Below are 60,175 nucleotides of genomic sequence, written 5' to 3' on the forward strand. Positions count from 1 at the left end.
CTGTGGGTTTTGCTCTAAATTTGGCAGCAAGTTGTGTGCATATGTTCCTGTAACAGCCGTGCTTATCCCAATGCTGTTAGTCGAGCTCATGTTGTAGTTTGATTTATTCACAGCACTGCTCAAGAACAAGAATTCAGATGGAGATCTCGATCCCTTTCATGTGGAATCCTTTCATGCAGGTTTTCTTAGCTAGCTGAAAAATAATTACAATCATAAATCAAAATGCAAAAATGCATCTGCCCTGAATGTAATCTTAACAGGATACTTTAGTGGGAGCTGCACGTTGTTAGACCTTAGTTTGAAACCTTGCAAACAGTAATTTCAGAACTTTGTTACTTTGATAGGTAGGAGCTCTGGTTGTGTAGTTCTGGAAAAACCAAACCTGTATTGTCCTTTATTTCCAGTAACTTGAAGTAAGTTTAGCACTTCAGATGGAGTCCACATTGCTGGTGCTTCTCAACCAGTTACAGTGTTGTGGGTTGGGTTTCTTCCCCTTTCATGATGGTAATTGCAATTATGTGATTTTTTTTTTAAACTAATGAACTCTACAGGATATTGGTAAGGAGGAGCCAAGGAGTCATCTGCTCAGCGAGAGCACAAAGCTCCAGCTTGCTTCTGAAGTTCAACATTTTTCCTCTGAAAACCCATCTGTGTTCACTGAGCTCTTTGTATCTGCCCAGCAGGAAAGAGGACTTGGCCTGTTCCTTTGGAAGCGAAGTGCAGGACTGGTTCCCCATGGCTGCACACACACCTCTTGGGGGTTAATGCCGGTGGGCAGCTGAGCACCGCCACACAGCTGCTTGCTCCCTGCCCAGTGGGACAGGGAAGAGGTCAGTAAAAACAGAAAAACTTGGTGCTTCCATCCCCAGCCAGTTGATTCCAGGTATATTGGGAGAAAAAAACCAACCCAGGAAGTTTTCTTCACAGCCATCTCTAGATTATACAACATAGCCAAACAGGTTTTAGTTATTTAGTATTCCTTGTAGGGGTATTATCTGCATGGGTATTATAAAAAAACCCCAAGTTCTCAGGTGAATTGATTGTTTCTTTCAAAATAACCAAGCCTCACAACCAACTTGCACAGTTTTGCTAGTATTTCACAAAATGTGGGGTTTTTCCACTACAAGGTTTTTAAAACTTATCAAGTTTGACCATTTTCTTCAGATGTGAAAGAGTATATAAGCATAGGATACGCTATAAACAATTGGACAGCTTTTTACTTCTACTTTGCTACCTCTTCAGCCCTTGGCCATCTTCAAAGAGAAAAATAACAAAGAAAAACCCTAAAAAGCTGTAGGAATGCTCCAAAACATACAAGAACTTGCTTTAAAATAGTAAAAACTTAAAAAAAGACTTATGGTCTGCACTAAAGAGGGAGTGGGCCCTGCAGAGTTTAATCTTCCTACACCCAAACCCCAGGCAGCCCTTACTACTTTGCAGCAAGACAAGTCTCCATTTGCTATAGGGCAACTGCCCCTACCATGAAACCACCGTGCTGTGGGAAGCTTGTGCTAGCAGCTTGAGAAAAGTCAGCCCTTCCTTGCCTTAATTACAGCAAAACTCCCAGTTTAGGCAGAGATTAATGACTGCACAGGTGGCAGAGCCAGTCTGGGCCATCTTTTGTAGCTGTTGAAGCGGTTCCTGCTGGCAGGCACCGTGTGCCACCAGCTGCCGCTCCGCGATGGCCGGCAGCCACGGCATCACCTGGCGCGCTTTGCCTTCTGCTGTCACCCTACCTGCAAACACAGCTTCTCAAGCACAAACCAGAGCCTGCTCCTCACCTGGCTTCACTCACACCCGCTTCACCCCAGGTTAGCCCTTCAGAAGCCGAAGGAGCAGCCTACCTAGTGGGTGCTGTAAGTGGAAGCTGCCCGAGATGGCCGCTCCCCCAGCACAGACAGGGGCTGCCATTGACTCTGTGCTGCCTCAGCGGTGCCCTGGCTGCACCAGTGGAGCTGTAACGCCAGGTACTGGGGCCGCCACTCACACACGGACACGCTTACGGGGCGCATCCCCCCACCGCAGGCTTAAGCCCCTCCACAGCGATTACTGATCCCACCGAACCACCCACCAGCCCGCGCAGCGCTGCCACCCCCGGAACTGCTGCCTTATAAACCCTCCCCGGTTCCTTCCCTGGCAGGAACCCGCCTCCAGCCGCCGCCCGCCAACGGCCTCGCGCGCCAGACAACGCACACGACACGCCCCCGGCCCCAGCGCGCCGCTCGCCTTTGGCGCGAAAACCTCCGTGAGGGAAGGTGGAGCAGGGGTGACGGGGCGGGGGCTCTGAGGGCCGGCGGCTGCCGATTGGCTGGCGCGGCGGAGCGGCGGCGCACGTGAGGTGCGCAGTGGCGCGAACGGCTGCGGGGCTGGTGTGGGGTCTGAGGCGGTGGTCGGGATGGATTTGGCTGTCGCGGCGGGGGACGCGGGCGCGACGCAGCAGCACCAGCAGCTCCGCGATGAGGTGGCCGAGAAGTGCCAGAAGTTGTTCCAGGACTTCTTAGAGGAGTGAGTGAAGAGGGGTCGGGCCTAGCGGCGGGCGGGCAGGGCCGTCAGGAGGCGGCGGAGGGGCCGCCATTTGGCGGGGTGAGAGAGAGAGAGAGAGAGAGAGCCCGTCGGGCCCCGGTGCCTCGCGTCTCAGCCGGAAAAGCTCTGCCGCCGAGGCACTGCCCTGCCGGGGGCCTGGGGAGGGGGCCTCGGTTGGTAGAATCCTTCCTAAGCAGCTTTCGGTGGGACTTTGCCGGGCGCTTTCGGGCCCTTCTAACAGCCGGGCTGAGCGTCCCTTCAGCGGCTTGGCTGTTACAACCATCCGCCTGACTCCCTCCCTTCCCTCTCCCGAGGGGCCCCCTCAGCAGCCGGCGGGGGACTGTGGGCATCGCCCCGAGGAACGCGCCACAGCACCCGTTTTGCTGGCGCAGAGTCACTGCTAAGCCCTACATCAGGTTCTGTGTGGCGAACCTGCGGTATGAAATGCAGAGCCAGCGTGTCCCGGCCGAGGTGTTAACAGAATGCATGGGGGGGGAGAGGGGAAATACTGTTGGAAAAGGCGTTTTCGAGGGACTGTGGGGTGCTGTCCTTGCCGTGCACACTCCCTGAGGCGTGTGAGCCTCTCCTGCTCTTTTCTCCCCTGCACTCGGGAGTATTCCATCCCAGCCTGAGAGTGTAACTCTTGATGTTTTCCTGGATCGCTTTCAGGTTCCAGAACAGCGACGGGGAGCTGAAATATTTGCGTGATGCTGAGGAACTGATTCGGCCAGAGCGGAACACGCTGATCGTGAGCTTCCTGGATCTGGAGCAGTTCAATCAGCAGCTCTCCACCACTATTCAGGAGGAGTTTTACAGGTAAACTGCAGAGGTACCTTGAGAGCCGAGCAATGCTGAGGTCTCAGGCCTATGATGTCTTATGCGTTATGTAAAAAATCAGAGGTTTTATCTGCTCTCTGTACTGTGAAAATACATTTTAAGAAGTTTTAGGTTTTGTTTTGTTTTTTTTTTTACTGGATCAGTAACATGCTACAGGCTTAGGGGAGACTGGCTGGAGAGCTGTCAGGAAGAGAAGGACCTGGGGGTGTTGGTTGACTGCAGGCTGAATATGAGCCAGCGGTGTGCCCAGGAGGCCAGGAAGGCCAATGACATCTTGGCTTGTATCAAAAACAGTGTGGCCAGTAGGTCTAGGGAGGTAATTGTGCCCCTGTACTCGGCATTGGTGAGGTCACACCTTGAGTACTGTGTCCAGTTCTGGGCTCCCCACCATAAAAAGGACATTGAGGTCCTTGAGCAAGTGCAGAGATGGGCAACCAGACTGGTGAAGGGGCTGGAGGGCAAATCATATGAGGAGCGGCTCAGGGAGCTGGGGGTGTTTAGTCTGGAGAAGAGGAGGCTGAGGGGAGACCTTATCACCACCTACAACTACCTGAAGGGAGGTTGTAGAGGGGTGGGTGATGGTCTCTTCAGCCAGGTGACAGGAGATAGGACAAGGGGAAATGGCATGAAGCTGTGCCAGGGCAGGTCTAGATTGAATATTAGAAAAAAATTTTTACTGAAAGAGTTGTCAGGGCCTGGAACAGGCTGCCCAGGGAGGTGCTTGAGTCACCTACCCTAGATGTGTTCAAAAAAAGGGTAGATGAGGTACTTAGGGATATGGTTGGACTTGGTGATCTTCTAAGGTCTCTTCCAACCTTGTGGTTCTGTGAAAATGTATTTCTTAATGGATTCCTCTGTAAACCAGTAGTTAAATAGGCAGTTGCACTTACTCTGGTGAAGATGCAGGTGGTCAGTACAGGAATGCAGAATAAGTTTTATTGAACCAGTGGCTTATTTTAAGCATCTGTTTCTTAATATAAGGGTAAAGTGTCATGGGACTTGAAAAAGCGCACTTTCAGGTAACAAAGCAAATATGGCACTACTATGTAGTAATCTCATATTTAGCATACTTAGATCAGGTTTTGTGTGCTCTAATATAACATGTCAGTAAAAGCCAGAACCTGGTTTTGTATGGTGCAGATGTTTGATGCAGTCTAGAGCAAGGAAGGCATTTTGATAGCTTCTGTAAAATTTGCACTTCTTTCCTGTGTTTCAGGGTTTACCCCTACCTCTGCAGAGCAGTGAAGACTTTTGCCAGAGACCATGGGAATGTGCCTTCCAACAAGGACTTTTATGTTGCATTCCAAGATCTACCCACCAGACATAAGTAAGATTATTATTAGTTCTAGAAACCTGTGCAGTTTTACTACTGGGGATGGAAGTGTCAGAGCATGCTGAAAATGTTTTGCCTATACAGTGTGAAATGTATGGCTGACCAATACAGTTGTGAAGAAGTTTCCTGGTCTTGTGCAGCATATTTTTTTAAACTGTTTTTAATTTGTGAATCATACTCAGATACTCACTTGCATCTATTCCAGGAGCAAGTGTAAATTCTGTAGTTTGAACAAAAAATACTAAAATGAGAATATATTCTTGTAATTTTGTTGCTTTTTCTCTGTTACAAGTGCTCTGTAGTTGCAGACTGAACGAAGCTATGTTGCATCTTAGTACTTGGGGCTAAAAATGTCATCTCAGGAATTTAATACCTGTGAATTTCTGTTCTAAACAGGATTCGGGAACTGACATCAGCAAAAATCGGGTCACTGATGCGTATCAGTGGGCAGGTAGTACGTACCCACCCCGTCCATCCCGAGCTTGTGAGCGGAACCTTCCTGTGCCTCGACTGCCAGACAGTGATTAAAGATGTGGAACAGCAATTCAAATACACACAGCCCAGCATCTGCAGAAATCCTGTCTGTGCCAATAGGAGGAGATTCCTGCTGGACACAAACAAATCCAGATTTGTTGATTTCCAGAAGGTACAGTAGTGAGGATGAGGGATGACAGTGATATTCATGTGCTCAGTGAAAGATGTTGTTTGTAATGCTACACATTAAACTACTACTTTTGGTACTGTCAACATCAAAAGGCCTCAAGAAAAAGCACTGGAATTTCTGCACGTGGTTTCTGTCTATGGAAGGCTTATGTTTAAGCATTAGTATTATCAAAGCAGTTTCACTGCATGATATTTTTCATATAAGCAAGCCACTGCAAACCCAGGTATTCAAGCTGTTGTTAGTCTTGTGTTGCAGGTATATCATGTAGTTGTTTTGTATGAGTATGAAAAGAGGTGTCTGTTAGTATCTGAAGTGTTTGCTCTTCCAGATTGGTGTACTTTGCCAAATCCTCAGCACTTCACATCCTGCAATAATACTTTGTGTCAGTCAGGTTAACAGGCCTCCTTAGGGCCTTTTTCTAGCCCTCAGAGTTATCACTGTGGCCCCTCTGGATCCTCAAGTTTCTTCAAGACTCCTTAGAAACTGATGAGTGAAGGGATTTTTGTTTGTTTGTCGTATTGTAAGAGGAATTTCATGTTTGACACGGATGGCAGCAATCAACTGCTGTTTGCTATATTAGCAGCTTAGCTTTTGGAGGAGTTTCAAACGTGGTGACATCTGCTAAGTGCCTAATGTTCTCCCCCTCCCCAGGTTCGCATCCAGGAGACGCAGGCCGAGCTGCCGCGCGGTAGCATTCCTCGCAGCGTGGAGGTGATCTTGCGCGCGGAAGCAGTGGAGTCCGCCCAGGCAGGTGACAAATGTGACTTCACAGGGTCGCTGATCGTCGTGCCTGATGTCTCCCAGCTCTCAACGCCAGGTTTGTTGCTGCCACTCATGGTCCTTGATGACCTGCTCCTCCTGCTTGTTGAGGGAACTGCTGTTCTGACTGGCACTCTGATCTGCAGGGGTGCGCGCAGAAACCGGCTCCCGGGTGAGTGGGACGGAGGGCTACGAAACCGAAGGCATCCGAGGACTTCGTGCCCTTGGAGTCAGGGAGCTGTCCTATAAGCTAGTCTTCCTAGCTTGTTACGTTGCACCAACAAATCCACGGGTGAGTCTGGAAGGAAAATTGATGTGAAGATATTGATGATTTCTGCTCTTTTTGGTTTTACCTCAAACTAGAGAGCAGGAGTGGTGTCCTGGTTTTGGTCAGGATGGAGTTAACTTCATTTGTAGCAGCGGATGGAATGCTGTGTTTGGGAGTTAGAATGAAAGCAGTGCTGATAACACCCTGACGTTTTTAGTTGCTGGCAGACAGTCAAGGACTTTCTCAGCTCTTCATGAGAAAGGAGGGGCGAAGCCAGGACAGGTGACCCAACTGACCAAAGAGAGTATTCCACGCCAGTTACGTCCTGCCCAGGATATCAGGGGGCTGATGGGAGGAAGAACAGTGGCAGCTCCGGGACGCGCGGTTCTTGGGGGATGGTCGGGTTCTGGGATGGCTCTGGGTGGCACGGCCTGAGTTGTGGGTTCGGTGAGAAACTGCATTGTGTATCAACAGCTTCATATATTTTTGCTCTAAAGTCCTGTTAGCATTGTTATATTGTATCTTTCCGTTATCTTAGCAAACTATCCTTATCCCAACCCACGGGCCTTTTAGTTTCTTGGTTTTGGGGTTATTTGCCCCTTCCTTTTCCCTTCCCTCTTCCCCTGCTCTTTTCCTTTAAGGAGCAGGCAACTACGTGGATCTCGGCTCTCAGCCGGGGTGAAACCACGACAAGTGGGTAAAGCTTTAAATGTGTGTGTGAGTACCACTTTCCTGTCCATTTGACCATCATTATATTCTGATTGGATTTATATAGTAAGCTTTTTTTCTTGCCTTCATTGTTCTTAACAGTTTTCACAGATGTAATTATTTGTTTTCAGTTTATTCTAATAGAGCTAACCATTCAATTTCTTTCCATTCAGTTTTCATCCATTTCTGCAGCATTTCTTTTTCCTCCAGGAAATCCTATTGCTTCATTTTGTCACAGAGGGAACAGTGATGCTGCTTCTTCCTTCTGGTTGCAATGTGTAATACTGACTCTGGCTGCGTTATAACATTGTATGATATTTTAACCTGTAGTTCTGCAAACAGCTTAACCATCACGTAGGTTAAAAGTAGAATCTGTTATTTGCTGGGTGAGAACTTTCCTGCCTCATTCCAGAGTGATTAAAGACCTTGTAAATTCCAGTTAATGAAGAATGCTTACAAAGCCAAATTTTAGCCAAGGAAGCCATACTGGTTTACTCTCGTTCTAATATCTGGACAAGCATCTCTCCTAGGTTTTTCTCACTAACTGAGGTAACACTGTTGATTCTGCCCCCTAGGAAATTGTCTACTGGTTTTTAAAAGTTTAAGGGGATGAGATTCCTAAGGTCAGCTTTTCTGAATGTGTACCTCCCATTCAGCTTACAGAGCAAGTTTTTATTACCTCCTCTCTGCAGTACTCACATTCGGTAGTGACCATATAATTACTGGGTTTTTTTAATTCCCTCTCTTTAGTTTGGTGGAAAAGAGCTCCGGGATGAAGAGCAGACTGCAGAAAGCATTAAAAACCAAATGTCTGTGAAAGAGTGGGAAAAAGTTTTTGAAATGAGCCAAGATAAGAACCTTTACCATAATCTGTGCACCAGCCTCTTCCCCACAATCCATGGTAAGAGTCCAGTTCTTGCCTCAGAGGGAAGACTTCACTTGGGAAATACTCCTTTTGCTGTCTCAGTAGTGCCGTTTTGGGAAAGCTGTGAAAGCCCTCTACCACCTTACCACAAACTCCTCCCCTCTAGCATTGGCTGTGCTAGAAAAGGAGAATATATTTCCTCTTTTTTTACTTTCTCTGTTTAATCATTTAAGGCCTACAACCCTAGTCAGAACGGTTGAGTTTGTTACAGGGTGATCTACACCAATAAACCACCAGTAAACCCTAAAGCCAACAATTGCATATAAGCTTTATTTCATGTGGGTGTCCTTCAGAAGATGCAGGGATTCCAAACATTCCTACACTGTTGTGCATGTGGGTATATCTATAGGTTTGCAGTTGGTTTTGACTCAGAACTTAGGAGCACATGTGTTGGTTATGCCTGAAAAGTTTGATCAGCTGAATTTTGTTCTGAGCCAGAGTGGCATATGAGTGATTCTTCCTTGAAGCTGTACCAAGTTCCAGTGAATATTTAGCAAATAGGTAAATTCTGAGTAGATGTGTTCAAAGGCACTAATATTCTAGCCAGCTGGCTCGGGTTTTTTTACATAGGAAAAATGCATTGTTTTCTTTTGATTTTTAATTGACTGCCTTTTCTGGGACAGGTAACGATGAAGTGAAACGTGGGGTCCTGCTGATGCTTTTTGGAGGAGTTCCTAAGACCACTTCAGAAGGCACTTCACTGCGTGGGGACATCAACGTTTGTGTTGTTGGTGATCCAAGTACAGCCAAGAGTCAATTTCTAAAGTAAGCATCTCATTAAAACTCAGTATTTAAATATTGTCCAGTGTGACTAGAGCTATCCATGTGCACTGTGTCTTTCATGTGTTAAACAGAGGAAAGGGAAGTAAAATATTTAGGAATTTTTTCCAGGAATTTTTTGGGTATAGTTGAAGTATTTGAACAGGGCTGGAGCAAATAAGCCCCAGTGGTGGTAACAGAGAATGAATTAAGACTTTCTCGTTTTTGTTCTGTAGTTATGAAAGTGTGAATTTGCAAATATTTTCAAAAGACTGAATATTAAAAATAGAAAATTGTTGCACATCTTAAAATATAAGAGATAGATAAAATAATAATGATTTTCCTCTCTATTTTTAGCTTAGTCTATATTGGTAGGTCCAAGCAGTTTGGACAAATAGACAACTATTAGCCCTGAAAAATAAGTTTTATGCAGCATCTTAGGTTATAATGCTTTTTATTTGGAAATTCTATTTAATATGGTTTAATTGGATCGTGCTGTTCATTTACTTCTGCACTGTTCACCATGAAGCTGAGGTCCTTGCAGCATGTGCTGCAGCTCAGAAATGCAGAGGCACCGCGAAAGCTGCCATAGGCCATTTCTTCCCTTGTGCTGACTTTGACCTGACCTGTAAGGGGCTGTGTTAGCTCATGAAATCAGCAGAAAACTTACAGGAGGTGGTCTGGATTGTTTTTTTCTGCTGGTGTAACCACAAGTGAATAACAGAGCTGTGTAAGATTGCAGTTAGGTAAAGGTTAGTTTCCAAAGGCTTGCTCAAACACCATGAGAGGTGGGAGGGCATACCAAAATATTGCTTCCTGAAGGAAGGAGCAAGTCCTGGCCTGAGAGCAGCACTGCACTCACAGTTACCTTGCAGGTTTCAATCTGACTTTCTAAGTTTGTTCCTCACTGCTGTTTCTCCCCACAGGCATGTGGATGAGTTCAGTCCTCGTGCTGTGTACACCAGCGGGAAAGCCTCCAGTGCTGCCGGTCTCACCGCGGCTGTTGTCAAAGATGAAGAGTCTCATGAATTTGTCATTGAAGCTGGAGCACTGATGCTGGCAGATAACGTGAGTCCGGGAACTCAGAGACGTTCCTGCATCCCTGGAGTGATTTTGATTAATTACAAAGAGCCCCAGATTGTCCTACTGATGCTTTTTCCCCAAAAGTGATAGAATTTGGGTAACTGATTTTTTATTCTTCCACCACAGGGGGTTTGTTGCATTGATGAATTTGACAAAATGGACATGCGGGATCAAGTAGCCATTCACGAGGCGATGGAGCAGCAGACTATATCCATTACCAAAGCAGGAGTGAAGGTAGCTTGTGCTATTCCTCTGGTTGTGTAGTCCGTGTGATCACCTGAGTGTTTCTTGCACGTACTGATCTCGCATCACCCGGCAGATCTTTGTGCCAGCTCTGTGGCTGCCCTACCATGGCAGGAGAGAGATCACTTACCTGCAAGGTTTATGTGCATGTAACCCAGAAAGAATCAGAAACATTACTGAAAGTGAAAAAAAAAGAGATTGTAGTGGGAGGAAACAGAAAGTGAGAAATCCTAACCTTGAGGTAACCCCAAAGGAGGGTACTGACTTACGTGGCTTTCTAGAAGTAAAGTGGATATTTGCATTGCTAAAAACAGGGTGTTGTGAAAAGCATTTTCAGGGGGTTGTTTTCAGTATTGTAAGCAAGAGTGTGACAGCATTAAAGTGTTGATTCATCAACCTGTTTCTTGGGACAACGACCTGGTTAGAAAGGACTGGTTATAAAAGCTTGGGGTCTTGGAGGAGTGACTGTTTATAACACCTCCATTGAAACTCCATCTAAAAGATGTTATGCTGATCCATTTGAATTGTGATGAGTTGGTTTAGCAAGTGATCACAAGCAGCATTCTTCTTGGTTTGTTTTCATTGTTAGGCTACCCTGAATGCCAGGACCTCCATTTTGGCTGCAGCAAATCCAGTCGGTGGGCGCTACGACAGATCCAAATCACTGAAACAGAATATAAACCTGTCAGCTCCCATCATGTCTCGCTTCGATCTCTTCTTCATCCTTGTGGATGAATGTAATGAGGTAATTTTAAGGAATTGTGGAGTAGTTTATGTCAGAAGAAACCTCTGGTGGTCTGTAGTCTAACCTCACGCTCAAAGCAGATCATTGAGAACAGATTGCCAGGGCCTTGACCTGGTGGGTTTTGAGTATCTCCAAGGATGGAGATTCTGCAGCCTTTTTTGGCACCTACTGCAATGTTTGACAGCTCTGATGTGTTAAAAAAATGATAACTTTTATACCTAATGAGAATTTGTTGCCATTCAGTTTGTGTCTTTTGCCTCTTTTTGTGTCAGTCTGTACTTCTGAGAGCAATCTGGCTCTGTCACATCTATTCTCACCAGCGAGGCAGTTGCTTTCTTTTCATGCTGAATAGACCTGGCTCTTTCAGCCTCTCCTCATAGATCTTGTGCTTCTGCCCTCCAACCATCTTGGTGGCCCTCTGAAATTTTTAGGTGAAGCTAATCCCATGAGAGTGTCTTGCTTCTGCTTTTCTTCTTTGCTTGCGAAGTCGAAAGCTGTTAGTACAAATGTGAACACGCTCTGCTGAATACAAGGATACTGCCTTTTCATCTTGTAGTCATTTGGCCTGCAAACTTAACACCATTAGTCATTGTTACAGATCGCTGGTCACTAAGGCTAGGACTGGTACCACCTGTCTCTGGGCTGTTTGCCTTGGGAACACACGAGATGCAGAGATTAATGTTGGTTCAGTCCTATTCTCTCCACTGTTTGGCTCAGCATGATTATCTCATTGAGAAGGGACTGATGAAAGAGACAGGGCAGGCTGAAAAGGGAGGAAGCAGTTCCCACGCTGCAAAGCACTGTTTTCTGCATGTTCTCTGGCTAACTTGTCACCCTGGAGAGTTCCAAGAGGTCATAAATCCTAAAACTGCCTTTTATCCTTTCTCTGCTGTTTCCTTGTACTAAAAAACTCCAGTGCACTCTGGATCTGGCAGAGCCTGGCTTCTGGAAAGACCAGCTCTGCCACGAGGAGTGCAAACGGGAGGGGAGTGGGAAGGAAGACTCTAGCTGTTATTTCGATGTTTGGCTGGTGTTCTGGAAGTCTTCTGACAGAGCAATAATGTCCCAGGTTACAGATTACGCCATTGCCAGGCGCATAGTGGATCTGCATTCCCGAGTAGAAGAGTCTGTGGATCGTGTCTATTCATTAGACGATATCAGAAGGTATCTGCTGTTTGCAAGACAGTTTAAACCAAAGGTAATTCTACTTTCCTGTATAAGTCGTTTTGTATGTGGAGACCCAAAGGAACAGTTGCTTTGTTAGCATGCTTTTTTTTCCCAGCAAATGCAAAGGCAGCGTAGTGTCCTTTCAAGAAAGGAGCCATCAACTCAGTTATTACCTAGAAACAGACCATAGTTTGGAGCTGTGTACTCTTTTTTTGAAGTACAGACATGCAGCCAGCTCAGCTGACACTGTTCAATCAGTAGTAACTGCTTTTGTGGCAGTTCTTAACCTCTGTCTAGAACAACTGAGGGAGGGGTGATTTCGTAGCTTTCTCATACCTCAAGGGCATGGGTTATTCCACACAGCTGCTCCAGAGACTTTTGTGTTTTACTGACTTACCACATTATCAGAGTATGTTGGGGTTTATTTTTAAAGAGTATTGTTCCTTGATGATTCTTTGCTTGCTTTGTGGTAAAATATAGAACATGGGAAACTGTTCTAAGTACAAATTTTTGTGCTTTACCCAAATGGCAATATATTGCAATATAATTTTAACATGAGTGTCATATTTCTCTGTCCTATGTGTGTCACATGGAATATTTCAGAGAAAAGCAGTAGCTAGTACAGAAAAGTCTGGGAACTGCCCACCTAATGCAAAGAAGAATAAACTTCAGTACATGTTAACATGACAAACTCTCACACTGTCTTATGTCACAAAGATATCTAAGGAGTCTGAGGACTTTATAGTGGAGCAGTATAAACGGCTGCGGCAGCGCGATGGCTCTGGAGTGACAAAGTCGTCCTGGAGAATCACAGTCCGACAGCTGGAAAGCATGATTCGTCTCTCTGAAGCCATGGCCCGTATGCACTGCTGTGATGAGGTATCAGGGCTTGGGTGAAAGTTTATGTAAATGTGCTGGGAGTTTTTGCTTTGCTGTTTGACTCTTGGTATTGTGCATACTGAAATCCTGTGGGTGAGAAGGAGGGCTTGGATCGTGTTTTAACTTCTGGTCGCTTCTGGTCTGAATTTATGTGCCAGAAATGCTGTTCTTAAGGTGTGTCTTGTAAAACTGGGGTCAGCTGGTCCAAACTGAGAGCATGCAGTGTTTTGGCAGTACAGTTATATCAGCACTCTGACAGCCTGTTACCTGTCAGTTCACAACACATAGGAAGAACAATTGTCTATTAGTAGTAGTAATAATACCTGTCTGTTAGTATCATCCAGGGCTGCTGGTAGTGTCTCTCCTAATCTAGCATAGTTTGTAACCTCTCACAGCTTGTTTCCATCTGCAATCTAAAAAGCCAGAGTTCATCAGAGTACCTGAACCCCCCTAAGCCTGCCTGTGTTTGTGGTCTGAGCTCCTCCTCACATCAACCAGTGGTGAAACATATATTGTGTTACGGCTGTTAACTCTCTCTGATTACTATCCATCTAGTCTCTGCCTTAAAACTCAGCAGGCCTTTGAAATGTTGATTAGGGGTTATATGACACATGCAGTGACAGAAATTCACTCACTGGTTGTGTAAGAAGGACACCCATTGGGTTCTTTTTAATTAAATCCAGCTAATAAAGAAACAGATAGCTTTTAGCTTATGACTCAGCTAGAGACGATTTTTCTAGTCTTTGCTTTTCAATTCCAGAGGAGAATCTCATTAATGCATCTTTTTTTTTCCCATATTGCTTCTGTTCAGACCCACTTTTTCATTTTTCTTGCTCCACTGATCTTGCTTCAGAATGTTCTTGACTTAAAACTTGCATTGACTCCACGTGATCGCTAAAGCCTGAAAGATCCATCAGGCTCCATAACCTTGTGTGAACTCAGAGTGCTTGTAGTGGGATATGATTTGACTTGTAGAGCCTTTACTGTTTAGGATTAGTCAGGTGAGGTGGGTAGAAAGACCCTTTCTCAGACAGAACTGCGTTTCAGGGGCTATTTGGGGGAAAACAGCTATTAACACTAGAAGAGTCACAGTACTTACTTAATACATGTTTTTTCTTCAAATCTTCCCCAGGTTCATCCAAAACATGTGAAGGAAGCTTTCAGGCTTTTAAATAAGTCTATCATTAGAGTTGAGACTCCTGACATCAATTTAGACCAAGATGATGATCAGCAAATGGAGGATCAAGAGGAGCGAGATGGGGTCAATGGTAAATTGCTCATAGATAATTTTTTCAAAGAGAAACATACTTCCAGCCATTACAGCTTCCCTTGAGTGTATGCTGCTTCTCAGTTTCCCACCTATTTCTCATCTTACAAGGTCTAGGAATCTTGACTCCTGTTCTTAATTCTCTTACTTCTTCAGCCTCTTTGTGGGCCCACTCACCTGGCTGGTCAGTGCAACACTTCAGTGGCTCAGATTATTAAAGAGTTGACAGATCTTATGGACTAAACCTGGGCATGTGTCCAAACAGGTGAGGCAGAAGCTCCAGCTGGCGTCAATGGTCTTGTGAATGGGATCAATGGCAATTCTGAGGATGTCAACAAGGATGCTGCATCCAAATCTTCTCTCAGACTGGGCTTCTCCGAGTATCGACGGATTTCCAACCTCCTGGTGCTGCACCTCAGGAAAGCAGAGGAAGGTAAGAATTTTTTCACTTAAAAGACAGCAGACTCTGAGTTCAGGGAGCAACTCTTGTTACATCTCATGCTGTTGCATTTGGGATTTTCATTCCTACTGAGATACCAAACTTTACTAGGTCATGTGTGAACCTATATACATGTGGCTATGCTACATCTGGTGATAAAAGGAGGATTTATTGGACTTTCTAGCTCTGGTATCTTAGTAACTGTCAAACCCCAGTAAGTTCCTGTCAACAGAGAGGGTCCAGAAAAGGGTTTGTAGCATATGCTGGTTTAAGATGAGTCAGCAGCGATGAGAGCTGCAGCAAGAGCTTTAATATGTCCCAGCAACCACAGCCCAAAGTATATGCTTAACCATATGTGCCTAATGGCTGCATTATTTCTTGGGGAGGTGAAATATTTTGGTTGCACTGAGGCTGCTCTGGTAACGAAGTGCAGTTGTCTCATAACATATACCAGTGCTACAAAGTTCTTGGAGAGTGTGGAGACTACAGGATCTGTTCAAACTGCTGAGTGTATGGAGAACCTAGGATGACTTCTTTGGCTTCAAGTGACAGTGGTCTTCTTTTGCCCTTACTTAGAGGAAAGCTGTACAAGTCCTTGTGACTGCTTTTTCTTGAAGCTGAAGGCTGATGTAATTGCTGAGCTGCTTGTTTAATTTGAAAGCCACTTCGATGCATAGAACTGGAAGCTTCAATTCTCAATCTAAGTATCTCCAATTAAACCATGTACAGCAGCCACCTGTACAAAATGTGCTGATTTAAGAAACAGAAGAAAGTCTGATGTTTCTTGAACAGCATGTTTCTCTCTTCAGCATTTTAAATGTTACTCATAAATCCTATTCTTACAGTTTGAATTGTATCTAACTGCTGTTGTGTGTATGCAAATTGTTTTCCCTACAGAAGAGGACGATTCATCCTTAAAGAAGAGTGAACTTATTAATTGGTATCTAAAGGAAATTGAATCTGAAATAGAATCTGAAGAAGAACTAATAAATAAAAAGAAGATCATAGAGAGAGTCATTCACCGACTTACACATTATGTATGTACAGGGATGTGTGCAGAGTGGAAAAGGCTTTTCATTTATATAGTGCGGTGATTAATTTTTAGTAGAATGAGGTCCTGATTCGAGAAATGTTTTGTGCTTCTGTGCTGTTAACTGATGCAGTATAAATCCCTTCTTTGTTTAATATCTGTTAAAAGTAATTGTAGAGAAAACACTGAAATCATGAGAGATGTGTGTAGGTAAATTTCGAAGTGCCATTTTATGTCCCTGTAGAAGTGTGGTTATGGTTTTATTTCTGTTTATAGTGTTATATAAACACTACAGTTTAAGCTTTAGGATACAGAGATACAAACAAGACCTTATTCAATAGATAGCTGTAGGTCATGGGGGCACTAGGGCAGTTTGGAGGAAAAAATATGAAAATATAAAATACTTCTCCCTTGTAAAGGTGCAAACTCCCTAGATGGACCTGTTCCCAGAAGGCATGCAACATACAAGAGAGTTCCACTGAATGTAATTGTTAAGATTAGGATGTTAAAGTGGGCTTTCACAATGAAAACAGTTAAATAATTCATCAATAAGAAGTGCTACTAGTATGAAAAGGAGATGCCTTTCAAAAAGTGCAAATAAACCTTCCGGGTTTTGCTTGAATACAAATTTTTGTCTGTTGCAGGACCACATTCTGATAGAACTGTCCCAGTCAGGACTGAGAGGGTCCAGAGAAGAGGAGACTTTCGATGAAGATCCCTACCTGGTTGTCAACCCAAACTATCTGCTGGAAGACTAAGGGCTGAGAACTGGACTGTAGAGCTGGCTAGCTGGATAAAACTTCATTTTCTTGCAGGGTTGCTCTATAGCTAACATCTTAAATCCCTTTGAATGCTTTACTGTGGAGTACCCCAGTGTGTGGTTAGTAATGCATGATTGCTCATTTACACTGAGCATAGCCAGAAAGTTTTTGAAGATGTAACAGAATTATTAGTTTCATTACTAATTCTGGGGTTTAATGACACCATCCAGGTGCAGAGGAGAATCATTCAATAGCTCTTTTCAGCATGAAGCTGTGTAGATGCTTCTCTTTTAAATGAGAGGAATTTTGCATTGTTCTATTGTATTCAGTAGACTTTTTATGCTATAAGTTTCTATCTGTTTTTCTTATTAACAGAAATAAAAGATTAATGTCTGGACATGTCTGGGGGTGGATTTGTTGTCACCTGCATGTGGGATTGCTATTTTCTATGCCAGTTCTTTGAGGCTGAAAAAATGGTGATCCACATGTTTAATGTCTTAAGAAAGTTTAAATTTCTTGGATGACTGATGCTGTTTTTTTAAGAAAGCAGAAAAAGTTTGTTTTTAACTTCTAGTAATGGATAATGAGAAACTCTGCTTCTCTTTCTTTTTAGATGGCCTAAAGATGTGTATGCTTGTGTTGCATATGTCATAGAAAATTGAAAATAGCCAAGCCCAAAGCAAGGCTTTAAGTCAGGAAGTCAGAAAGCCCCCATCTTGGTGAATGTCTTCACTTGTAAGTGAACTGAAAACTGCCATTATTTGTGAGGACTTTAAAAGACTGTATTTATAAACTTGTTTGTAGATTTTTCTATTAGAAAATTTTACTTAAATTTCTGTTCCTCCCAATTGTTTGCTGCATGCTACAGGATTATTAAAACTACTAATTAACTGAATATTTGTCTTGTCAACCTGATACCGACACCTAAGAAACATTTGGAATAGCATGAAAGATATGAAAAATACCAAGCCTGTATATTTTTAAATAGTGCAAAATAATTGGGTTTGAAGCAGGGCCAGAAATGGAGCTGGTTTGTAAGACCAGCTTTTTCCATCTTACTAAATGTAGTAGAACAGAAAGAATCATAGATATCAGTCCCCAACAATGCTACTTCATCACTAACTCTATACTGCAGTAACATTTCTCCACTAAGTTCTTTCATAAGCTGCATCTTGGTAAATGTTAGATTTCATTAAACATTGCCACCCACCAGCAAGAACAGTTTCATGTTACTATATATTCCTTTACTTTCAAAACAAGGACATGAAGATTTTTGTGCTTCAGTCCATGTTTTCCCCCTCCTCTGGCCCCCATCTTTCTTTGATAATAAATGTTTTTCACAAGTATAAAGTAAGTAGGTTTTTTTCTGCATTTTCCCCAGTTCTATGAACTTCATGGGCTAGGAGGGCTGTCCTCTTCGAGTTAACACTGCTCTTCTCAAAATCAAGCAGCAGGTGGTGCTGTAGGACCTGGTAGATTGCTCAGGGGAAAAACAAAACAATGGAGTACTTCGTTGTTCAGAACAGTGAGGTTATCTAGGCTTACTAAGGAAAAAAAAAAGGTGAAAATATACAAAATACAACCCCTAGGTGTGCTGTATATAGGCTGTTTCAGTAACAGCAAGTGTTGAGAGACATTTTCTACTGCAACTTCAAGATAATACTGCTTGGCAGAGCAATAAGTTGAACTGGTGATTCCAGGTATGCTTTAAACAAACAAGGTGATTATTAAAGGGAAATAAACTGGGAGATAGAACTGACTTTTCAATGTAGTTATGTAGAATTTTGTGTTTAGATGATGTAAACACGTTCTGTATTCAGGCAGCACAGACAGGTGGTTCAGGTAAACGTCAGCTCTTCAGTTTTGCTGAGTTTGAATGTAGAAGAGTTCTCTCTTCCCTGCAGCAGTTTAGGCTGGTGATCTTTGTGTCCACTCTGCAGAGGGAGCGTGTGTTCTCAAGGCTGAGGGAAAGTACTTTGGAAAGCAATAAAATTCTATTGCTCAAGTTACTTGATGTTACGAGGCACGAAGGTGCATGTTATCGATGCTTGATTCACATATGCTTTTCCAAGTGGGAAAGATGCCACAGCTCAGATTTCCTTTATGCACCCAAGAATTATAGTACAAAGGTGCTTCTTTACTGTCCTACCCACCCTTGAGCCATGGTAGCACCCAGCACCAGCAATGCAGGTAACTCTACTCTTGTCATTCTCTGCAGCCAGAGCTGTGCTGGGATTCCTTGTAAGACAGGAAAAGGCTGTCCAGGGGCCATTAAAAGCTGCACCTATTTTATCTTCCTCTGAAATGGAGGTAGTACCAGCGAGTGTCAGTTGATGTTCAAGTATGAAGGGGAACCTGAGCATCTCAGAAAATATTTCCATATGACCTTTCACCAGATAATAATTTGACTGGTTTTTTGTATTCACCTATTTGTTCATTCATCTGGTTGTCCTGATTTGTTATCATTCTAGTGTCAGCTAGTTCCGGGTACATTTATCTGTGTAATAGATAATTTCAGTTAAATATTACTTACTCTGTAGTATAAATAGTGTGGAACAACTGTTTCTGAGGCAGGCCCAGAAATGGAGATGGCTTGTAAGACAGTCATCTTCTTTCTATTAGTCTGTTCCAGCCTTGGAACAGATGAAGAATTTGCTCAGAATGTCATTGCCATTGCTGGACCTCTACCCAGAGAGTTGGTAAATCGATTCCATCTGCAGGACCAAGTCCTACCCAAGGAAGACCAAGGCCCTGCTGTGGCTGAAGCCCATGATTACCTGTGCCAACGAGGTCTGGTGGCAGCTGAGCTGCCCCAGTACTTCTCCCACCTTCATGAGAGCGGGGTGACGCATTACAAAGTCTTCCTGCCGTGGGCACGTCTTCTTCCAAAGGGGGATGCCAGGGAACCAGATGAAGCTCAAGTGCAGTGCTACCAGGAGCTCCTCCAGAGCATTGTTGTTGCAGACCTGAGGCCAGTGGTAGTCCTGCATGGCCAGCGTGTCCCTAGCGCTGTGGCCATGCAGGTCAGGGGTAGGAAACCCAGTGCTTTTGCTGACCTGTTTGCAGAATACGCGGAGTTCAGCTTCCGCACTTTGGGGGAGCTGGTGGATGTGTGGCTCACCTTCAGTGACCTGCCAGAGGTCCTTGAAAGCCTGCCCTATGATGAGCCCAGGTACCGAGCCCAGGCCCTAGCTGCTGCTCATGGAAGAGCTTACTCCATCTATCATGAGAAATACTCACTGGCAGGTAAGGAGGATGGCAGGAGGGTTGTTTTTTTTTATATCCACTATCCAGGGATGTGGTTGAGTCACCTTCCCTGGATGTGCTTAAAAAAAGGGCAGTTGAGGTACTTAGGGATATGGTTTAGTTTAGGACAGGAATGGTTGGGCTTGATGATCTTAAAGGTGTTTTCCAACCTGGTGATTCTGTGATCTTTATATGGCTTTTTCACAAGTATTCTGTGATGGGATTAAATTGTAACTGGTACATGCAATCTCTGTGTGAGTACACTTGTTGGTGCTCTCAGAATTACACAGAAACCCTTGAGTAACTAGTTCCCTTATATTACCAGCTTTATAATTTCTTGGAAATTGCATTTTACTTGGAATGATAGCCAAAATAGTTGAGGAGAATCATAGAATGGTCTGGGTTGGAAGGGATCCCAAGGATCATAGAGTTCCAACCCCACCCTACCACAGGCAGGGCCACCAACCTCCAGGCCTGGAGCTACACAAGGTTGCCCAGGGCCCCATCCAACCTGGCCTTGAAAAAATATGTATTTCTAAATGTATGTGTGCATATTTGTGTTTAATCTTAAGCATCAGGGAAAAGTATTAGATAGTTTCCAGTTACTTTGAGCATCAGAAACTAGCACTTCAACAACTGTAATATTTCTTCTATATGCTTTTTCTCTAATGACTGTTGTCCATGTGCTCTTAAAGACCAGCAGATGGTCCTGATGAGCTGCAATCTCATACTGTTCATCTACCAAACCTTAGATGTGTCGTGTAATAGAAGTGGGACTGAGACTTTGGCAGAATCTTTGATGCCAGCACAGTTTTCTCGTTTTTAAAGCCTTATTACTTATTTCAGTGGGTGGGATCTCTTTCATTAAGGCTTGGAATAGAGCTTTGGAGGTCCAGATCTAGCTGAAGAAACAGGTCAAATTCAGCCATCAAGCTTTCCACCAAAAAAGTGGAAATCCTTAAAAATGTATTGACAAAAATCCACTTAAAACCGATCATGGTTTAAAATTACATTTACCATTTAATTGAAGTGAAATTATTTTATTTAACTTTAAAAGTTAAATATACCCATAAGAGACAAAATATTTACTTTTCAGCTTAAAATGAAAACAAATTATCAGTTAAAAATGCTTTCAGATTGCTCAAATCCATTCTCGTTCTAGTTTTTTGTGTGTACAATGCCAAAGCCATAATAATCAAGCTATTTTGTAGATAATGTATTTTTGTGCATCTCTTCCCAACCCACAGAGGAAAGGAAAAACTTCCTGAAATGTACTTCAAACTGTGAAGAAACAAGTCTCCTGAGAGTTAATAATAGTGTGAGGAAGTCTGCAATATCCTTTGTTTGATTTGCCTCATTGCAGACACTAGGATTTTTAACTAATTAAATCTTAACTTCACAGAGCAAGAGAATTTTCACCTCTTCTATGATGGGTACCCAGGAATTTCCCTCTTGGGTCCGCCTTCTTTGAGCTTGGAATTCATCTGTCCCAGACAGAAAACCCACAGAGCTGGCTGAGTCACAGTTTTTCATATTTTTAATTAATTTGTAATTCCTGTGTTTGTCAGGAATACTTTGCTGCTCAGCTCACATCATCTGGTGACAGCCCTTAGAAGTGGCCCAACTTCCCTCCCACGTAACTTGTCCCCCCAGATGCCAGCATCCCAGCTTCTCAGCACCACCCAGCACAGGATGGATTTAAAAACCCAACCTCTGTAGACCCACCACGAAGGCATGAAAATTGAATCATACAATCATAGAATGGCATGGGTTGGAAGGGATCCCAAGGATCATAGAGCTCCAACCCCCCCTGCCACAGGCAGGGCCACCAACCTCCAGGCCTGGAGCTACACAAGGTTGCCCAGGGCCCCATCCAACCTGTCCTTGAACACCTCCTAATGAAGATATTACTTATAGTTATGCCTGGAGTGGAAAGGCACCCACTGGACAGCTGTGTGCAGATCCACCTCCCTGCCAGCAGCAGGGCTAGGATGTTTATGAGCTGTTAGGATAATACAAGGTTTATTGACAGAGAGACCTTAAACTCTGCCTTAGAATTTCTACCTTCTTCAACTCTTCCTTGAATTCACAGTGGGTATTCTAAACTCAGCAAACTAGGACACTGCCTGATGATCCATGTCTTAAAAAATTTCTTGACTGATTTTAAGATAACTGCAGTGAATTGAAATCTTTTGTTTGTCTTTATACAACCACTAGACTGCCTGTTCTTTTTTCTCCCGAAGGTGGAAAGCTGTCCATTGCTTTAGGAATGGATCATGGCTTGGATAAAGCTTCATCAGAATTTCTTTCAGCTTCTCTTCAGGTAACACCTTAATAGAAATTGTTTCCAAAATTATATAAATTTTATTTTATTTAGCTTGATTTTTATGTACAGGATCGAGTGGCTTGTTCCAAATTAAATAAATATTTTATAAGTTTAAAGAATTTTAGAACTGACCAGTTTGGTAAATTTTTACTTAGTTGATTGTTCTGATCACGTGAAGTTTGCTGATTACAAAAGTGGCTTCAGCATCCTTTCTTGGCTAGTAAGCACTGGTGAAGATAGATGGAGACATTTGCTTTCATAATCAGCAGTGTTGGCAATATGCATGCTTAGATGACAAAGTGTCTGTAAAAAGTTGTACCCATTGTTATTTTCTTTGCAAGACTACTTAATGCACCACCAGCAGAGATACTTTATTTTAAATTACTGTTATTAGAAAAACCACCTGCTTGTTATGTTAAAACACAGACTGAGCTGTGCTAAAAGCATTCCCCTTTCATGGGGGTGGCACAATGCAAGAACATAATCTCTACAAAGATGATGACATCCTTTCTGTAAAGACCAAACTCTCTGTTAGTTGTCTTCACCTAGAGGTTGTTGATGTAGGATACAGTGAACTAATGACAGGACAGCTTTTTTTCTGGTGTTCACAATCCTTCAAAATTTAGTAATTGGGTAAGTAATGTTGTAGGCATGACATTTCAAGATATAAGCAAGGTGTGGCTTGGAGGGTGTCTTGGTTTTCACTGGGATAGAGATAATTTCCTTCCTAGCAGCTGGTGTAGTGCTGTGTTTTGGATTTAAGATGAGAATGTTGATAGCACACTGATTTTTTTGTTTGTTGCTAAGTAGTGGTTGCACTAAACCAAGGACTTTTCAGCTTCTCACCTCAGCCCACCATCAAGGGGGCTTGAGATGCACAAAAGGCTGGGAGAAGATGCAGCTGGGACCGCTGGTCCAAACTGGTCGAAGGGATATGCCCTACCATATGGCATCATGCTCCATCTATGACTGAGGGGTGGGCTGGGAGGCAGGGCAGCTTAGGAACTTGCTGAGTATGGTGGTGAGCAGTTGTGCTGTGCATCACTTGGTTTGTATATTCTTTTAGTATTATAAATATGTTGTTATTCTCTTCATTCTCTGGCCTATTTCAGCCAACAGGTGTTACCTTTTTCTTTTTGATTCTCTCCCCCATCCCCCTGCAGAGCAGGGAGTGAGTGAAGGGCTGTCAGGTTGTTTCATCTTCCTGCTGGGTTAAACCACAACATAGGGAGAGCAGAGATGTTATGTTAGGTGAACTGGCTAAGCTAGAAGAAAACCTTGGACTGAAAAGTAAACTGAAAGCTTATCAGGCCTATTCCCTTGAACTTGGTAACTTCTAGTGCAGTAACACTTAGAGTTTGAAATGATGAAAGATTTCTGAAGTGGACTTTCCCCAAAGGATTATTCATAAGGCTTACCTAAACCATATAGTTGCAAAAGTTCCTCAGTTTGATAAATCATAGACATCCTTACTAATTAAAAAATCCCACTGCAAATCATTAATATTAAATTCATAAAATACTCCTAGAATTTCATTTAGCTGTTTACATTTTACTTTGTTTAGAAGGAGAGATACAAAATGCATCTTCCCATGCAATACCCAGTTTGTACTCACTATGTTGCCTGGGGCTCCCATACAGCTGTGTGGCTTCTCACTCAAGCAATGTATCTTTATCAAACATTTCATATTTTTATGTATTTTAATGCAATACTTGCAAGAAATACATTTTCCTCCTGGATAATTCTTTTCCTTTCCTTGTTTCCAGGAATCATTAGACTTTTTGTCTCTCAGCCTCCAGTACCGTTGTGGAAATGAAATGGATTTCTTCAGGAAATTGGATGAATTCCAGGTAGCAGCATTTACAGTGTTAAAATTATAGCAGCAGACAACAGACCATAAATAGAAGGGGAATTTCATGTTTCTTGATGCATGTCTGAACAGTTCTGGTTTGGTGTGAGAGCTCATAGAGCAACTACAATAGGAAACAGCTGCATAGTGCTCATTTCTCTGTTGTTATTCTGACTTAAAAACAGGTGTTTGAAAGTGCTGGAAAGGGTCACCTTGGTCAATGCTCGTTAATGTAGTAATGACTGGAATGGCATAATTTGTTTGTCCAGGACCAAAAAACCTTCTCTCTTATGTCCTAAGTGTTTGACAAGCTGTTAGGTTAATACTTGCACTATTTTATTCCAACATGGGATCTGCAGTGGTGCTACCAAGCTCCTCAAGTCCTCATCAGTAGAGGCACTGATAGAAATGTTAATGAAGATGAGCCTGTGAAAGCCTTAGGTCACATGGCAGCAACAATGTCACCATGCTCCAGGCTTGTACCTGATATTGAACCTTAATATCCATAAGACAAGACTCATCCAGTGACTGAGTAACAGAATAAGGAGCTATCCATGTGACTCACTGTCTTCAGAGTCCCAGCATGCTGCAGTTAGGCTAAAAATCTGGAGTGGGCAACAGATTGTTGCCAAGTAAGCTCTCAAAAAAGGACATAGTTCCTTGTGCCTTTTCAGTGACAGGTTGAATACTGAAGTTTCCTGGGGTTTACACTATGATTTGCATTGAGCCCTTTTCAGATCAGAGAAAAATAGTGGGTGGTATTGAAAGCCTACCCTGTTGATTTATGAATTTGGCTTTGAAGAACTGCATCACCAATTCTCAGTCTTCTAGGTATTTCCTAGTCTGTGTTAAAAGCAACAAATGCCAAGAACATGGCTTTACTAGCTGGCTGATGCTTCTTTTCATACAAGTCCCTGATTTCTGGTTTTGCAGAATTCCTGGAAGGACATAGAGATCTTGATTTTTAGCCTAGAATTCCTTGATTGTGGTTCCACAGAAGAGAATCCTTTCAAACCAGTAGCTGACGTTGTTGCAGGTGAGTGGCAGAAGAAAGAGGAGATTTTTGTTAACTAATCTCTGCATAGCACCAACTTTGTGACTGAGTCCATCACTTACCATTTGTTTGTTTTCAGCTCTTAATAAAGAAGAGACACGTACGATTGGGTATGATGTTAATCAGTTCTTGGACTTCTCACCATCTCATGTGTTAAGGTATGGGTTTTGTCCCTTAATTTAAATACTGTAATAAATCCATGTCCTCTAGAAATGTGTGTGCAGACAGACACAAGGAAGTTTTAGTGTCTGCTGTTAGCTGTGAAAGGACTGGAAAGGAATGCCTGCTGCTGAGCCCAGCCTGTTGCTGCTACAGGCAAGCCTCCATCCTACAGGCAGCATAATCTTCTTCCACTCTCTGATCCTTGGTTACCCAGGTCACACCTTCAAGCCAATAGTAACAGAAATGTTTTCCAAGCCTTCTGCTCTTTTCAAGAGCATAATAGTTTAAAATAAATAAATAATTAAGGAGAGGCTTTTGTGAGAGAGAAGACAGTTGGGCATATAGAAGTGTAGGAGGTGTCATTGCACAGGGACATGCTAAGAAGGGTTGGTTAGGTTTGGCTTATCCTATGGACACTTGTGAGAGATTTTGTAGCATGTGATAATGCTGCACACTGCAAGGGCTTTGTCTGCACCTGTGACCTAGCTGCAATGAATTATGAACTATGAGAATCTACCTCCAAAGTAGTGCATTAGATATGTAGCTCTTGAGCTGCTCTGCAGTTAGCTCATTGCACTCCACCCTCCTCTGCTAGGCTGTGGGTTGGATGGATCAGATGGCAAAGGAACTGTTCCCCTAAGTGCCTTATGCCACTTGAATGGGAAACAATTCTTTTATCCTCAGTGTTTGCAAGTTCTGTGGCACTGGCACCAACCTTGGAGACTAACTTCTTTTTGTTTTATTTCTAGGAAAACAGATACTCTACAAGAGTACTCAGATGCTGGTCCTGCCTCTCGCTCCTCCTATCAAACAGTCTGGGAAATGTTTGCCCAACAGGCTGAGTCAGAGAGGGATTCTTTTCTAGAAGATGTTTTTCCAAATGGTTTCCTCTGGGGCACATCCACAGGTGCCTTGAACATAGAAGGAGCTTGGGCAGAGGATGGGAAAGGAGAGAGCATCTGGGATCAGTTTGGGCATGCAGGTCATGTCTACATGAACCAAACTGCAGATGTGGCATGTGACAGCTACTACAAAACCAGCTATGACGTTTACCTCCTGAGGGGTCTTCATCCCCAGCTGTACAAATTTTCCATATCCTGGCCTAGAATTTTCCCTGATGGCACCAACAAGACCATCAACTCCAAGGGTGTTGATTATTACAACCAATTAATTAACGAGTTGTTGGACTCAAACATTGAGCCCATGATGACTCTGTTCCACTGGGACCTCCCACAAGCTCTCCAGGTCCTGGGTGGCTGGCAGAATGACAGTATCATAGATGCTTTTGTAAACTATGCTGACTTCTGCTTTGCCACTTTTGGGGATCGAGTCAAGTTATGGATTACCTTCCATGAGCCTTGGGTTATCAGCTATGCTGGCTATGGCACCGGAGAGCATCCTCCAGGAATTGCTGACCCAGGAATAGCATCTTACAAGGTAGGGACACAGGAATAACCAGGATCCTGCCACTGCCATTGTGGGGTTTTTTTTTCCTCTGATGGTTCCATACTTTTAACTGTGTTCAAGGGTAATGTGACCTCTGAGACAACTCTGTGCTTGTTGGGTTTATTATACATGCAAAAAAAATGGGGTAGTTGATGGGTGCTAGATGTCTGTCTTTGGCCCTGTGTGGAGTTGGACTTGATAATCCTTATGGGTCCCTTCCAACTCAGTGTATTCTATGACTCTATGGGTTTATTTTTCTATTCTGAAAGCTGGTATTGATGGATAGCCAGTGTCTTCTGCTTCATCCCAAACTGGCTATGATTAGTTGTTTTGTCAAGGTTTCCTCTTTTGGGTGAGATGACATTTTCACATGGCAGTAATCTCAATGCTTAAGAGCTTTTGTGTGGAGTTTTTGTGTCACGTGTTCCTGTGCTTTCTGGCTCTAGGTGGCTCACACAATTCTCAAGGCTCATGCCAAGGTCTGGCACCTGTATAACGATAAATACCGTTCTAAGCAAGATGGGAAGGTGGGCGTGGTGCTGAACTCGGATTGGGCTGAGCCCAAGACTCCAACCAACGCCGAGGACGTGAGAGCATCTGAGAGGTACCTGCAGTTCATGCTCGGCTGGTTTGCTCACCCTATATTTGTTAATGGTGATTACCCAGATATCCTGAAGGCTCAGATCCAGGAAGTAAACCAGCAGTGCCCCTCAACAGTTGTACAGCTGCCTGTGTTTGGAGAAGAGGAGAAGTCCTGGGTGAAAGGGACTGCAGATTTTTTTGGTCTTTCCCATTACACTTCCCACCTGGTCAGCGCTGGGGCTAATGAGACGTGCGCGTCCAGCTACGAGAGCATCGGGAACTTCTCTGTGCAGGCAGATCCTTCTTGGCCACAAACTGCCTCTTCTGGGATCCACGTGGTCCCTTGGGGATTAAGAAGGCTGCTGAAGTTTGTGTCCCAGGAATACACAGGGACAAATGTTCCAATTTACATAGCAGGAAATGGTATGCCCACAGAAGACGGAGGGGATCCTCTTAACGACACTCTGCGAGTAGACTATTTCCGCCGCTACATTAATGAGGCTCTAAAAGGTATGGAGACATTTTACTCTGTGTTTTAAAACAATGGCAGCTGGTTACTCTATCACCTTCCATGGTGATTAATTTTAAAACATCACCACTTGTGGAGTGATGTGAGGTCAGTATGGATCTCTCCATTCTGTTTAGAGATGGGAACAGGTTTTTCACATGTATCCTGGACCTTAATAGCCCGTCCCTCTGTGAGAACAGTGTTTATATACTTCAGCTACCCTGTAGATGATTTGCCTGCAGGCAGGCTCTTGCCTACAGAGATCTCACAGATTAGGACTGAACAATGTCTTTACTGATTAAGCAGATCTAATTGACAGCATCCTGTACTATCTCAGGTTAGAATTTTTAGGGAGGTATTTCTCTCTTTCTCAATTGTTTTGAGCAAGGTTCAAGTTACACCTGCATCTTTGCAAACTGCTTATCAAGTGATGTAAAACTAATATTAGTGACCGAAGCTCTGGATACATATAAAGGTTTGAGATTTCAAACAGAGATTGGACTGATGCTCTGTTGAGATACACAAAACGATACTGTAGGGAAAACATCATTAAGTGTTCTGTATTAAATATGTTGGTCATCAGTCTACAGCACCTGATTTTCATGACCTAGTTCTCAACATACTGATAGAACTGTTCAAAGGTTTAAAACTATTAGCATTGCTGTTATGCCTCAGCAGAAGTACAGATGGACTGCATATGGGAAGTGAACTTCTCTGGAATGAGAGAGATTTAGTGCTGCTTTTTTGTAGGATGAGGAAGGATGCTGGACTTGCCTCAGCTGGTATTGAATATGCTGTTGCACTAAAACAAACTCTCTTTGCTCAGGGAAGATAGGCAAGCACTAAATACATGTAATGATTCAGTTTAACTGTGGTGTTAAACCTGAAAGGGCACCACATACCTAAACTGGTGACTTGTGCTTGAAAACAAGAACCCAGGGAAAGGGATAACAGTGGCATCAGTGCTCTGTACTTAAATATCAATTGACTAATATTTCTTCTCTGATGCCTTTTCACCACTAAGCATTTGGCCAGCTCCTGTTACAGTGCTGACAGCTTTACTTGCCAGATACTCTGGGTGGGTTTCTTTTTTGCCTAAAAGACCATTTGTAGATGTTTGGCTTATCACACTGATACCCTCAGTTGTGGTGCTTATATTGTTCTGTGTTCAGAAAATGTTCAAATGATCAACAGTATCTCCTACTGTTTCTTTGACAGCGGTAAAAGTAGATGAAGTCAATGTTCAGTCATATATTGCTCGATCCCTGGTTGATGGCTTTGAAGGCCCAGAGGGGTACAGCCTAAAATTTGGGCTACATCATGTGAATTTTGAAGATAGCAACAGACAAAGGACTCCCAAGGAATCAGCTTATTTCTATTCCAGTGTTATTGACAACAATGGTTTCCCATCAAAAGCCTCGGGCAGATCCCCTGTGCCAGTAATGTTTGACCTACCCATGCCATCAAAGTTGCCAAATTTACCAGCATCTGAAGTTCCCTCCAAGGCAAAGGTTGTCTGGCAGAAGTTTTCATCTCAAACAGACTTTGAAAGGGACATGTACTTTTATGGGACGTTCACAGAGAACTTTACATGGGGTGTGTCTTCCTCTGCCTACCAGATAGAGGGAGGTTGGAATGCAGATGGCAAAGGACCCAGCATTTGGGATGATTTCACCCATGGCCCAGGGAATATACAGAATGGTGATACTGGAGATATAGCTTGTGACAGCTACAACAAGGTGGAGGAAGATATTTACCTGCTGAGAGCCTTAGGGGTAAAGAACTATCGTTTCTCCCTGTCCTGGTCTCGAATTTTCCCCACCGGAAGGAGCGACTCAGTAAACAGCCATGGAGTTGACTACTATAACCGTCTGATTGATGGACTGGTGGCAAACAGCATCGTACCAATTGTCACTCTCTACCACTGGGACCTGCCACAAGCTCTCCAGGAAGTCGGTGGCTGGGAGAGCAGTGAGCTGATTGACCTATTTAATAGTTTTGCAGACTTCTGTTTCAAGACCTTTGGGGACAGGGTGAAGTTCTGGATTACCTTCAACGAGCCCCAGGTCATTGCCTGGGTTGGCTATGGCACTGGGGAGTTCCCACCCAACGTCAAGGATCCTGGCAGTGCTCCCTACAAGGTTGCCCACATCTTACTGAAAGCTCATGCCAAGGTCTACCACACCTATGATGACAAATACAGAGCGACCCAGGGAGGGGTCATTGCTCTGTGCCCCAACATCGACTGGGTCGAGCCGAAGACACCAAGTAACCCCAGGGACATAGAAGCTGCAGACAGATACCTGCAGTTTCTGGTGGGGTGGTTTGCACACCCAATTTTCAAAAATGGGGACTACCCTGAGGTCATGAAGTGGAAAGTTGGGAACAGGAGTGAGCTCCAGAACCTGCCATCCTCTCGGCTACCCGTTTTCACAGAGGAGGAGAGCAATTACATCAGGGGCACAGCAGATGTTTTCTGCTTCAACAGCTACAGCTCCAAAATCGTCACCCACACAACGACCCAACTGAATCCCCCTTCTTATGAGTATGACCGGGAAGTCTCAGAAGAGGTTGACAGCTCCTGGCCTTCCTCAGCAATTCCTGGCCAGCAGGCTGTGGCCTGGGGGCTGAGGAGGGTATTGAACTGGATCAAAGAAGAATATGGAAATCCCCCAATATACATAATGGAGAATGGGGTGGGGATAAAGACTGCATCAGATGTTGATGACAATAGCAGGATATTTTACTACAAAACATACATCGATGAAGCTTTGAAAGGTACCAGTGTTTGCTTGTGTTCTGGTGGTGGTATGTGGTTTCCCCCTAGATTTCTGGTTCTTTTCTTCCTCTGAGGGCTGTTTTTTAAAAGCAATTTGTATGTAAATATTCTAAAAGCAATGTAAACATAATGTTTGTTTTTATGATCGCCATACATGGCCATTTCTACTCTGTGTCCTCCAGCTGTGAAGAGTCCCTTGTAGTCTTAGTCTGTCCTCCAGCTGTGAAGAGTCCCTTGTAGTCTTAGTTGTCCAGCACCAACTTGATGAAGCTGGAAGCATATATGTGCTTGCATGTGAATACCTTGTGATTCATTTCATGTGGGATCATGTGACTGATGCTCTTCCCTTTGTTCCTGGTCTTTCAGCTTACAAGTTGGATGGTGTTGATCTGAGAGGATACAACGCTTGGTCCTTTATGGATAACTTTGAATGGTTGTTTGGTTATGACCCAAGATTTGGATTGCACCAGGTTGATTTCAACAATCCCAACAGGCCAAGAACCCCAAAGCGCTCCGCTGTGTACTATGCAGAAATCATCCGCAACAATGGCATCCCACTTGCAAAAGGAGATGAATTTTTATATGGAGAGTTTCCAGAGAACTTCTGGTGGAGCACAGCAACTTCAGCATATCAGGTTAGAAAACTGAGGCAGGCTCTTAAAGTATCTGAGGACAGCAAATTCATTTTGGATGAGGACAGCAAATTCATTTTGGATGAGAGGCTACAGCATTTGTAGCATTGGGTTTTACCATAATTGAGGACTGCTGTAAAAGGGGTGTGTAAGGGCATGGTTATACCACAGGAATTGACTGTTCTGTGACGTTGTGCTGTGCTAATATGTCTTACCTTGAGGCCCAAGAGGTCTTAGTATGTTTGGCACAGCAAAAGCATTGCTATTTTTAGTCCTAAACTGGTAAGTCAAAATACTGTGTGGTGCCACAATGACTAACAACAGGCTGACTTCATTTCTAGGCCAAGACCTAAATTTGGGGTTTGCTAACAATTTCCCCCCCACCCCAATCTTCAATTACAGATTGAGGGAGCATGGAGAGCAGATGGGAAAGGACTTAGCATTTGGGACCAATACTCTCACACTCCCTTGAGGATCAGCAATGATGACAATGGAGATGTAGCTTGTGACAGCTACCACAGGATTGAGGAGGACGTGGCAATGCTGAAAAGCCTCAAGGTGTCTCACTATCGCTTTTCAGTCTCCTGGCCCCGTGTTCTCCCAGATGGAACCACCAAATTCATCAATGAGAAGGGACTGAACTACTATGAGAGGCTTGTTGATGCTCTTCTGGCAGCCAACATTATGCCTCAGGTAACTAAAACCAGTAACTTAGCGGTTAAAAAACCCAGCAGAACCCAAGTGTGATGCTCAGAGCACGTGTGTGTGTGTGTGTGTGTGTGTGTGTGCGTTCATCCATGCCCTCCTTCACAAAGAAATTGCTTTTCATCATGTTCTGTGAGGAAACATGGGCTGCATAAGCATATGAACTGGGAATATAGTGGTATGTTAGAAATTACTACTGAGAAAGATCACAGTAACCTTCTTGTTGGCCATTTCCAATTACCTTCTCATCATTCATGTGCTTGGAAGTGGATTCCACAAGGACCTACGCAGTGATCTTTCCAGAGACTGAGGTGAGGCTGACCAACCTGTACTGTAGTTCCCAGCATCCTCTTTCTTGTCTTTACTGGGGATGGGTATAATGTTATTCTTCTCACAGGAGTCCCAAAACTCCACTGCTGAGCATGGTGTGTCACATCTAATGCACAGTGACCACTGCATCAGTCAGCTCTTTCAGCACCCTTGAGTCAATCATCTGACCTGTCCCCATAGACTTGGGCACATTTAGCTTGCTTCTGCTGTTGGCTTCCCGCTGCTGGCTGTCCCTGCCCTCCCCAAACCATGCTGGCACACGTAGGCAGTACACATGGCTGCACCAAATGCCACGTACATGTGCCTGCACACCGTACAGGGGCAATCCAGGAGTATCTAGACAGGCATCAGATCACACCTGAGCAAACCAGTGCCTTCATGGCATTGCTCTGGACTGGTCCTACAGATGTACCAGCCCAAACAGGTGTTCTGTTGGACTGTGTTTCGCCTGAGAGTGAACAGGCACAGCAGTTCCTCACCAACAAGTTCTTGCTATCGCAAGGTTGTGGTGGTTTTTGGTAAAAGCTTCATCTTCAAGTTTGAGTCATGTCCCCCATGTCCTGAAAAACCTGAAACACTGGCAAAAAGGTATTTTGTATGGGTGCATGTGTGATTGCTACAAACTCAAACACTGTTAGGAACAGGTAGCTGCAGATCAAAGCAGTTTGTTTATGTTCATAACTAACGCTGGGTTACTGTCCTTATTTCCAAAAGTAAGGGTGACTGGTTAAGTCCTTTTTCTTCTTGTCTTTCCCCACAGATAACTCTCTATCACTGGGACCTCCCACAGGCACTGCAGAATGTTGGTGGGTGGGAGAACGATACTATAGTTCAGAGGTTCAAGGAATATGCTGACGTCCTTTTCAGTAAGCTGGGAGATAAAGTGAAATTCTGGATAACCTTCAATGAACCCTACAACTCGGCATACTTGGGCTATGGCGTTGGCACAGCTGCTCCAGGTAAGACTGCTGGGCATAACCTTGGAGCCCTCACAGCACTGTAGACACAGCTGTTTCCTGCTTCAGCAGAGTAGATGCTAGGGGTTTGCAAAGGTAGAGCAAGGAAGGAAGACGGTGTGGTGGGGATAAATGGGGTTTGGACTGCTGTGGTGCAGTGAACAGGACCTTCTTTCAGTTTGCCTGTCCCCTCCAAGACCCATCTTCCTACCACTCCTCTAACATACTCAGCAGCTTCCACATTCCACTTGCTGCCTGGAGCAGAGGTGCTGGGTCAGAGGGCTGGGGGAGCACCAAGCTCAACTGTAGGGTAGAAGCCAGGGAAGAGGAGGGATGGGAGCTGAGCACACAATTTTCTGCTCACCAGGCTGGCAGCCCTTGTGTAAGAGCTCCACCATCCCATGTTCTGCTGGAGCGGGGAAGAAGGGGCAATGCTGTGTCCTGCTCAGCCTGCCCACTGCAGCTATGCCTTCAGCTGTGCTGGCTGGACCCAAGGGCACCAGGTGCTGCACTCACTCATTTCCCAGTGGGGCAGGTCCAGGAATTCACCCAGGAAGCAGTTGATGAGGAAGCTGGGTATTCCTCCTCCTCCTCTCCTCCTCTGCCTGTGCTCTCACTGTGTCTCTGCAGGCATCTCCAGTCGGCCAGGGCGAGCCGCCTACGTGGTGGGGCACAACTTGATCAGGGCCCATGCAGAAGCCTGGCACCTCTACAATGAGACCTACAGGCCCAAGCAAGGAGGGTTAATCTCCATCACCCTCAACTCTGACTGGGCAATGCCAAGGAACCCATACAACCAGGAGGACGTCGACGCTGCCAGGCGATACCTGGAGGTACAGAGCTCTCCCTGCTGCTCCTGGGTTTGGTGGTGGTGGTACCCCTTCTCTGGGTGCTGGGGGTGCCCAGAACCTAGGTGACTATCTCACTGAAAGAAAAGGATGAGCCAGTGGCATCAGTGCAAGGAAATGTGTCACTTCTGGTGGCTGATCAAGTATTCCACAGAAACAAGACAAGAAATAAGCTTACTGCATTTACTGCTGTTGCACAGGCAGCCCTGGGTATCTCCACATGCCTGTCCATTACAAATTCAGGTACTATTAGAAAGCAGCACACGAAGGAGGAGTGGTGCAGTCCCTTGTTTTGCTACATAACTGATCATTCTCCCTTGTTTCCTGGCTTAGTTCTTCCTAGGTTGGTTTGCTCACCCCATTTTCAAAAATGGTGACTATAACGAGGTTATGAAGAAGAGGATTCGGGAGCGCAGCCTGGCTCAGGGCCTGAACCAGTCCCGGTAAGAGCCCAGGCTCATTGGCTGCTTTTGGTTTACTTGCTGTGCTGAGACCTGCTTTTCTGATAGAAGGACTGAATTTCAATGATTCTATTGCAGTGTTGCTGTAAAAAAATCTTACTGTATCCTCCCAGAAAAACCCCGCTGTGTATTTTGTCTGTTCCTTCTCTTATAAACTAAATTCATTAATATAATGTATTTTGGGGAAATCAATTAGCAGCTCAGAGAGATCGAGTAAATGCTCTGCCTCACACACAGTGCTTTACCTGACAGCCATGGTAAATGGAGGGTAACTTTTCTTAAAACTATGGACTGAACTTGAGCCCTGAGAACTCATTAGTGCTTCTGAATTACAGGTCGTCTTCTCCATTCTCATTAATTATGTTATTGTAGTAGCAGTGGCTCGTCATGGATGTTTTTCCCTTTCTTGGCACTTGGAAGGAAAAAAGCATTTTAATGGGGTATATTCGATCTAGGACTATTCCTGATCATGTCCCTGTGTGATTTAGTCCAGGTGATCCTGCTCTGGCAGGGGTGGGGGTTGGATGATGTTTTGAAGTCCCTTCCAACGCCTAACATTCTATGATTCCTTTGTGAAAATGTGGAGGACCACTTACTTGTTTTGAAATGAGGGAGATGGAGGGTTGGTTGCTGCTCTGCAGCAAAGTCAAGTCTCCTCAAGGTTCAAGTCACATTTTTCTACATGCCTAAAACACGTTCTTTGGCACTTTTTCCCTGACAGATAACTTGTCTCTGGTAGTTGCTGCCATTATTAAGAGAGCAGTGACATGTGTTGCTTTACGAGGTAACGTGCCCCAGCATCTCAAGCTGGGGAAGAAGTTCTGTCCTCAATCTAAGGCTGCACACTCTCAAGCATCCCCAAACTGCCAGGAGCACTGGCTGCATTTCCAGCAGGGCTTGCCTAGGGACCTAAGCCCCAGGAGAACTTTCTTCCTTGTCTGGCTAAGAGCTGAACCCTCGCTCCTTGTTCCAGGGTACCCTGGATATCCCTGTCTCCACTTCTGAGTAGACTGAGTAGGGCTGCAGATCCCAAAGGGGGCTGTTGCCCTCTGCGGGGGGGGGGGGGGGGGTGGGGCTCCCTTTTGAAGGGAACCAAGCACTTGTGTGTTAAATGGTAGAGCCTAGTTCCCAGTTACCCTGGGTTCTCCTAGGTTCCTCCAGAAGGATCGTGGTCCCTCCTCTTCTACCAGGGATACCAGCAGTACACATGGAGCGTGCTCAAAGTGTGGCTTTTGTGGAGAGAGTGCCAAAGTGTTCACTGGTTCCTGTGCAGCAGGCAGAGTTGATATGACAATGCAGTGTCAGCCTCTGCCAGGACCTGCTGCTGCCACTCAGAGAAGAGTGAGCTCTTGTAGCAGATGCTGCTGTGAAGCACATCTTAGCACAGGGGCTGGCTGCACCTTCAGTGTGTGCAAGCAGGAGGACAGTGTTTTGAGGGGGCTTGTGCCAGCTCCCCTGAGCAGGGACAGGACCCCATCCCAGGTGTCCCCTCCTAGAAGGCATCAGTTCATGCTTCCCTCTGTCAGAGCTGGGACAGGTCACACACAAATACTGCAGCTCTGAGTCCCCACAGAGGGGTGGTGAGCACACAACTGACATGATTGTCACCAGTTCTTCCCAACACAGTCCTGACTGGACAAACACTGTTTCTTGTCTTAGAAAGCAGGGTGACAGTCAAACTTCTTTGACCATGAGCAGGACCTCTAGCCATCAGGTGTCCCTTCTCTGGTCAGTGAAAGACCAGGCTTTTCCTCTCTTTGAGAATATTAGAGCAAGCAGCATAGTCTAGCAAGAAAAGGACTGGGGGGGGTGGGGAGGTGGTGGTGGTGGAAGCAAAAGAAGGGGATGTCCTGAGGAGATTTGTGTTTTGAGGGGTTTATGCTGTTCTCTGTTTCCTCTTGCAGACTTCCAGAATTTACTGAGAGTGAGAAGCAGAGGATTAAAGGCACATATGACTACTTTGGGCTAAATCATTATACCTCAGTTCTAGTCTACAACCTGAACTACCCGATTGAGGCTCAGTCCTATGAGACCGATAGGTAAGAGCTCAATGTAAATAATTAGCCAAGTAAAATATGGACATCTGGAGCCTGGGCCAACTGAGCCATGTAAACTGATAGCAAATAAAGCCATGAGGCAGATGTTTTAACCTGTTACAAACAATACTAGGGGGGAAAAAAAAACCCCAAACAGTACCTGTGGTGCTGACAAAAGCCCAGCAACAGCCCCTTTTTACAGACTTGATGCTAAACATGAATACTTAGAACAAAGCAAATTAGAGGGTCTACTGAAGGAAGGAATATGTGCTTCTGAGTCTCCCAATTGTTTTGGATCAGCTGTAAATAGTATTTATGGTATTTTCTGCCCCAATCTGCAGTATGAACTGCTAGATTATCCTGGTTCATGGCTGCTGCTCCAGTTGCAGTGAACAGCTTTTATCCCTCAGGACACTGGGTAAATATAAGGTCAAAGCTAACTCACTTCATGGTTAGCAATATGCAAACCAAGATATTTAGATACTAATTTGTTTCCCCAGCTTCAGAACCTGAATGATACTAGTTGTTCTGATAAGAACTAAGATAATGGTGGGACACCCATGGAGGTGAACATGGGCTGTTTCCTGAAACGTTTCCACAGAGAATTTATGAAGTTCTTCTAACTTCCCTTTGCTGGGGTGTCCCAGCACAGCAGTTTAGCCCTGGGGAGCAACACCAGGCTCAATCTTGCATTCCTGTACACAGGTAAATGGCAATTCTGTGTGCTCAGGCAGTGTCCCCTACACTGATCAGCAGAGATGGTGTCAAAGTACAACAGTTTGGAGCTTTGAGGTACCAGGCACAGCAGCATGGAGTTGGGACTGCTTCCTTGACCAGCCTGTCTTCCTCCACAGGGGTGTTGCTGTCATGTCAGACCGCATCTGGCTGAACTCTGGTTCCTTCTGGCTGAAGGTGGCACCCTTTGGTTTCCGAAAGCTCCTGAAATGGATAAAGGAAGAGTACAACAACCCTCCCATTTATGTGACCGAAAATGGGGTCTCAGAAAGGGGAGCCATAAATCTCAATGACACTTGGCGAATACATTACTATCAGAGCTACATTAACGAAGCACTGAAAGGTAGGAATTATTTACATCTGAGCACCTCTGGAGAGCAGCAGTGTCTTGCCACAAGAGCAACTTGTATAATGAAGGCTGTAAGGAGCTGAAATACCACTACCGTAACAGTTGGAAGCTGCACACCCCCATGGGTTTAGCCTGTGCCTGTTTCTGAGAGCCTTTGGGTTTAGGAGAAACTGTCTTTGCAGGGAAAGGTGATCAAAGGAAGAGCAAACCCTGGGTTGGATAGGCTCACTGCAGCCTCCCTGTGTATCTGCAGGGATGTGCAGGATATGGCAGGAAAAGGTGACACTAACTTGACACCTTAACTCTTAGACATTACAAATACCTGTTCTAACTTCTAGTTTGACTACTGCAGTGTCTAAAAACTGCATCTTTAAAAAAACCCCACCACAAACCCAAAACAAAAGACCTAACTGGTTTGGGGTGGAGTTTTGTTTCAATTCCAGCAGTGACCAAGGGAAGGGCTGGAGCTGCCAGCCAGCTGTTCAGAAGAGCTTGTTTACTGCCTCTCAGCAGCGAGGGTCCTGCAACCACTTGGTTAAGCAGTAGTTGCATGTCAATGGCTTTTCTTCTCTGTCACTAAACCTTTGCTTGCCAGACAAAAGCTTTGGTATTTTTGGAGCAGATGAAAGCAGCCTGCAGTGCTGGCAGGCTGACTGAGCTACCCTCGGTTGCCCATGAGGTGGCATCTGAACTACCTTACAGCATCCGAGCTAAGGCAGCGTGTGTGAGAGGTGGGGATGGGGAGAGTGCCTCCAAGGCCAGTGTGGCAACAACCCTCTAGAAACAACCCTGCAACGTCTGTGCTGCTGCTGGCCTGGCAGCATTGCCTCCTGTCACCCAGCTGCACAACTAACCTGTTCTCTCTGTTCCTTGTAACAGCTGTTGTGCTTGACGGCGTCGACGTACGAGGCTACACCGCGTGGTCGCTGATGGACAACTTTGAGTGGGCAGTGGGCTTTGATGAAAGGTTTGGGTTCTTTAACGTGAATTTCACAGACACCAGCTTGCCCCGGCAGCCCAAGGCCTCTGCCAAGTATTACACACAGATCGTAAACTGCAACGGGTTTCCAGACCCAGCAAAGGGCCCACATCCCTGTCTGGAGGTGGAAGGTAAGCGATGCAGCGGGAATTGCACTGCTGCATGAAACTGAATCTGACCCCAGAAGGTTTCCATCATCTATACCACCACCATCATTTCTGTAGGACTCTTTAAGGGCCCCAGCAGCACTCTGGCTAATCATTTTGTAATGACCAAAGACAATCAGCCATGGGGAATTATGTCACTTCCTTCATGCAGAACCAGAACGACGACTCAGTTTTGTGCAACAGCACCTCACTCTGTGCCTGTCTCAAAAACCCAGCAAAACAAGTTATTCCCTTCTACTGCCCAGGATGTGCTCCAAGCCACACACATCCTGCGTGCCCACATCACTATTTCTAAACCATTTTTAACACTTTATAGGAACCTGTGTTTTGTGTAATCCTTTGAAAACACTGTTGTGTTCTCTGAACACCAGACAGCAACCACTTTGGGGGGGTGGTAGTCTTAAATCATTTTTAGCTGCCAGACAATACTCACCTACTCACTGCTCCTGAGTCCCAAGTTACACTGCAAGCTTGGTTGTGAGCCAAAATTGTGTCAGTCACCAATCCCAAAGAATTACAGCCAGGGCAGGAGCAATGAATAGCTGAAAGCCTTGCAGCAGCAGGAAGCAGTGATGTGCACATGGGTGAGAGTTCACTCCAGGCTCTGTACTAATACTTTCCTATTGTTTTCCCAGGGCCAGAGACCACACCAGGAGCAGCTGGCATCGTGCACTTTCTGGGATTAGACCTGACATCACACAGTGCTGAGATAGGCCTGTACGTGCTCTTTGCTCTCTCTGTAGTTGGAGTATTGGCCTTGGCTCTGTTCGCCTACAAGTATGGAAAATTAGCCAAAAGATCCAAGAAACCATCAGACATTGCACTTAGTAAAATGTAATGTTTCTGCTTGCTAAGTGTTTGGTTTGGTCTTTATGAAAAAGGCTACAGCAGCAGGGAGAAGCACCTGCTTGTACTGCTGCAAGTTTTTCTTTTCTCCCCAGGCATTAATGAGTTGATTTCTCAAAGACAAAAGTCAAATTGCTTGTTCCTAATCTGGTAAGGATTCTGAACTTGAACTTATACCTATTCTTGCTTCATCATCTGCACTTGGATGAGGCAGGACTCTTTAAAGGGTCCAAGAGCAGTCTCTAGCAGCTCTATTGCTGTGCAGTGGTCTATACTGGTAAAAACTGGTCTAGGAGAATATACTGGTCCAGTGCAGCTACTGTAAAAATGTATTTGCAAATATATAACCAATAAATTATCTAATTATAAATAGTGAAAGTGACCATCATACTATGTCTTCACATTTGAACAGATACTTAATTGTATCTCCTTAAATAGGACCTGTAGCCCCTTCAGGTACTGGAAGGATGCTGTAAGGTCTCCTTGCAGCCTTCTCCAGGCTGAACAAGCCCAACTTGCTAAGCCTGACTTCACGGAGAGGTGCTCCAGCCCTCAGACCATCTTCGTGCCCTCCTCTGGACTCACCCAATAGCTCCATGTCCTGGGCACCCCAGAGCTGGATCCAGTACTGCAGGGGGGGTCTCACCAGAGCAGAGTAGTAGGCTGCTTATGCCCAAGTGAGATAACGAAGTAGAACAAAAGGTTTGCCTGCTGTACTTCACATTTCAGTGTTTGCTCCTGAACTGCTTTTTTCCATGTGTCCAAGTACTTCACAAGAGAAGACAGTTATGTTTTCTGGAAAATAGTTTATTGAGTGCTCAGGGAATTAAAAACTACAAGTTTTTGCTTGCAGTTGCAGAAGCAAGAAAAGAGTTACACATAAATTAGTTTCCCGATTTACTACTTATAGTGCTTCTGAAACCCACATTTTAATCAGTCATTGCCTACCATGACCTTTATATTAATATATCTGGCCCTTAAATTTATGTAGCAGGGTATTTATAGATTAAAAAGTGCCTTCCTGTGGCAGTAGTGTAGTGATTATGAAAGCTGATGGAGATTTCGGGCTTTTCAACTCTTTGCTTCTAGGTCTTGGCTACACTCCCACCATTTTTCTAACTTGGGTGACTTTGTTCCATATTCCACTGCAGGAATAAGAATTAATTCAGTGTAAAATAAGCCCCACTTATCCAGAAGCTTTAGTTGACTAAGATCAACCAAGGAGGGAAAAAAAAAAAAAAGAAAAAAAAAAGAAAAAGAAAAGCCAGACTGATTTCTGCAGTTACTCCAAACTACATTTGTTGTGTAGAATTCCCATTCCAGGTATTGTTGTCATCTTCTCCATCATCTTGAGTCCTCAGTCTATATATTTTGCCTTCTTTCTTGAAGTCTTCCCCCCGCTTTTCCACCACTCGTTTCCTGACTGCTTGCCTAGGGTACAAAGGACAGTGAGGTTTGACAGCTTCCCCACTGCACAAGAGAAGGCAATGCAACAGATACACATGATGCATCCCTCCTCCTCAGACACCCAGTAATAGTTTTCTTCAGCCCTTTGGTTCCTAGTGAAGTACTACCCAGCTGAGAATGTGCCATTTAGCAGACAGAATTTCCTTTTCCCTGGAAAGCCCTGGCTGTTGAAGCCACATGAAAGGGCCTAGTGGCTCTCCTGGTACAGGAGATCCCATCCCCTGGTAATACCAGACCTTCACTGGCAAAGCCTTCGGTTGCCTGAGGTTTCTTGTACAACCATACTGTAACCATCTGACATCATCCAAACAGCCTGAGCCAGAGCTGTAGTCACAGCTCAATTCCCTATTCAGAAACCACCACAAGGCAACACTTTCTGTACCCTGGCACTGGAGCCTGAAGCCAATCACAGGTGCTGCAACACACATGTAGAAGCCAAGGAATCCCAGCCAGCAGCTTACCAGCCACCACCCCTCTGACTGATGGTGGCCAGAAACAGGTAAAAGATACAAGCTCAGTTCCCCACTGCAAGATAAAAACCCATTAACACAAGGGCTTGAGAAACAGCTACCTCCAGTTTTGATTACCTGCTTTGCTCAACGCTGCCAGAGGCTGAAGGATTTGAATGCTCTTGCTGATGAGTTGATCTCACAGTAGACTGTGAGGGGGGTGGACTTGTAAACAGGAAGTTGCTAATAAATCTCCAAACTGCTAAGAGGGGGTAAAGTATTGTGCCCAAGAACTTCCACAGGTCACCACCTGAAGCCTGAACAACAGCAGTAGCAGGTCTTCCCGCCTGGTCAGGAACACAGAAAGCAAACTTGTCAGACACTAAAGTCTGGCACTTGTAGCATGAGTATTTCACCCATCATTTAGCATCAGCTCATCAGACACAAAAGAACTCCTTTGGTTACACATCAGAAGAATACTTACACCACCATTTATCTGCTTCTGAAAACATCCTCCTCCAAAGCAGCCCTGACAAAAACTAACATAATTTTGCAATCTGTCACAGAAGACCAAGACTGAAGCCAAATATTATTAAATATTATTACAGAAAGAGTGGTGAGGTGCTGGAACAGGCTGCCCAGAGAAGCAGCGGATGCCCCGTCCCTGGAAGTGTTCAAGGCCAGGTTGGATGGGACCCTGGGCAGCCTTGTGTAGATCCAGGCCTGTGGTTGGTGTCTCTGCCTGTGGCAGGGGGGTTGGAGCTCTATGATCCTTGGGGTCCCTTCCAACCCAGCCCATTCTGTGATTCTATGATTATTATGGCCAACTAAGAGCAAATGTACAGCTATGGCACTGCTGTCTGCACGAAAGTAAAATGCAAACAAACCCAACACCTACCGGCAGCAACACCACTGAAGCACTGGGTGCTAGCTCCAGGTCCAGTAACTTTTTTCCATAGTCTTCTTTGGTAAACTCCCTTCTGGGAAACATTGTTGCCAGTGAAAAATTGCCATAAGTATTACCAACTGTCTGAAAATGGAAAGAAAACATTTGTAACTGTTCACTTTCAAACAACTGCAGACTTGCCAGTTGAGTATACCTTGCATACTGACTCTGTTCTGTATCAAGCATCTCCTAGAGAAATTCAGGGTTTTTCATATCCTGCAAACCCCTAACTCATGAGATGGGAAAGGCTGCTACTATAACCCCTTCATGTAAACGAAATGGAAAGCAGCTGAAAACAATTCCACCATGATCAACAACTAGTTGATGCTACACCAAGTTATAACCACTATGTAGCTGAGAAAACAAACCATCAATTTACCTGTGCAGCAAACTGCCTTGCCTCTTCCAGCCGTGCATCGGATGGGAACTGGTTAGTGAAGGACGATCCATCTGGGAGGCGGAACTGGATCCTGGCTATTGCACTGCAGGGCACATACTGGGTCAGTCAGCATAGAAACAGTTACAGGTAAAACTCTCCTGGGGCTTTGGCTTGGTAACACCAAGATGTGGAAGGAGGGATGGTATCCTACTTATGGCAGTGCTGGTGGGTCCTAAATTTGAATCCACAGTTGACAACCATCTGCTTATATATCACAATATATTTTTAATCAGAGTCCAAGACCTATCACCATTCAAACACCTGCATTAAGTATAACCCCTATTCTTTTGTTTAGCTTATATTACTATCTTCTCAAGAAGTTGTACTATGAGGGCACAGAACAGAAGCTGGCTTGGCAAGATATTCTATATATACATAAAAAACCAAAGCCAACTTCTCATGTCACTACTTAGACAGTTCAACATGGTATCAATTAATAGGTTCGGAGATATATTAAACCTCTCAAAAGTTTCTTCACCCCTCTCCCCAAAAATCACAGGCTTCCTTCTCTGCAGCATCTCACCTTCGCTCCTTTTGAGATGCTTCTTTTCTGGCCTCTATTTCAGCTTGTTTAGCCTGCAGAGCCGCAGCTTTCGCAGCTTCCACTTCTTCCTTTGACTTGGCAAAGCGAGCTGCTCTCTCAGCACGATCCTGTGAGGGGCCCAAGCAGAAACCTTCAATTTACCAGAAATTGTAGCTTAAAATTGAGAGCTACGACCCGTACTCAGCACTCAACTGCACAGGTATAAACAGGCTGTACTGAGAAATCAGAGTAGCACTGCAGTCACTCGCTGCCAAACTGCACTCCCTGCCCAACAACAGTAGTTAATAGGTGATCTTCCCATGCAAGTTCAACACTCCAGGAAAGATACAGGGAAAAACCTTACAAAAAGTTACACAATATAAGTTTTCTAGGCCAAAAGCCAGTAGCAAGGAAGGATTTCCATTCCTACGAATTGTTTATCTCCATATATGCACACACACAAACTCAGAAAACAATCCTCACCACTGTTTTGAGATCAGTGTTGCTCTGCATGTTCCACAATTACATGTCCCCTTGCTTCTGTTCCAGAACTATGCTTAAATTGCAATTATTTTTATATTAAAAAGTGATAACTCCCCACTGGCCTCGAGAAATGATGACAAAAAGTTGGTATGTCCTTTCAGATAGAAAGGATCCCCATGTCTATGAAAGCAAAAACTTCCTTTTCTAGACAGGAAACGCTACATAAGCACCAAATAAACTGTTACAATACAAGGCCGCAGGATTCCAAACAGAAAAGCAGACAGTCTTTCAAAGTTTCACCAAGAAAGAGGATTTACCCTTTTAGCCCACTGGTGGCCCTTGTGACAGAAAGCAGCAAGTAACTAAATTGCAAAGGCACAGATTTACCATTGCAATCTGCTGTCGTATGCGCTCTCTTGCAGCCCTCTCTTCTGCCTTTTCTCTGTTCCTTTCCTCTAACATACGTTTTGTCAACTCCTCTTCCTGTCGCCTTTTGTATTCCAACATCTCTTTACCAGTTTTTCTCCGTTCAATTTCTTTTTTTATTTCTTTCTGAATAAAAAACAGACACGTAAAAATTGGACCACAAAATTGCCTTGGACAAGAGTAAGACAAGACTGAAGTACACTTGGTTAAAAGGGAATGAAGCACTTCTTCAAATAAGGGTATGAAAAAATTGCAAGTGGTTTGTGTTACCTGTTCCTCCTCTTTCCTTTTCTCTTCTCTTCTTTCTTCCAGCTTTTTTGTTATTCTAAATTAAGAATGACAAGTCTTAGAACTGCAGTGCTGGCTACTAACGTTCAAAAAGCTTAATGAAACAGTTGCAGAAGAACAAAACAAGCGAACTGTAACACAGTGCTAATACCCAACATAACATTCACATGCAGGTGCACAACCCATAAAAATACAAGGCAGTGAATCACCACTGAATTTCCAACTTCTAATGGAATTCTAACATTCCCTCCATCCTTTTCCATTCAGTAAGCAAGGAATCTTACATCTTATTGTTGAACCAACTTGTAAGACATAAAATAACTGAATACTATTTATCATCTGCAGGAACAGAAACACTGAATCTCAGTCTTCTCTTCATTGTTCAAGTCATCTGGTATCTTCTGCACATCACTTCTTAAACCAGAAAGCAAATAATATCTACCACTGACACAGATGCACATGCACCTGGCTCATCTATCCAGAAAGGGGCCTGATAATAAGGACTGAGACAAAAATAACCATAGCAACTTGCAACACATTTAAGTCTGGGGAAAGGCAGGCAGGACTAAACAACCTAAGAAGTCAGGTAATCAAAAAAATTTTGTTTGTAAGGTAGCTGGTTTGCTTTCTAAACCAGAAGGTGGTAATTATCACAGGGCTTTGTGTGTTTATCCTTGAAAGAAATGCTGTAGTTACATGCAAGTGTGGTATAATTTAAGATTAATGCACGTTCTAATAGAGAACTTCAGTATTTAAGAGAAAACAAATTATTATACCAGTAGCAAGGAAAATTATGCTTATTGCCCAACATTTCAAAAAAGTCTGAAATGTGAAAAAGTTTTACACTATATTTTAGTAAATAGGATTATTTTTACTGCTAACTATGCATTCCTGGTTTTAGATAGGCTATTAAAACCAGCAGCAGTCTTACAAACACTAAAACCCCACAATTTTATACTCAAATCCTGTATCAATTCATTTAATGAATGCACCATTTTGTTCACTTCTGTTTAATGTACTGAAGCAGATACTTCTGGTTGCTTTAAAATGCAAGAGCTCATCAGACCTCACTGTTGTTCACTGGGCAAAATAAGAGTCTCAGAATAGGATTCCTCTGGCTTTTTCAATATGCCCAGACTACAAACAGGCAACAAACAGGCAGGAAGAAGAGGAAGATGGCATCTCTGCACAAAACCAAGGCTAGCACCCTCTCACCCCAGTTTCAAGAGCTGTCAGTTCAGTGTTACAACTCATTGAAAAACTTGTAACAAACATATTGTCTGTATTCAGGTTATATCAAATGTGAACTTTTAATATTAGAGTACATTAAAAATGAGATTTATTTTAAAGCTGTTCTGATATAAACCTGAGTACTGTCACAGATGCCTGAACAAAAATAAGAGCATATAAATGTTTATCAGATAACAGAACAAGCTGCAAAATCCTGTAATTAAGCCTGTTTGTTCAAAGAACCCCACCCAAACCCACAAAACCCACAACAGAACTGCCTCCTGAACCAAATACAGTAAGTTAGGAAGTCTGCTCAAGACGACTCACCTTTCTACTTTGAGTGTAAGATCATTCACAGGCTGAGCATTGCTCACTTGTTCATCTAAAGAATTAGTTGCTTCCTGGCTTGCTTGACCCAAGTTTGCTGTGTCTTTGAGTGATTTACAAGACAGTAATGCATAGGAGAAAAACCAGAGGTGAGTTTCTTATCATAAAAATCATTATGCTCATTATTAGCCATAATTCACAGCAATGAGAGTATCTTAAGGAGACAAAAGGTTCTGCTATTCAGACTTTCCCTTGCCTCACAACAATTTGGCTTCAAGTTACTAACCTGGAGAAGGAATTTTTATTGAATCCTGTTTCAAGAAAGCATGTACAATTTTAATAAACCACAGATTTCTCACTCATTAGAAGTGAGCAGAATGGGAAGTTATTCTTCCTTCTGGACTTGGAAGAAGGATTCTGGGATACACAAGGTTTTCCTCAACAAGTCCACTCAATATATTGTCCTTTATATACCATCACAGAACTTAAGAAAAGGAAAACTATTTCACAAGCAAATTAACTAGCATTTGTGTAAAAGTACATTACCAGCAGAGGGTCTTATTGTCTCAGATGTTACAGACTCAGGAGAGTCTTGAAACTCTCCTGCTCTGGATTGCATATTTTCTGGAGCACCATCAGATTGAGAGGAGGGACAGGGAGCAGATGGCTGACTTCCATTTTCCAAAGGCTGCCCTTTTACTCTGTGCATCTAAGAAAATGGGAGAAAAATACCCAAGACTATGAAACTTCAAATATTTCCCATAGGTTCAAAGGTCAATACTAAGGGTTTTTTTTTTTTTTTGGAGAATCACTCCTACTTAAAATACAAAACTAAAATTATCACATCTTGTTGAGTGTGGTGCAATCATATTTCATATTCTTCCTAATGTTAGTCTTCACACTTGAAGTCAAAGTGATAAAACTATATTTATATTCTGTTCCACAGCATAATTTTATACATCCACATTACAAAGACAGTATTACATATGGACTTTACTGGCAGAGTAACTGGTCTGTCATTTAGAGCTCTTGATGTATTTCTTCAATACTGTAGGTATCACACAGATGATCTAAATCAATCTGTGAAGCAAAAATACTAACATAGCACTTTGCATAATGCTTTCCAACCTGTTCAAGCTGTGTACCAAAGTTAAATTTGCAGATTTTTGTTGTTGGAAGGATCCAGAACCAATAACTCTTCATTCCCCAAGGCACAAGCTAAGGGCCAGGGACATCTCTGGGGCATGTGAGCACACTCAACTCCACCAGAAAGACCCAGTCTGGCAGCAAGCATTACCTGCTTAACTTTATGGATTCTGGTGACAAGCTCTTCAACAGAAACACTGCCAGCAATTACTTCCAAAGGGATTCCATTGTCTCCTATAAAAAAACTCGATGGAACACACACTACAGGATCTGCACAGCAACAGTTAAGGGCAACACATGACAAAAGTGTGTAAAGCAACTTTAAAAGCAAAACTCCAAGTCCTTCCTACAGAACCTTCTAGCCCAATACTCTATCTCCACCTGGTTGCTAGTACTCACTCCCAAGGGAGGAAGAAGAAAAGACATTAAGAAAAGTGCTGGAAAATACACACAACTTATTAATATTTATTCTTTTCTTTAAAATGGTCTAAGACAAAATATTTTTCTCCAACACAGATATCCAACAGCATGCTTTGACTTGCAAGATTTGGTTTTACTGTGACACATCATCTTACATAGATTTTAACAAACTCTTTACAACATTAAGAAAAATGCAAGTTAAGGTATTGAATTCCCTTTCTCTGCATCATACAGAATTCCTGAGCTATAAACAGTGACCTACTTCACACAGAGATATTTGCCTAACTTCACACCTGTGTCTCTGATAGAACCCAACCCATTACTTGTTCCTCTTCTCCATACTGCTGAACTCCAGCTAATAATTTGAAGCATTTCTTGTTTGCTTTCTAACACTGATTAGCAATACCAATGGGTTATTCTGTTTACATGGAGCTTTGGCTGATTTTTTATTTGGAGAACTACCCAAGATTAACATTAAAAACCCACCCAACTTCACCATCTCAAGAACTGACAGCAAGTTGGATACACAGATGGCATCTTTTAACTACACAGTTTATTGCATGTTTGTGCCATAAGTAGTAGTATAACTAAGGCTGCTTTAAACATTTGTCTTAAGAACAGTATTAACTTGTAAAGAGCAATTACCTGCAAACATGATGTAGCATCTAAACTGATCTCAAAGGATACAAATTTGAGAAAACTGCAGGCATGCTTCACTGTTTAAAAGAAAAGACTGATTTAAGAGAAGCAATCACTTTGCAATCACCTTAGATTAAGTCTTTAATCATAAAAATAACTGCCCCACTATCACACAAAAAACTATTTAAATCCTGGAGAGAGCACTAACAGCAAATTTGCATTGCATCTTCTCATTAACGTTCTGCCTGTGTGTTGACATGGTGACAATCCCTTGTCAACACAGTTGACTAAAAAAAGGATTAGGGAAACGGTGCTAAGAAACAATTCAAGGAAGACATCTAGTCTATTGAGTGCAAATAATACAGCAGTTAATAAATCATCCATCAAGCATTTTAAAAAGAATACCATTTTGGGAAACACCAATGCACTTTCTGCACACAGACTGGAACCCAGACAAAACCAGCTGAGCATTTTACTCAGGAGCTTCACTGCTGCTCCATTCTGTGTGCTACAATAGAGACAAGGATATTTTCTCTGGGGCTTCACAGATTTTTATCTGTCTGAATTCATGAGAGTTTTTTAATTCATTATGTAACTTGGTAAAGCAAGAATTGCCTCAAGAGCACTGGCATTTTCATTCCAGCTTTTTAATGTAACTTTTGTCTCTCTTCTTGATGAAAAGGACAACCTCAAGTATTCTTCAACTGGTACTGAAATACAGTCCTAAATACACAATGAGTATCCTGCAGAAAACAACAGTGAATTTTGAAATTTAGAATTTTCTCAGGCTCTGATGGTTTCAGGAGCACTGAGTTCACTTATGCTCTGGAATCTTATATTTAGACTACAGCCAAACCAGGGCAAAGACTTCAAAAGCCTCTTACTCTCATCATCATCAATGGAAGATTGTATAAGAGACAGAACTGGAATAGGATCAAACCTTTTGGTGTCGATTTTAATAGCAACAAAACCATCTGAGGCAGCTTCAGTCACCTTCTCATCTTCCCACCTTGCAGCCATCTCAGTAGATTGTTCATCCTCACCTGCAAGATACAGCACATGTGTATTGCAAAACACCACAAATGACTGTCTCTGGTCGGATTTTAGCTTTGCTTCCATTACTTGACATCACCTCTGAAAGATTATTTTCAAGTTGGGGGGTGAGGGTGTTTGGTTTTTTTTTTTAATTTTTTAAAATAATCTGCAGACAATTCCCTCCAGCTAATTCACCTTGGTAACATTTCAAAACCCTAATGCACCCCAAATCCTTCCAAGCCAGCAAGCATGTAGCTTTAGCAGTAACCCAGCTGCATGGTGAGCTGCTCCAAGGGAGCAGAAGGGACTGAAAGTGATGGCAAGTCCACAGACTGTCTTGATTGCATCATCTAATTGTGCAACCAGTGAACGGCCTCACTTCCACGTTACATGCTCATGCATATGCAAGAAGCATGTTATTACACAATGTTAAATGCAACAGTATCATGTTTAATATGATTATTCTAGATTTTCTCTCATCATATGCAAGATCTCACATCACAGTGAACCATTGCTTCTCCCTGACATTAGGCTTGATCAACAAACATTCTAAAACATGCCTATTCCTCCTTATAAATTTAATTACCTACTGGCACACCAGCTGCTAATACATAAAATGACATTTTCCACCTCTTGTAAATACGTAATTCAGCATGAAAGTTTCACAGCTTGATTAAAAAAACAAAAGCAAAACCACAGCCACCAGCAAAAAGCCTTTATTTGCAGGATTACTTGTAGCTTAGTTCTGTATTCCAGTTCCTGACATGAACAGCGACAGCAGGAGGGGAGGAAAAGGAGAGATGAGCACACAGGAACAAGAATAACTTGTAGAAGAGGAGATACTAAAGGAAGGGAAACTACAAAGGTGTTCTGGGGCCACAGGTTCCAAAGTGTTATTTTTATCAGAAGAAACAACATCAATCACAGTTTTATCTTCCAAATCACCAGTTTAGGGAGGATTTGGGTTAATAAACACATTCCAGTGAATATTTGCCATCTTTCAACAAGTAAACTGGCCTGCAACCATTTGTTTATTTTCAATCTGTAGTACTTCCCAGCAGCTTGGAAGCAACTGTACTCTTGATGAGGAATTTGAGTCACAAGTAGAGAAGTACAGTAGCCCATTATTCCAGGACAACAACAAACCATTGCTTTGTTTCAGCCCAGTTGTTGTTTCATGCAGTATTTTAGAGCTGTTAAAGATCAGGAGCTGTACGTGCAGCCCCTCTTGAAGCCCTGCTGCCTTAAGGCCATGACTGAGGGGCCACAATGACACCTCTCAAAAATACACTGATTCCTAGAAGTCTTTTCCAGCCACAGGTGTTGATTTTTCCCTAGTAGTACTGGAGCAAATAAGAAACTACTTATTTCTTACTATTATTCTACACAACCCCATCAATTTAGGATATTTTATCTAGGAACCTTTCCTCTTTAACTGCAGTGCTTCCAAGTGTGGTCAATGGATGCAGCTGTTCTGCCAAGAGTGGTTCAAGCCTCCGCCCCCCTTTCCAAGGCTCAGAGGCAGACAGCTGCTTCACCACACACACTATTTCAAAAGGACACGTGCTTATCCGATTAGGCTACTAAAAATACCCAAACACTTGCTAACACTAACTTTTCCACACAAACAACCGTCCTAGAAAGTGAATGAGAAGGGATTTTTTAATATCCTTGCACAACTACATCACCAGAGCGTGCTGTGAAGGTTTTAAAAACTGAACTAAAACATGTTAGGATTATAGAGGCAAACAAAAATGTTCAAGAAAAAAAACCCTGGTTGAACAACATGCATTTGCAGTCAAACACCACCTCACTGTTAAGATAAAGAGCCACATTATTTCTTGCTTGGCTGGAAAATATGCTAGAATCAGGAGGAATCATCCAGTTCCTCGCCTTCTGGCACTTGTTTAGAAAATGAGGAGGGAGAGAGGGACAGAGAGATGGTAGCAGAAACCAGAATTCATTCATTTTGGTCGAGTCTATCCTCCACAGCAGCCACCCTCAAATTACTGTTAATTTCTATTCTCCATTTCTGACACACAAGCTTTTTTCCTTTAGTTTTTGTCCCCCTATGCATTACAGGATGAAGCGTACAACAACACTCCTGAAATCAGTTTTTCTGCTCAGAAAGCTGCTTGTCAAGTGCCTGTGGGCAAGTGTGTGTGTAGTGTAAACACATTCAAAGCTGCTACCACCAACAGCTGTGCAGTTTTAAATACAGCTCTACCCAAACAACAGGCCCAGTCATCACCAGGATAAAAATAGCCTATTCTTTCAGCAGTCTGCATCCTTCAAACACACCTGCTTCCACACATGTGAGAAAGTATGGTCTTGGGTTTCCCAATTCCCTTTCCCGGCAGGCCTAACAGAACTCCTTCACGACCAGCTCTGTCACAGGTTGGCTGCCCCAGTCTCACTGTTCCTGGGGCAGACCTGAGCTGGACAGAACTCTCCAACTCTTTCATTTTGGAGATACGGTCACATGAACTCACTCCTTTTTTTCAGTACTCATAAGAACAAACAAAACCAACCCTTACAGCATGCTACAATGTCAAAACCAGGTCACATTCCTGCAAGCATGAATTTATCTCCACTTTCTGTATCTATACAGTCCTACATCTACTGAGTCAACATCTAGAAGAAGAGGTCAGATTTGTGCACTGCTACAGTTCCATTAAAAATGCTGGAAATAAGTTACAACATGCAATGCTTCATCCCCAATATGGGCCTATCAAGTGCAAAATACAGGTACTATTAAAAAATCAATCTTTGTGGTGGGTAACTTTGACTGGGGGACTGGTGCCCCCCAAAGCCACTCCCCTCCTCAGCTGGATGGGGAGAGAAAATATAAGGAAAGGCTCCTGGGTTGAGATAAGGACAGGGAGATCACCCAGCAGTTACTGTCATGGGCAAAACAGGCTCAACTTGGGGAAATTAATTTCATTTATTGCCAATGAATTCAGAGTCAAGAAATGGGTCACCTTCTCCCCACCCCTCCCTTCTTCCCAGGCTTAACTTCTCTCCTGATTTCTCTCCCTCCTTCCCACCCAGCAGCACAGGGGGATGGGGAATGGGGGTTGGGGTCAGTTCATCACGTTGTCTCTGCTGCTCCTTCCTCTGCAGGGGAGAATTCCTCACACTCCTTCCCCCATGGGGAGTCCCTCCCATGGCAGACAGTCCTCCACTACCTTCTCCAGAGTGAGTCCTTCCCACAGGTTGCAGCTCTTCACCAACTGCCCCAGCACGGGTCCCTTCCACAGGGTACAGGCCTTCAGGTACAGACAGCTCCAGCCTGGGCACTCACAGGGTCACAAGTCCTACCAGCAAACCAGTTCTGGTGTGGGCCCCTCTCTCCACAGGGTCACAGGTCCTGCCAGGCTCTGGTGTGGTGTCCTCCACGGGCTACAGGTGGACTATCTGCTCCCACCATCATCCTCCCTGGGCTGTAGGGGGACAGCCTGCCTCACCATGGTCTGCTCCAGGGGCTTCATGGGACCCCTCCTTCTTCACCAACCTTGGAGTTTGCAGAGTTGTTCTTCCCACATCTTCTCACTCCTCTATCCAGCTGCAATTGCTGATGCCCAGCTTGGATTTTTTTCCTTAAATATGTTATCAGAGGCACTGCCATCATCACTGATGGGTTCAGCCCTGTCCAGCAGCGGGTCCATCTTGCAGCCGGCTGGCATTGGCTCTATCAGATATGGGGGAAGCTTCTGGCAGCTTCTCAAAGAAGCCACCACCCCTGTAGCACCCCTGCTAGCAAAACCTTGCCAAACAAACCCAATACAGAGCATCTGAAACACTCAAGAAATGCAGTAGTAAACTTTTAACTCTGCGTGGGGCAGGGGGCAAGATCAGCCTTTAACCAAGTCACCAGACATTATGTTTCACAGGTGAAGATGTCAAGTGCTGCAAACTCCTCCATCAGGATACTGCTTGCTGTTTGCCACCTGGCTTTACATCTAATATTGTACAACACATTACAATCATTTCATTATTGCCTGTGAAGGCAGACAGCTTTCAGGTAGGCAGTAAGAGTATGTTTGTAACAATCCAATGCTAAAACACGTTCCCATCATAGCACCCACCTGTCATCATGATTTGTGGGCTTTAAAATGCTGCCTTAAAACCTGCATACGCTACCCTAACACAGCATCATCTTGGCTTAAAGACCTTGAGTGAGGCTGTTCTCCATGTATAAGGAGAGTTGCGTCAACAAAGGAACTTAACTACACTTCACTTCTCTGTTCAGATCCCCTCTGGGAGTGAACTTCCTGAAACAGTGAATCCCATGGTTCAATCACTCTTCAGGGAGCAACACCAGCCACACATTTGGTGTGGTTGTTTCTTCATGAGGCATCTGAAAAACTTCAAACCACAAACTCTTAGGGCAAGAGTAAAAACAAATGATGCAGCACACATAAAAATACAAGAAAAACATTACAGTCTGCTTTATATCCTCCTTTCCCTTTACCCTCTCTCATTTATCCAGACAGAAAGGCAACATACATGAAGCCAACATGAGTTTCTGTAAGTTTCTTCAGTTACCATGCAGCCACAGGATGGGTTAAGGAAAGAAAAAGGACACTGTACACAGAGAGCTCAGGAAGCCACAGCAGGAAGAACGGATCGCAGGCTCATGCACGGCTACAGCGGAGGGCGAGCAATCGATTTCACTCCCCAGAGCAGCGCCTAAAGCCGCGCTGCAGCAGGACAAGGGCAAGGCCTGGGGGCCGGGACAGCTCTGCGGCGGGCCACGACCCACAGGGCCGGGCAGCAGGGACTCGTACTGACACAGCAGAAATCACTGCTCGGCGGGAGGGGGAGGCGGCGAAGCAACAGCTGGCGAAGGCGCTGCGGAGCCTCCGGCAAGCTCCGCCCGGGGGCGAGCGGCCGAGCAGCGCCGGCTGACAGGGCCGCACGCAGGCGGGGCCCTCCCGACCGGGAAGTCTACGGGCGCCAGGCACCCCGCGGGGCAGCGCCTCGGCCGGGAGCTCCGCTCGACTCGGGGGCTGGCGGAGCCTGGAGCCGCTCTGGCCGGCCTCAGGGACAGCACCGCAGCCCGCAGGCCTGTCCGAGCGGCGGCGGCCGCCGCTCCCGGCCCCGTCGCCGTGTCAGTGCGCGGGCGGCCCAGCGCCCGGCACTGCCCTCCCGCCCCGGCCGGGCCGTACCTGACACGAACACGACGAAGACCGAACTCTGCTGTTTGGCGGCGGCGATGGCGGCCGGGATGGAGCCGCCGAACCACATCATGGTGCCGCCGGCCCCGGGCTGTGCGAGCCGCCGCCAGGCGCATGCGCCGCCGCCCCAACGGCCCCGCTCCGCGCGTGCGCCGGCGGCCGCGGCCCGCCGCCGCCTTCTGATTGGCGTCCGCGGGCGGTGCGTGCCCGCCCCCGGCCACGCGCGGGTTGGCGGCAGATTCGCCTCGGACGGGCGCCATCTTGGCGCTTCGAGTGGTGCGGCGGTAGCGCCGGAGTCCCGCCGTGACAGCGCCCGGCCCCTGAGCTGTGTCCCGCCACAAAATGGCTGAGGCCGGCTGAGGTAGCTGCAAGGAGGAAGGCGACAGGGCAGTCTCAGTTAACCGTGTCCCGAGCATCCACCCTGGGAATGTCAGAAGCGCAACAGAGGGGAAAAATGATGGGGGATGTAACTGACAGAAATCAACTCTGAATGTGCTAAAAGTACGAAGCATGAATGGCAGGAGGTGAGTGAGGCCAGGACATCCTCCATGTTCCCTGGTGAGCCAGGCTGCATGAGGACTGTGATCATAGAATCACAGAATCATAGGGATTGGAAGAGACCTGGAGAGATCATTGGGTCCAAGCCCCTGCCAGAGCAGCTCCCCAGCTCATATTGCACAGACAGGCATCCAGATAGGTCTTGAATATCTCCAGAGATGGAGATTCCACCACCCCCCTGGGCAGCCTGTCCCAGGGCTCTGACACCCTCACTGGGTAAAAGTTCTTCCACATGTTGGTGCAGAACTTCCTGTGCTCCAACTTGCAGCCATTGCCCCTTGTCCTGTCTCCACAGGCCACTGAAAAGGGGCTGCCCATTTCCCCCTGCATCCCATGCTTAAGATATTTATAAACATTAATAAGGTCCCCCCTTAGACTTCTTTTCTCTAGGCTCGCTCAGCCTTTCCTCACAGGGGAGATACCTCCAGGCCCTTAATCATCTTCGTAGCCCTTCTCTGGACTCTCTCCAGGAGATCCCTGTCCTTTTTATACCAGGGAGCCCAGAACTGGACACAATACTCCAGGTGGGGCCTGACCAGGGCAGACTAGAGGGGGAGGATCACCTGCTTCAACCTGCTGTGTCTGTGGAAGTAAGAAGCACAGAGACAAGGAAAACTGCACGTGGATCAGGGTAACTTTCTGAGCCTTTCTTGAACAGTTTTGAAAGGGTTCTGCTACATCCAGCCTACTTCCCAAGTTGCTTGTAATCACCTTTTGTAAGGTCTGAGGAAGCCTCAATCCACCTGTAGAGCATTTGCTATTGGAAATCTAAGACTCCTCAGAACACATGAAGACAAATTTGACTGAAATTACATCTATTACTCTAGTTTGTTAGAACGAACACACAACCCCAGATTCAGCAATCAGTATGGGAAACAATGCAAAACAGTAATACACTTTTTCCGAGACCAGTCCCTCCCACCCATCAAACCAGCAGGGATCTACTTGGATTAAAAAGGAAAGTATTAGTGAATTTTTAAATTGCACTGTTGCTTCATGCTAATCAGTGGTTCATTAACAAATCAAAGTATCAGTTTAAGCTAAGAAAAAAGGCAGCAAATGTGAATAAACGTGGAGGCAAGCTGTGGTGTATTTCCTAGTATGTATAAATCAATATGACAGACTATCATAGCACACTTCATGCTGTTTCTTAGAGAAACTAATTTGGAAAGAGTAAGAAGGGCAAGGCTGTGCTGCATCCCAATCTCCCTAATTAACCCCACAACTAGTACAAAAGCCAAGATAGTAGAAAGAAACAGAATGCCTGTGTCTCCCCTCAGTTCAAACTGAGGTCAAGTATGATGTATATGTCAAGTAGGATATACAATATTGCTAATATCCTTTTAAGTTAGCTGTAAAATAGTTTTGGGAAATCAAATGTCACTAATTATTTAGGATTAAAGCTAGTCCATACTGCAGCCAGTTTCCAGCAGGCCTTCCACATCTCTTGCCCTTGCATCTGAAAAATGTCACTATATTCAGTATGGCCTGTTATCATCAATCCTGAGTCTAATCCAGATTCTCAGCTACCTCTGAGGCATGGGAACTGAATTAAGAATAAACCTCGCTGTTAAGCATTATCCACAGCAGCACAGTTTATTTTTACAATTTATACCAGTTTTAAAAGCATACAACTATCAGCAACACATCAGCTATATAGCTCTTTGGTTTACAGCACTAGTCTCATCTGACATTCAGGTTTCTCTTTAGAAGTGCAGAAACAGTTCATTACAGTTGCATGCATCCCACAGAATGACTAGGCTCGTGTGCTTTACCAGCAAGACTGAAAAATGAAAAAAAAGCAGCAAACACTAAAGTGTTTGTGCCCTGGACCAAATTTTAATGCTTCCAAATCTTTTCTTAAGCAAGATCTGCTTTCAGCCTGACAAATTTCGACAAACATCACAAAACGCCAAGTAGTTACAAGCAGGATAAAAAAATAAACCCTACTAGGAAGGGGCTGCCCACACAGAGTCAGGTCCAAACTCCAGCCCAACAATCCTAAACACACAAGGCAGACACTGAACTAAAAGGAGGCTCGTACATCTTGTGATAAGAACATGATACATTTTCCAGTCAGCCAGGAGGCAACTTAATTTACACTGGACCTTGCATCTGAAAGGGATAGTGACTTTGTTCTCAGGTTCCAAAATAAGAGGGCTTGAAGGGACATAGTTTTCAGAATGTTTTGGGAATTGGGCCCTTTTAAGGGTCCTGGTCTACACCAAAGAAGAAAGTCTTCCAGGAAAAATGGAGTCACAATGAGCTTGTGCACTTTTAAGTTTGCACTTGTTGACATCAGTAGCCAAAAATACTCAAACCAAATGTGAATGGGAGCAGGACATCAAATAGAAACATCAACCTTCACAAAGACTTGAGTTTTAGAAACATTGCAGGGTTTGAAAGAAGTCCTTTTTGCAATATATAAAAATTCCAGCTACGGTAACCTGTAATGTTAAAGTGGCTCGATCGATTTTCTCCAGAACTTCACATGAACTCTCTTTGCCTCAAAGCTAAATACAGGAAATTAGTCTGCACCAATTTTCTAGGGCAAAAAATGTAACATTGCTAAAAAAGATGTTTATAAAATAAGATAGTTGTAATTTTAATTATGATTGCCCTTCAGACATCCGAACAAGTTAGTACAAGATTAAGTCAAAATAAACATGTCGTGTTAAGTTTTAAGGCACAAATGAGTATCATAGCATAAGAATATAGGTATTTATTCCACCTTGAGAGGGACATGGCTTGCATTACTAGCTAGGTGGGGGTACAGAGCTATTTAAACACCACAAGACAAAAAAATGGCCTTGCTGTGAAAGGCATGTTGTGTACTGAAGTACCTTATTAAATTCAGCGTGATAAAACTGAGCTGCCATCTACATACCGCTGTCCTGTACCACCTGGATCTGGAAATGTGTGTTCCATGAAAAGCCAGTAGGATTAGGGATCATTGCAGGTAGAGACACCCAGGTGCTGTGATCTTCAGTACACAACAGGGCTGGATTTCTTTCTTTGTCACACTACTGTGAGTCAAATAAAAGGATTTTGGATTATAACAGCTTACATTTGCCAAGGAAAGAGTCTCAGGTAAGATGCAAGATGCCTGTTTCCAGTGAGGTACATGAGGCTTCAGTTTGGCAGCCTGTGGAGGTTCTGAGTAGGTTCTCAGGGCTCTTACAATCTACCCAAGTCTAACCTCATGGCCATGTGGTTTTGGGTGTTCCCAGAGTATGGGGCTTACATTTTTGTTTATAATTTTGAATTATCATTTTCACTGTAATGTCATACGTAACATACCTGTTCACAGTTCAGAGATGCATTTTACATAGCAATCTAACTCTATTAAAAATTAAAATTAACAAACAGTAGCCTTTCGTGAAGTAGGCAATAGCCAGCTTTGTTCAGCTTTGCTGTTATTTTTCCAGTGCTTTTTCCTCAGTTTTAAATGTTCCCAACAAAATTAAATGTATTAAATCACCGCAATATAAGTCCCCAATTACTTCCCTTTGCCCCTATTTACTTTAAAAATGGCTTTAATGGTAAATGACAGGAAGATAAAATACCCTAGAGTACTAGATTTGTTGAGAACACTTGACAACACTAGTTTTTACATACACAACTTCTATTTTATGCCATCAAGTGCATTTATTTGCTTTCTAGAACATGATCCAAATCTAAGTAACAAACCCAGCTCTGGGGGTTTTGTACACCTCGGCTTCTGTGTTTCAAGGAACCGAAAGGGCACAAGTGTGAAAGCCAGAAGTACAAGTGGTCTTGGTTAGGCAAGTTTACACCCAGTTTGTTTACTAAGGACAATATGAAATAGCACAAAATAGGAATAAACAAGACTGTAAAGCAAAATATTTGAATTTTGTGCCCATGGTAGACATCAGAGGCCTTTGATCAAAGTCCAGTTAATTCCATCTGTGTGGCTCATATGGGTGGATCAAAAACATTAACTGCCCCTGTTTAGCACAGAGGGAGACAGGAGGGGTGACCTGACTGTAGGAATTGCAGGCAAGTAACAGAATGAGGATTAGAATACAACTGGCTTGTTGAATGTTCTCAATATTTTCTAGAGCAATTTGCACTCAGGTATACAACCTAGAATTAAATATGTGCCAGGCTTTGGGCCCAATGACTATAGCCTTCCCCTTTTGTTTGGATTACTTGTGTTCTCTATGCTTACCTCATGGCATTTTCTTCTCTTTGGTTATTATGGAAGAAGTTTATTAAATGAAGCAAACCATGCAGATTCCTTTGGAAATAGTTTGATGTTAGATTTAGTTCTTGAGTCATTCAGAGACACAGAAGCTCTCAGCTATTGATTATTCTTCTACATCTGTGAAAACTCTTGTCCTGGCATGTCTTAGCCACGGGAGGCAGCTGCCTTTCAAAGTTTTGACACCTGTCATTAAAAAGCTTTAATTCATTTACTACTTTTACAGGATTAAAACCATTATCTAAACATAGCACTGGAAATTAGGAAAAGGCAGCAACCAAACCTCTGTTAGTTGTCATCTCTGTGTTCTTCAGAGGAGGGAGGGGAGTGTTATAACTTGCATAAACTGAGGTTATCTTTGGGTTTGGGTGCAGCAAATCACCACAATCCAACCTGTGGAGGAAGAGACAGATCCCCTCATTCAAGTAGTAGTTCAAGAACTCAATAGTTTGATCAGATGGTACTTAGAAGCACCATCCATTTAGAAAAGCAGCCAGGGATAAGTAGGTTTGTCATTTGGCTAGGGACCTGAAGGTGAAGATTTTCTCATCTGTTTTAGGGAAGCATCAGTGTGCAAGTTATTAGTCACATGAATACCTGTCAATACAGTGTTTCACAGAATCAAGTCCCATATACCAAATCTGTTAGGCTGTATTATTACCAGACAGGTCAGTTTTCTTCCAACTACTTTGATTCATAACATTAAAGAGTTAAGAATTGAACACATGTAGGAATGTTCTTGCCACCTCATGTGTTGGTGTTTGGTTGTTCAGGGTAGGCTTTCTTTGTATTCAAGATGAAAACTGATGCTTGTTTAAGCATCTACATTTTTTTCTTCTTCTATGTAAAAATGTGTTTTTAAACATAATGGCCACCTTGCCTTTCCACTTACAGAAGCTGCATCTTTACAAAGTGATAGCCTTAAGGAGGGAACAATTAGTTACTTGTCTACACAGCAACTGGGTGCCTGTGCTATAAATAGAAACACACATCAGTCCCTTCTGTTGC

At 44.0% G+C, this 60,175-nt stretch overlaps 3 protein-coding genes across 5 annotated transcripts; 2 read left to right on the forward strand and 1 right to left on the reverse strand.

Annotated features, from left to right (window-relative positions):
• Nucleotides 1–2,395: 2,395 nt before the first annotated feature.
• Nucleotides 2,396–16,526, forward strand: MCM6 (minichromosome maintenance complex component 6; the record flags this gene model as incomplete). The annotated part of the gene is made up of 17 exons (XM_084265157.1): nucleotides 2,396–2,505; nucleotides 3,193–3,339; nucleotides 4,577–4,687; nucleotides 5,090–5,339; nucleotides 6,009–6,174; nucleotides 6,263–6,408; nucleotides 7,843–7,993; nucleotides 8,641–8,782; nucleotides 9,703–9,844; nucleotides 9,986–10,093; nucleotides 10,692–10,847; nucleotides 11,917–12,045; nucleotides 12,732–12,893; nucleotides 14,026–14,161; nucleotides 14,426–14,593; nucleotides 15,497–15,636; nucleotides 16,274–16,526. The coding sequence occupies 17 exons, from the start codon at nucleotides 2,396–2,398 to the stop codon at nucleotides 16,385–16,387; spliced, it is 2,478 nt and encodes an 825-aa protein (XP_084121283.1). The 3' UTR covers nucleotides 16,388–16,526.
• A 2,446-nt stretch (nucleotides 16,527–18,972) lies between these two features.
• Nucleotides 18,973–39,378, forward strand: LCT (lactase; the record flags this gene model as incomplete). Its single annotated transcript, XM_084265666.1, has 17 exons — nucleotides 18,973–19,636; nucleotides 21,880–21,959; nucleotides 23,729–23,812; nucleotides 24,745–24,847; nucleotides 24,945–25,023; nucleotides 25,777–26,464; nucleotides 26,920–27,565; nucleotides 28,782–30,341; nucleotides 30,709–30,977; nucleotides 31,377–31,667; nucleotides 32,770–32,968; nucleotides 33,596–33,798; nucleotides 34,147–34,256; nucleotides 36,179–36,313; nucleotides 37,165–37,388; nucleotides 38,274–38,504; nucleotides 39,176–39,378. 17 exons carry the CDS (start codon nucleotides 18,973–18,975, stop codon nucleotides 39,376–39,378), a joined length of 5,769 nt encoding a protein of 1,922 aa, XP_084121792.1.
• An 800-nt stretch (nucleotides 39,379–40,178) lies between these two features.
• Nucleotides 40,179–54,460, reverse strand: UBXN4 (UBX domain protein 4). Of its 3 annotated transcripts, none has more exons than XM_084265074.1 (13): nucleotides 54,376–54,460; nucleotides 49,110–49,212; nucleotides 48,218–48,246; nucleotides 47,262–47,380; nucleotides 46,511–46,673; nucleotides 45,965–46,067; nucleotides 44,390–44,444; nucleotides 44,081–44,245; nucleotides 43,211–43,338; nucleotides 42,628–42,730; nucleotides 42,201–42,332; nucleotides 41,441–41,649; nucleotides 40,179–40,817 (listed from the first exon to the last, which is right to left on the reverse strand). In XM_084265074.1, exons 1-13 carry the CDS (start codon nucleotides 54,455–54,457, stop codon nucleotides 40,679–40,681), a joined length of 1,530 nt encoding a protein of 509 aa, XP_084121200.1. In that variant the 5' UTR covers nucleotides 54,458–54,460; the 3' UTR covers nucleotides 40,179–40,678. The 3 variants fall into 3 exon arrangements, with proteins under 3 accessions (XP_084121200.1, XP_084121201.1, XP_084121202.1); XM_084265075.1 differs by lacking the exon at nucleotides 54,376–54,460 and adding an exon at nucleotides 53,293–53,317; XM_084265076.1 differs by lacking the exon at nucleotides 48,218–48,246 and having other exon boundaries at nucleotides 47,262–47,344; nucleotides 54,376–54,457.
• Between the last annotated feature and the right edge of the window lie 5,715 nt (nucleotides 54,461–60,175).

This window comes from Gallinula chloropus (genome assembly GCF_964237585.1).
Source record: "Gallinula chloropus genome assembly, chromosome: 5".
Classification (NCBI taxonomy): Eukaryota; Metazoa; Chordata; class Aves; order Gruiformes; family Rallidae; genus Gallinula; species Gallinula chloropus.

Excerpts from the sequence above, each read along its gene's own strand:
- UBXN4 (XM_084265074.1), bottom strand. The coding sequence starts at position 54,457 with ATGATGTGGTTCGGCGGCTCCATCCCGGCCGCCATCGCCGCCGCCAAA. Across the intron at positions 44,445-45,964 it reads CTTACACTCAAAGTAGAAAG|AATAACAAAAAAGCTGGAAG; the intron begins GTGAGTCGTCTT and ends TTCTTAATTTAG. Across the intron at positions 40,818-41,440 it reads GGCAGCGTTGAGCAAAGCAG|GCAAGCAGTCAGGAAACGAG; the intron begins GTAATCAAAACT and ends TTTGTACCCTAG.